Source organism: Bufo bufo, chromosome 4, assembly GCF_905171765.1.
Source record: "Bufo bufo chromosome 4, aBufBuf1.1, whole genome shotgun sequence".
Lineage (NCBI taxonomy): Eukaryota > Metazoa > Chordata > Amphibia > Anura > Bufonidae > Bufo > Bufo bufo.
In genome coordinates this window covers 319,315,117-319,387,205 of record NC_053392.1, presented here as the reverse complement: position 1 = coordinate 319,387,205, position 72,089 = coordinate 319,315,117, and the positions used below count along the sequence as shown (strand labels likewise).

The following is a 72,089-nucleotide window of genomic DNA, read 5'->3' as shown; positions in this document are numbered from 1 at the left end:
ATTGGGCAGGTGTTGAGCAGTGCCTGTTTTTTCCAGACACGAAGAGAGGCTTCTTTCTGGCCACTCTGCCATAAACCCCAGATTGGTGGAGTGCTGCAGTGATGGTTACCCCTCTGGAACTTTCTCCCATTTGCACACAGGATCTTTGGACCTCAGCCAAAGTAACCATTGGGTTATTGGTCCCCTCTCATTCCAAGGTCCCATTCCTCTGCTTGATTACTTAGTTTGGTGGGGCGGCCAGCATTAGGAAGTGTCCTTGTTGTTGCAAAGTTCTCCAATTTTCGAATTATAGTGCCACAGTGCTCTTAAGAACTTTCAGTGCAGCAGAAATGTTTTTGTCCACAGGTGGACTCCAATCAAGGCATAGGAACTAGAGATGGCCTTGCGGTTCGCCCGGCGGTCGTTTCGTGGCGAACTTTGCTCGTTTGCGATTCACCGAACATGCGAACATGTGGCTATAGTTGCACGCGCCATATTTTTTGTGCAGGCTTGACCTGTTGCCAGATCTTGCAAAATTTTCCACGGAACTCTTGGCTTGCCCCTCGTCAAGTGTCCTGTCCGAAAAAGGATGTTCAGCGCAGCAGGGGGGATCGTGACCTATAAGCGCACTCGCCTAGCTCACTACAGTGTGGATTACCTCACATTTCTAAAAATGAATGAGGCATGGATCTCTGAAGAATTAAACACCTGTGACGACCACGTTTAATTGAATTTCCTCATGACAGCAAATATCCGCCACCACCCAGAACAAATAATGGTCCCTGTCTTAGGTAAATACAGCGGCATAAAAGGCCTTTTCTGTCCGGTGAATGCCTAATGTTTGGGACCTCGGAGGAATTCAACACCTGTTGATGATGACCATGTGTTATCGAATTTCAACTATTATCATTTGTTTTTTTTTTAAGAGGGGGGATTTCGTTAGCCATGTTTTTAATCCAATTTTATATTTTTTGTTCTTTTAAACATATGTATTTGACATCTATTTGTACTGTCATGCAGTAAAATTGATATCCAATGACCGTCTAATGTACCTCCAGCCACATAATCACTTGATGTTTTCTGTCAGGTGAATGCCAAATTTTTGGGGCCTGTACTCCTGTGGCCAAAAATAAAAATTTTCTCGGCTCCAGCAGGGCACATTTCTGAGAATTTCCCTTTAAGGCCTCATGCACACGACAATTGTTTTTCTTGGCCTCCGTTCAGTTATTTTTGCTTCCAAATATGCCCTTTATATTCTATAGTGGTGCATCAAAAATGCAGGAAGGAAGGAACATGCATGTAAATATGAGAAATAATGAGAAAGAGGCCAAAGTGTTTTTCCATCAAAAAATTAGCAATAAATGATAAAAATATAGATTTTTACGTTAACCCCTTCCCAACATGCGGTCTTCAAAGATGGCGCCCACTCCAGAGCGGTAGTACGGCTGTAGATACCAGGTGATCTACACAGCAGACACCCATGTCTAATGTCTGCGATCAGCAGTAATGCTGATTGCAGACATTTAACACCTCAGATGCTGTGGTCAAATGGCATGGATAGAAAACCTCATGGACAGGAACATGTTGGGGTCCACTTGACGATATAAAAAAAGTTTAAAAAGTTTTAAATAATATAAAAAAATTACAAAATATAAAAATTCAAATCACCTTTTTCCCAAAATCACAATAAAAAATACTTAAATGATAAAAACATAAACATCATGGGCATCACCACGTGCGAAAATCGTTTTTGGTTGGTTTCTAGTGTAGGGTAATTCAATGTCTCAAATACAATATCGTACCCAAAAAACCATGTCAACAAAATCTGCCTTCCAAAATCCATATGCTGCTTCTTTCCATCTGACTTTTGCCATGTGCCAACACATGAGGGGAGTCTCTATAAACTGCAGAATCAGGGTGATAAGTATTGAGGTTTGTTTTGCTGTTAACACTTGCCGTGTTACAGGAAACAATGGAACATAGAACATCTGCAAAAAAAAAAAATATTTTTAAATGTCACCTCCATTTTCCTTTAATTCTTGTGGAACCATTTTGAATAATTTGAGGGGTGTACTTTCAAAAATGGGGTCATTTATGGGTGGTTTCTGTTACGTAAGCCTTTCAAAACTGAATTGGTGCTTGAAAAACGCTTTTCTTGAAATTTTCTTGAAAATTTGAAAGATTGCTTCTAAAATTCTAAGCTTTCTAACATCCTAAAAAATAAAATTACATTTACAAAACAATGCCAACATAAAGTAGACATACGGGGAATGTTGACTGATAACTATTTTATGAGGTATTACTATCTGTCTTAAAAGTAGATATATTCAAATTTAGAAAATTTCAAATTTTTCCAAATTTTCGGTAATTTTAATTTTTTGGGGAAATAAAGGAACAAAAATATTGACCCAAATTTACCTCTAACACGAAGTACAATGTGTCATGAGAAAACCATTCCAAAGTTTTTTTTACCACATACAGTGACACATTTGCAAAAATGGGCCTGGGCAGGAAGGTGAAAACTGACATGGGGTAGAAGGGGTTAAAATGCCTTCAGAAACCACTATAAAAGCAACTTGTGTAAATTCTACCTAAATGATTCACATACCTACCAAAACTCTTGGAGTTTTATTTAAGTTATACAGGGCAAATAATCATTCAGTTTAGCTATGCTTATTAAGTACACGCTAGATTTATGAATTGCACAAATAGCAAAAGAACACTAGTTGGAGGGGTGGCATAAGAAGACCTGAATAGCTTCTCTAGACAAAAGTGCTATGTTTAAAGATGCGCCAAATTTATCTAATAACATGTAATGTTTGATAATTGTGGTGCAAATGATGTCAATGCAGATGCAAGCAAAACAGACCAAAAATGTCCCTCGTGATAAAGTTTTTTTTTATAGCCATTTTATTGCACATGCTTTGAAAAGGTGTATTGACAAGCCCATTGAAGTCTACGAAGCAAAATCATGATAAAAATCATACCCCATGGTAGACTGGCCAATTTATTGACCCTTTGTTTACTTTTTTTATTTGTAGTTCTGAAAAGTTGCATCTTGTGTCTTAAACATTTTAGAGGACATTCATTACTCCCCCTATGCCTGTTTTTGTCATACAAAAGTTCTACATCTACCAAATTGGCAACTTTTCAATGCCATTGTGACTTCATTTTACCCCACCCTCGCCAATATTAAAAAAGGCGGCTTGGTGATGGTGGGAGGGCATTGACCCCATCTCATTCATCTTTATTTATGCTCAAAACCGGCATAAATAATTACTTAAATCTACAGCAGCTCCATGCTGCTGCAGATTACATACCAGCACACGGACTGCTAGAGGAAACAAGTAATTTATGATGAGGCCTGCACCTTGTCATAAACTACAAAATTGGCTTAAGCAGGCTATAGGTCTGTAATACAACTGTGATATTTCTGGCACATTTAAAGACTTCCTGTCCAAATATCTACCCTGTCTATTCCACTATATTTTTTAAAAAGCACCATTGACCACAATGCCCTTCTTCCCAAACAAAAAGCTTGCATCAAACATCTGCCCACAGTCTTTTCTTGGCTATGAAAAATGCCCAAAAGTTAAAGATGAACAACTCCATCCTAAAGATTTAACAAGTGCTGGAAATGTAGAACGATTTTGTGAACGGAACAACATCATACACTTCTGCAAGAATTATGATGAGCAGTGACACATACTGTAGAGTGTCTTCTGTAAATATAAAAAAAAAAACAGCTATGCAGCTATTGATATACAGGTATATGTCCAAATTTCATAAAACCTGTGAAAAGTGACTTTAAATGGTAAATAACCAAAATCTATTTATATTGGTAATCCCAAGTGTTAAAGCACCTTATGTTAAAAATAATACCTGTTCTGCAGAAACATCAAGTGGCTTCCACAGATGTGAATATTGTTATGGGTGTGAAGACACATTTAGGAGAATACAGTACAAAATTACAGAACTGAATTAAAGATACAGTATATTGCATAAGACCTTTTCATAGTATATTAAAATATAACAATAAATTACAGTCATACAGCTACCTGTCTTCATAATGTCACGTTTAATGGGGAGAGGAGGGACACCAGAAAGACAACAGAAGGGAGAGGACAAAGAACTAGGGCTCAAGGCTAGGGAGAAGGGAAAGGTCACCTCCTAGGAAACCCCTAGATCTGACTCCTATCAGTATGTATAGACCCTGAAGGTGGGAAAATACATACGCCGTAATCTAAACCCTAGGAGCCCTGAGATGCCCTAAAGGTAGTGAAAAGGAATGAGACTAGTGGTTCCTTCCCAGGTGAACAAACCAGAGTCTCCCTGAGGCCTAGTAACAACAAGCACAAGGAAACAACCAAATACAAGAGCATTACAACTTATCTTATAGAAAATGGATGAGCAGGAACACAGATAAGGTCCACACACCAACTCTTCAAAATCCAAGCAGAGAATATCAACCGCATGGTATGAAGTGTGAAACCAAACAAAATAGGGAAGCAGTAATGACAGCCAGCTGCACCTGACAAGAGATGTGGTCATTACCAAACAACAACACTGAGAATCAAGAGACAGTTAGCCTCATGTGCAGTCAGTTTCTCTGATCTTCTAACCTCTGTTACAGAAGTTATCGTGACAGATAATTATTTAGTCAAGTAAAAATATCTAAAGATGTTGCAGCAGAATATTGTCTGCTGAATGTGTTAAATAAATTATATTTAATATTAGTATAGTACAGTATATTGTGATTCTATACACATACGGTAAGTGGAGGTATGTTCTACCGGTCGCAGGTTTGTTCAGATTGAAAGCTTGCAGTTAGCAGTTATTGCTTGAATACCATTCTATTACCGATATGTAGTGATGGAGGAACATCAGCTGGGACGTTTCGCGAACACACGTTCGCGATCAAATGTTCGTGAACTGCGCGTTCGCGGCGGGCCCCATTGACTTTAATGGCAGGCAAACCTGAAAAACCTTCAGGTCATATTTGCAGCCACCAAATACTTACTAGAAGACTAGAAGTGCACAAATTGTCCCACAACATGGACAGTGACATACCAGAGGGGACAAAAAATAATAATTGTGGAATCGCACTCACCAGATCTTGAGGTCATCCGGAATGCAACAGCCTACCTGGAGTCCAAGATTCATCAGGGCTCCTGCGTAACAAGTCCCAGAAAAGAAGATGGAGGCAGCATGTCCGGTAAAAAACCCTTTAATGGGGATCGCCAAGTGAACTAACGTGCAGCAGGTTGTGACGTTTCGGCTGATCCGCAGCCTTTATCAAACACAATGTGAAATCTAAAAGTATCCGTTTAAATATATTAAGACACACCCACTCACACAGGAGTGGCCAATAACACAATGAGTGAGGTGCTAATGTCATTAAAAATGTATATTGCAGTGCTCCCACTCAGTGTATCAATGTACACCAATCATATATATGTAAGATCCAATACCTCCACATACCTTCAGGGCACACATGTTCCTTGGCGTTCCTAGACCACCAGTGCGCATGTCAGGGAAGGCGGAACTGCGTCACTACCCAGTTGACCCGAGATCACCTGACCGCGAGTAACTCCGCCCTGGTGATCGTCGCGTCATTCCACACATCCTCCGCTATGTGCACCGTTGCTAGGGACGCCAATGAGCCGATCCGCCCACCTCCACGCAATGAGAGCGGTCACCCCATAGCCCCACGTCACCAGTGCCGACGGCCGGGTCCCGGGCCAAGCGATGCGGCGATCAGAGCTCATCGCCAACCGCATAATATCCTCTGGCGCAACCGGGGACCGTCAGAAGAGATATAGGCAGGGGCCCTCAGTCTTTATGTCTCCGGCCGAAACCCGGCCTAGGTGACATAATGGCCCCGCCTCTCTATTATCCAACCAGCTCCATGTTGCCAGAGACGCATCCAGGATCCAACACCGCCCACCGCGGTGACGTGTGGAAGGAGATAACCACACCCACAGCGGGGGTGCAGACAGGAACGAGCCCCCTAATAACTCAGTGTGCCATGATCCAGTGTGGGTTGGAAACAAGTGTGATAGTGAATCAATGAAAAACAAAATACAATTAAAAAACACTATACAGTGAACCAGTTCAAAGGTCACTCTGAACCATTACACATTTGATACAGAGAACTCTATATTCATTCCGAATGGTTGGAGTGCTCTCATCTCAAAGATCCATTTGAGCTCTTTTTTACGTAGAATCCGATCCTTGTCCCCCCCACGTCTCAGCGGGCCGACAGAGTCAATGATTCTAAACCTGAGTTGGTTGACCGAGTGTCCACGTTCCAGGAAATGCTTCGCCACCGGCTTATCAATCTGGGCCCTATGAATATTGCTCTTATGGGAGTTAATACGCTCCCTGGCTTCCATTGTGGTCTCCCCTATGTAGATCAACCCACACGGGCACGTGATCATATATATCACGTCCCGTGATCGACATGTAAAGAAATTTTTAATCTTATAGGGCTTACCACTATAAGGATGGGCAAAAGTATCCCCCTTTAACATGTTGCCACAGTTGCAACAACCGAGGCAGGGAAAACATCCCAACTTCCTCGGTGCCAGATACCTCTGCCCATCCCCATGTGGCTCACCAACCTCAGTTCTCACCAGTTTATCGCGTAGGTTGGCCCCTCTCTTGTATGCCATCATAGGGAAGCCTACAAATTCATCTACCATAGGTAGCCCTTTCTGCAAAATGTGCCATTCTTTGCGTATAATACGCGCTATATCCCCACTGTTGGAGCCGTACGTAGAAACAAACGGGATCCGTTTTTGGTCCCTCCCCTTTTTCTTTCCCTGGAACGTGGACTCCCGATCAACCTCCCCCACCTTCTGAGAGATCCTCTCCACCAATCGTCGTGGATATCCCCTATCTAGGAACTTCTTCCCCATCTCATCCACCCTTGTCCCGAAAAGCTCATCCCCCGATACCACCCGTCTCACCCTTAGCATCTGACTCCAGGGCAATGACTCCACCATCCGTCGTGGGTGATTACTCTTAAACTCCAACAAGTTATTCCTATCTGTTGGTTTGTGGAAGATGTCAGTTTCAATACTTCCCTCCCTGATATGTACCATCACATCCAAGAATTGTAGAGAGACTGCCGACGCTGTCATGGTGAACCCCAACCCGGGCACCATGTTATTAAGAAACTCAAAAAACAGTTGTAGTTCACCACGAGAGCCTCCCCACACCACGAAAATGTCGTCGATGTAGCGCCACCAGCAACGGGCTCTCTCAAACATTGCGGCTCTGTATATGAGTCTGTCCTCCACCTCCGCCATGAACATGTTGGCATACGTGGGCGCCACGTTCGAGCCCATGGCCACCCCACGTACTTGTTGGTAATAGGTGTCCCCAAAGCGGAAGAGGGGATCATTAGCAAAAAATCATACCAGAGGGGATCATTAGCAAAAATTCCCACAAAAATATGGATTTTAATCAGGGTCCATTTTTATGCGTCTTAAAGGGAAACTCTCAAAAATGTGCCCTGCTGGAACCTAGAAAATTTTTATTTTCGGCCACGGAAGTACAGGCCCCAAAAATTAGGCATTCACCTGACAGAAAAGAACTTGTGATGATGTGGCTGGAAGTACATTAGGCGGTCACTGAATAAAAATGTTACTGTAGGCCACTGGAGTAGAGGCCCCCAAAATTAGGCATTCACCTGACAGAAAAGGCCTTTTTTGCCGCTATATATACATAAGACAAAGACCATTCTTTGTTTTGAGTGATGGCGGATATGTGTGGGCTTTCATGAGGAAATTCAACAATTACACGTGGTCGTCACAGGTGTTGAAATACTCCGAGATCCAGGCCTCATTTATTTTTAGAAATGTGATGTAGTCCACACTGTTGTGAGCTATGCAAGTGCGCTTATCAGTCACGATCCCCCCTGTTGCTCTGAACGTCCTTTTGGACAGGACACTCGACGAGGTGCAAGCCAAGAGTTCCATGGCAAATTGTGCCAGCTCTGACCACGTCAAGCCTGCGCACCCAGTAGTCCAGGGGTTCCTCGCTTCTCAGAGCGTCCACATCGGCCGTTAACCCAATGTAGTCGGACACCTGTCGGTCTAGGCGTTCCCTGAGGCTGGATCCGGAGGGCGGTTCTTGATGGGTTGGCTGCAAGAATGATCTCATATCCGAAGTGACCAACACATCAAACCGCCCTTTTCTTGCAGGTGCTGTAGGATTGGTACCCGCATCTGTTTCGCTGTGGGTGGAAATTCCTCTGCCAGCGTCCGCAACAGCAGACCGCAGCATCTTTTGCAGCAAGGCCTGGAAATGCTGCATTCTGACAGCCCTCTGTGATGCTGGTAACATATCCGCCATTTTGTGTTTGTACCGGGGGTCTAAGTACGTTGCCATCTAGTACTGGTCCTTGTCCTTTATGCTTTTTATACGGGGGTCCCTCTTCAAACACTGGAGCATGAAGGCCCCCATTTGCACTAAATTTGAAGCAGTGGAGCTCCCCTGCTCCTGCTCATCGCCCAGGAGAATGTCGTCCTCTGTCTCCTTCCCCCAGCCACGGAAAACACTAGGTCATCCCCGAAAAGTTTAAAGTCCTCCTCAAAGCCTGCTCTTCTTGCTCCTCCTCCTCCCCCCAGCCACCATCCCCCTCTGACTCCTCTTCAGACTCCTTCTGACTTGTCTCAGATGTAGTAGCCCCCCCTGGGAATTCATTCAGCCAGTGGCGTACATATAGGGGTCACAGGGGTCGCAGTTGCGACCGGGCCCGGCACCCCAGGGGGCCCGGCCGCCTGCGGACCCCTGGCCCTTGCGCTAATCTGTCTTGCGGTCAGCCGTCAGCGCCGGGCCCGGGCAGGAGAGAGCATGGTGTCAATCTCGCGAGACCTGTGAACTCCTGCGGCAGGTCTCGCATGCCTACCTGAACTCACGCAGCATACGGGACCCGGATGGCAGAGAGACGGAGAAAGAGGACCGCCGAGCCGAGGAGACAGCACAGTTCACTTCCCCTAGTGTAGCGCGCCGCAGCAGCAGGTAAGTAAGGAAAAAGCCGCACTGACTGGAGTAGTGAGGGGGGCCCCCTGGCAGATGACCGGGGGGGGTTTTGAGCTGGCCGAGTAGTGGGGGCCCTGGCCTGCGATGGCCAGCCCGGTTGGGGAGGGGGGGGGCTGAATTTATTGATGGGATTGGGGTCTTTTTGGGCTTGGGCTGATGCTGATCTGAGGGGTCTTTCGGCTAATGATTGATCTGGTGGCTGATGGGGGGGGTCTTTGGGCTGATGATCTGGTGGCTGAGTTGGGGGGTCTTTAGGCTGATCTGAGGTCTGATGGGCATGGGGGGCTGAGTGGGGGTCTTTGGGCGGATCTGAGGTCTGATGGGGGTTGACTGGGGGTCTGATGGGGGTCTTTGGGCTGATCTGAGGTCTGATGGGGGCTGGCTGGGGGTTGGATGGGGGTCTTTGGGCTGATCTGAGGTATGATTGGGGCTAACTGGGGGTCTGGGCTGATCTGAGGTCTGATGGGGGCTGACTGGGGGTCTTTGGGCTGATCTGAGGTCTGATGGGGGCTGACTGGGGGTCTTTGGGCTGATCTGAGGTCTGATGGGGGCTGACTGGGGGTCTTTGGGCTGATCTGAGGTCTGATGGGGGCTGACTGGGTGTCTTTGGGCTGATCTGGGGGCTGACTGGGTGTCTGATGGGGGTCTTTGGGCTGATCTGAGGTCTGATGGGGGCTGACTGGGGGTCTGATGGGGGTAGGAAACTAAGATGTCTGTCTGTCTGTCAAACTCTGCAGAGATGAGAGATGGCTGAAAGAAATCATAATGGTGTTCCGGTCTGAATGGAGAAGATGAAGAAAGAGAACATCTACTGTACATCAAAGGAGACGTCACTGGATGTAAGAGGTATAAGCGCGATATATAGGTAGGGCTGTGCGTGGGTGTGGCTTGAGGGTGGGCGACTGGGCTGGAACACAAGGGCCCCATAATCTCCTATTACCCGGGGAAGTGCCCCTCCCGAGACCAGGCTCTGGATCCGCCACTGGGGGGGGGGGGGCGGCAGCGGGGGGGACCATTGATCAGTTTCGCACAGGGGCCCCATGGATTGTGTGTACGCCACTGCATTCAGCATTGCGACTTCCTCATCTTCCAGCTCCTGCTCCTCGACTGCTTGATCAATGACACGATGCAATGCACGCTCCAGAAAGAAGGCGTAAGGTACGATGTCACTGATGTTGCCCTGGCTGCGACTGATCAGTTTGGTGATCTCATCAAATGGCCGCAGAAGTCTGCATGCGTCGCGCATGAGCAGCCACTGGCGCGGTGAAAAGAAACCAAGCTCCTGGGAACCTGTCCTGCTGCAGAGTTTGTACAGGTAGTCATTAACGGCATGTAGCTGCTGGAGCAGCCTATCAAACATATACAAGGTGGAGTTCCAGAGCGTCGGGCAGTCACAAATCAGACGTCTGACGGGCAGGTGGTGTCACAGATGACCGCCAGCATGGCGAGCCATGGCCGTGTAAGATCTTCTAAAATGGCCAGAGATTTTACAGGCCTGCTGCAAGACGTCCTAGACCCCTGGGTATTTGGCAACGAATCGCTGCACGACTAAGTTCAGGACGTGTGCCATGCACGGCACGTGTGTCATTTTGCCCTGTTTCAGCGCGCTTAGCAGATTTGCACCGTTGTTGCACCCCACTTTACCAACTGTCAAATTGAGCGGGGTTAGCCACTGATCGGCCTGTGACTGCAGAGCTGAAAGCAGTGCAGGACCGGTGTGACTCTTGGCTTCCAGGCACAACAGCCGCAGCACAGCATGGCAACGTCTCACCTGGCACATCGAATAGGTTCTGGGAGCTTGGGGGGTGCAGCGGAAGAGGCGGCAGCAGTAAAAATGGTGGAGTCAGCCTAGGAGGAGGCGGAGGATGGAGTAGAAGGAGGAGGTGGAGAAGAAGAGGCAGGCCTGCATGCAATCCGTGGCGGTAACACTAAATCCATACGGGTGCCACGTGTTAAATGCTTGACGGCCGTCAGAAGGTTCACACATTGGGCAGTAAAAGTTATGTACCTTCCCTGCCCGTGTTTGCAAGACCATGTGTCTGTGGTCAGATTTATCTTGGCACCAACACTGTGTGCCAGAGATATATTCACTTGCCGCTAAACATGGCCATATAGCTCTGGGATGCCCTTCTGGGAGAAATATTTCCTTCCTGGGACCTTCCATTGCGGTGTGCCAATGGCCACAAATTTTCTAAAGGCCTACGAGTCCACCAGTTTATATGGCAGTAGTTGTCGGGCTAGCAGTTCCGACAAGCCAGTGGTCAGCCGTTGGGCAAGAGGGTTATCCGTAGTTTTTTAGAATATTCGTCATATTCTAAAACACAACGTTTTAGCAATATAGAGAATATTCGTGAAATACACATATAGACTGCAATTTAGCTAATATAGTGCTATAGTATTTTTTTTAATAGTGTCAATTTTTTCCAAATCTGAACTTCAGAAGAGACCAAAAAAATTAGACTATAAAAAAAAGATTATAGCACTATATTAGCTAAATTGCAGTCTATATGTGTATTTTACGAATATTCGCTATATTGCTATAACTTTGTTTTTTAGAATATTCGTAATATTCTAAAACAAGAATATATAGCAATATAGCGAATATTCATAAAATACCTTATGCAGTTAAAAGAAAATCGCAATACACGAATAATTAAATCGCATATTATTCGCGATAAATAGAATAATGACGAATATTCGATTTCGACGAATATAAGACGAATATTCAATCAAATATTTGCTAAATATCGCGAAATTAAATATGGCACCTCCCGCTCATCACTATCAACCAACTCTAGTGCGTCCTTTGAAGTAATCGCATGCGCCTTCTCCAACTTCCCACTTAGGCTTCGGCCTGGTGCACCTGCCCGACCCCTATCACCCCTGCGGAAAAGCCTGCCTCTTCCTCTGCTTGTCATTTTCAAAATGACCCTGTGCCTAAGTCCCTAGAGAAGAGCAGTATTTGGGGAAGCAGGGATATCGCAGGCCTCAATCAATATTTGGTGGAAACAGGTATATCAAACACCTTTAATCATTTTTTTGTGGAAGCAGGTATATCGCAGGCCTCAATCAACATTTGGTGGAAGCAGGTATATCAATGCCCTTAATCAGTATTTTGTGGAAGCAGGTATATCGCAGACATCAATCAGTTATTTGTGGAAGCAGGCATATCAATCCACTGAATCAATATTTTTGGGAAACAGGTATATTGCGGGCCTCAATTAAAATTTTGTGGAAGCAGGTATATCAAACCCCTTAATCAGTATTTTGTGGAAGCCGGTTTCTCGCAGGCCTCAATCAATATTTGGTGGAAGCAGGTATATCAATCCCATTAATCAGTATTTTGTGGAAACAGGTATATCAATCCTCTTAGGCTACTTTTACACTGGCGTTTTGGTTTCCGTTTGTGAGAGCCATTCAGAGATCTCACAAGCGGTCCAAAACAGATCAGTTTTGCCCTTAATGCAATTTGAATGGATAAGTATCCTCTCAGAATGCATCAGTTTGGCTCCATACCGCCTCCATTCCACTTTGGAGGTGGACACCAAAACGCTGCTTCCAGCGTTATGGTGTCCGTCTGACGAAACTGAGCAAAACGGATCTGTCCTGACAGACAATATAAGTCAATGGGGACGGATCCATTTTCACTGATGCAATATGGCACAATAGAAAACGGATTCGTCCCCCATTGACTTTCAATGGTGTTCAAGACGGATCCTTTTTCTCTATGTTAAAGATAATACAAATGGTTCCGTTCTAAAAGGATGCATGTGGTTATATTATCAGAACGGATGCGTTTGTGCAGATCCATGACGGATCCGCAACAAACGCGAGTGTGAAAGTAGCCTAAATCAGTATTTTGTGGAAGCAGGAATATCGCAGGCCTCAATCAATATTTTTTGGAAGCAGGTATATCAAACCCCTTAATCAGTATTTTGTGAAAGCAGGTATATCGTAGGCCTCAATCAATATTTGGTGGAAGTAGGTATATCAAACCCCTTAATCAGTATTTTGTGGAAGCAGGTATATCGTACGCCTCAATCAATATTTTGTGTAAGCAGGTATATCGAACCCCTTAATCAGTATTTTGCGGAAGCAGGCATCTTGCAGGCCTCAAAATATATTTGGTGGAAGCAGGTATCTCAATCACCTTAATCAGTATTTTGTGGAAGCAGGTATATCAATCCCCTTAATCATTATTTTGTGGAAGCAGGTATATCAGAGACCTCAATCAATATTCGCTGGAAGCAGGTTTATCAAACCCCTAGATCAGTATTTTTTGGAAGCAGATATATCGTATGCCTCAATCAATATTTTGTGGAAACAGGTATATAACTCCCCTTAATCAGTATTTTGTGGAAGCAGGTATATTAATCCCCTTAATCAGTATTTTGTGGAAGCAGGTATATCACAGGCCTCAATCAATATTTTGTGGAAGTAGGTATATCAAACCCCTTAATCAGTATTTTGTGGAAGCAGGTATCTCGTAGGCCTCAATCAATATTTGGTGGAAGCAGGTATATCAATCCTCTTAATCAGTATTTTGTGGAAGCAGGTATATCACAGCCCTCAATCAGTACTTTGTGGAAGCAGGTATATCAATCCCCTTAATTAATATTTTGTGGAAGCAGGCCTCAATCAATATTTTGGAAAAGCAGGAATATCAAACCCTTAATCAGTATTTTGTGAAAGCAGGTATCTCGCAGGCCTTAATCAATTTTTGGTGGAAGCAGGTAAATCAATCACCTTAATCAGTATATTCTAGAAGCAGGTATATCGCAGCCCTCAAACAAGGTATATCAGACCCCTTAATCAGTATTTTTGTGGAAGCAGGTATATCAATGCACTTAATCAGTATTTTGTGGAAGCAGGTATATCAATGCACTTAATCAGTATTTTGTGGAAGCAGGTATATTGTAGGCCACAATCAATATTTTGTGGAAACAGGGATATCAAACCCCTTATTCAGTATTTTGTGGAAGCAGGAATCTCGCTGGCCTCAATCAATATTTTCTGGAAGCAAGTATATCGAACCCCTTAATCAGTATTTTGTGGAAGCAGGTTTATCGCAGGCCTCAATCATTATTTTGTGGAAGCAGTTATATCAAACCCCTTAATCAGTGTTTTGTAGAAGCAGGCATCTCGCATGCCTCAATCAATATTTGGTTGAAGCAGGTATATCAATCCCCTTAATCAGTATTTTGTGGAGGCAGGTATATCACAGCCCTCAATTACAATTTTGGGAAAGCAGGTATATCAATCCCCTTAATCATTATTTTGTAAGAGCAGTTATATCGCAGACCTCAAACAATATTTGGTGGAAACAAGTATAACAAACCCGTTAATCAGTATTTTGTAGAAGCAAGTATATCGTAGGCCTCAATCAATATTTGGTGGAAACAAGTATATAACTCCCCTTAATGAGTATTTTGTGGAGGCAGATATATTGTAGCCCTCAATCACTATTTTGTGGAAGCAGGTATCTCGTAGGCCTCATCCAATATTTGCTGGAAACAGGAATATCAAACCCCTTAATCAGTATTTTGTGGAAGCAGGTATCTCGCAAATCTCAATCAATATTTGGTGGAAGCAGGATTATCAATTGTCTTAATCATTATTTTGTGGATGCAGTTATATCGCAGCCCTCAATCAATATTTTGTGGAAGCAGGTATATCAATCCCCTTAATCAGTATTTTGTGGAAGCAGGTATATCAAACCCTTAATCAGTATTTTGTGGAAGCAGGTATCTCGCAGGCCTCAATCAATGTTTGGTGGAAGCAGGAATATCAATCCCCTTAATTAGTATTTTGTGGAAGCAGGTATATCAAAGCCCTAAATCAGTATTTTGTGGAAGCAGGTATATCAAACCCTTAATCAGTATTTTGCGGAAGCAGGTCTCTCGCAGGCCTCAATAAATATTTTGTGGAAGCAGGAATATCAATCCCCCTTAATCAGTATTTTGTGGAAGCAGGTATATAGAAGCCCTCAGTCAATATTTTGTGGAAGCAGGTATATCAATACCCTTAATCAGTATTTTGTGAAAGGAAGTATCTCGTAGGCCTCAATTAATATTTGATGGAGGCAGGTATATCAATCCCCTTAATCATTATTTTGCAAAAGCAATTATATTGCAAGCCTCGATCAATATTTGGTGGAAACAGGTATATCTAACCCGTTAATCAGTATTTTGTGGAAGCAGGTATATCGTAGGCATCAATCAATATTTGGTGGAAACAGGTATATAATTCCCCTGAATCAGAATTTTGTGGAAGCAGATATATTGTAGCCCTCATTCACTATTTTGTGGAAGCAGGTATCTTGTAGGCCTCAATCAATATTTGGTGGAAACAGGTATATCGAACCCCTTAATCAGTATTTTGTGGAAGCAGATATATCGTAGCCCTCAATCAGTATTTTGTGGAAGCAGGTATCTCGCAGACCTCAATCAATATTTGGTGGAAGCAGGTATATCAATCCCCTTAATCATTATGTTGTGGAAACAGGTATATCGCAGGCCTCAATCAATATTTTGTGGAATCAGGTATATCAAACCTCTTAATCAGTATTTTGTGGAAGCATGTATCTCGCAGGCCTCAATCAATATTTGGTGGAAGCAGGAATATCAATCCCCTTAATCAGTATTTTATGGAAGCAGGTATTTCATAGGCCTCAATCAATATTTTTGTGGAATCAGGTATATCAATCCCCTAAATCTGTATTTTGTGTAAGCAGTTATATTGTAGGCCTCAATCAATATTTTGTGGAAACGGGTATATCAAACCCCTTAATCAGTATTTTGTGGAAGCAGGTACATCGCAGCCCTCAATCAGTATTTTGTGGAAGAAGGTATATCAATCCCCTTAATGATTATTTTGTGGAATCAGGTATATCGCAGGCCTCAATCAATATTATGTGGAAGTAGGTATAGTGGATATAAAATGTCTACACACCCGTGTTAAAATGTCTGTGAGGTAAAAAATTGAGACAAAGATAAATCATTTCAGAACTTTTTCCATCTTTAATGTGACCTATAAACTGTACCACTCAATTGAAAAAAAAACTGAAATCTTTTAGGTGGAGGTAAAAAATATATAAATAAAATAATGTTGTTGCATAAGTGTGCACACCCTCTTATAGCTGGGGATGTAGCTGTGTTCAGAATTAAGCAATCACATTCAAAATCATGTTAAATAGGAGTCAGCATACAGCTGCCATCATTTAAAGTGCCTCTGATTAACCCCAAATAAAGTTCAGCTGTTCTAGTTGGTCTTTCCTGAAATTCTCTTTGTCACATCCCACAGCAAAAGCCCTGGTCCACAGAGAGCTTCCAAAACATCAGAGGGATCTCATTGTTAAAAGGTATCAGTCAGGAGAAGGGTACAAAAGAATTTCCAAGGCATTAGATATACCCTGGAACACAGTGAAGAAAAGTGGAGAAAATATGGCACAACAGTGACATTACCAAGAACTGAACGTCCCTCCAAAATTGATGAAAAGTCAAGAAGAAAACTGGTCTGGGAGGCTACCAAGAGGCCTACAGCATCATTAAAGGAGCTGTAGGAATATCTGGCAAGTACTGGCTGTGTGGTACATGTGACAACAATCTCCCATATTCTTCATATGTCTGGGTTATGCGGTAGAGTGGCAAGACGAAAGCCTTTTTTCACGAAGAAAAACATCCAAGGCAGGCTACATTTTGCAAAAACACATCTGAAGTCTCCCAAAACCATGTGGGAAAGGGTGTTATGGTCTGATGAAACCAAGGTTGAACTTTTTGGCCATAATTCCAAAAGATATGTTTATTGCAAAAACAACACTGGACATCACCAAAAGAACACCATACCCACAGTGAACCATTGTGATGGCAGCATCATGCTTTGGGGCTGCTTTTCTTCAGCTGGAACTGGGGCCTTAGTTAAGCCAAAGGGAATTATGAACAGTTCCAAATACCAGTCAATATTGGCTCAAAACCTTCAGGCTTCTGCTAGAAAGCCGAACATGAAGAGGAACTTCATCTTTCCCATACTGTACATCCAAACCAACAAAGGAATGGCTTCACCAGAAGAAGATTAAAGTTTTGGAATGAACCAGCAAGAGCCCAGACCTGAATCCGAAAATCTGTGTGGTGATCGGAAGAGGGCTGTGCACAGGAGATGCCCTTGCATTCTGACAGATTTGGAATGTTTTTGCAAAGAGTGGGCAAATCTTGCCAAGTCAAAATGTGCCATGCTGATAGACTCATACCCAAAAAGTCTGAGTGCTGTAATATGATCAAAAGGTGCTTTAACAAAGTATTAGTTTAAGGGTGTGCACACTTATGCAACCATATTATTTTATTTTTATATTTTTTCTTCCCTCTACCTAAAAGATTTCAGTTTGGTTTTCAATTGAGTTGTACAGTTTATAGACTTTTTATATCCACTGTATATCAAACCCCTTAAACAGTATTTTGTGGAAACAGGTATATCGTAGGCCTCAATCAATTTTAGGTGAAAACAGGTATATAACTCCCCTTAATCAGTATTTTGTAGAAGCAGGTATATCGTAGCCCTCAATCAATTTTTGGTGAAAGCAGGTACAAACCAGATTCCAAAAAAGTTGGGACACTATACAAATCGTGAATAAAAACTGAATGCAATGATGTGGAGGTGCCAACTTCTAATATTTTATTCAGAATAGAACATAAATCACGGGACAAAAGTTTAAACTGAGAAAATGTACAATTTTAAGGGAAACATATGTTGAATCAGAATTTCATGATGTCAACAAATCCCCAAAAAGTTAGGACAAGGCCATTTTCACCACTGTGTGGCATCTCCCCTTCTTCTTACAACACTCAACAGACGTCTGGGGACCGAGGAGACCAGTTTCTCAAGTTTAGAAATAGGAATGCTCTCCCATTCTTGTCTAATACAGGCCTCTAACTGTTCAATCGTCTTGGGCCTTCTTTGTTGCACCTTCCTCTTTATGATGCGCCAAATGTTCTCTATAGGTGAAAGATCTGGACTGCAGACTGGCCATTTCAGTACCCGGATCCTTCTCCTACGCAGCCATGATGTTGTGATTGATGCAGAATGTGGTCTGGCATTATCTTGTTGAAAAATGCAGGGTCTTCCCTGAAAGAGATGACGTCTGGATGGAAGCATATGTTGTTCTAGAACCTGAATATATTTTTCTGCATTGATGGTGCCTTTCCAGACATGCAAGCTGCCCATGCCACACGCACTCATGCAACCCCATACCATCAGAGATGCAGGCTTCTGAACTGAGCGTTGATAACAACTTGGGTTGTCCTTGTCCTCTTTGGTCCGGATGACATGGCGTCCCAGATTTCCAAAAAGAACTTCGAATCGTGACTCGTCTGACCACAGAACAGTCTTCCATTTTGCCACACTCCATTTTAAATGATCCCTGGCCCAGTGAAAACGCCTGAGCTTGTGGATCTTGTTTAGAAATGGCTTCTTCTTTGCACTGTAGAGTTTCAGCTGGCAACGGCGGATGGCACGGTGGATTGTGTTCACTGACAATGGTTTCTGGAAGTATTCCTGAGCCCATTCTGTGATTTCCTTTACAGTAGCATTCCTGTTTGTGGTGCAGTGTCGTTTAAGGGCCCATGCATCCAGTATGGTTTTACGGCCTTGACCCTTACGCACAGAGATTGTTCCAGATTCTCTGAATCTTCGGATGATGTTATGCACAGTTGATGATGATAGATGCAAAGTCTTTGCAATTTTTCGCTGGGTAACACCTTTCTGATATTGCTCCACTATCTTTCTGCGCAACATTGTGGGAATTGGTAATCCTCTACCCATCTTGGCTTCTGAGAGACACTGCCACTCTGAGAAGCTCTTTTTATACCCAATCATGTTGCCAATTGACCTAATTAGTTTTAATTGGTCTTCCAGCTCTTCGTTATGCTCAAATTTACTTTTTCCAGCCTCTTATTGCTACTTGTCCCAACTTTTTTGGGATTTGTTGACACCGTGAAAATTGGAATGAACTTATTTTTCCTTTAAAATGATACATTTACTCGGATTAAACATTTGATCTGTCATCTACGTTCTATTACAAATAAAATATTGACATTTGCCATCTCCACATCATTGCATTCAGTTTTTATTCACAATTTGTTTAGTGTCCCAACTTTTTTGGAATCCGGTTTGTATATCATTCCCCTAATCAGTATTTTGTAAAAGCAGGTACCGTATTTTTCGCCCCATAAGATGCACTCCCCCCCCCCCCAAAAGTGGGGGAAAAATGTCCCTGCATCTTATGGGGCAAATGCTGCCATTTTACATCGCAGACTGCGATGTATCAGCTGGAGGGGGGAGGGAGGAGGGGCCAGTGTCATGCAAATGCGGCGGGGCGGTGCGGTCACTGTACTCCGGCCCTGCCGCTCACTCACTGCTTTATTGACTAAACCTTTTATATTAACCACCTCCGGACCGCTGTACGCACAGACGCGTCCTGGAGGTGGTTGATTCATTCCTCCTGGACGCATATACGCGTCCTCTCGCGAGACGCGAGATTTCCTGTGAACGCGCGCACACAGGCGCGCGCGCTCACAGGAACGGAAGGTAAGAGAGTTGATCTCCAGCCTGCCAGCGGCGATCGTTCGCTGGCAGGCTGGAGATGTGTTTTTTTTAACCCCTAACAGGTATATTAGACGCTGTTTTGATAACAGCGTCTAATATACCTGCTACCTGGTCCTCTGGTGGTCCCATTTGTTTGGATCGACCACCAGAGGACACAGGTAGCTCAGTAAAGTCCCACCAAGCACCACTACACTACACTACACCCCCCCCCCGTCACTTATTAACCCCTTATTAGCCCCTGATCACCCCTGATCACCCCATATAGACTCCCTGATCACCCCCCTGTCATTGATTACCCCCCTGTCATTGATCAACCCCCTGTAAAGCTCCATTCAGATGTCCGCATGATTTTTACGGATCCACTGATAGATGGATCGGATCCGCAAAACGCATCCGGACGTCTGAATGAAGCCTTACAGGGGCATGATCAATGACTGTGGTTATCACCCCATATAGACTCCCTGATCACCCCCCTGTCATTGATCACCCCCCTGTCATTGATTACCCCCCTGTAAAGCTCCATTCAGACGTCCGCATGATTTTTACGGATCCACTGATAGATGGATCGGATCCGCAAAACGCATCCGGACGTCTGAATGAAGCCTTACAGGGGCATGATCAATGACTGTGGTGATCACCCCATATAGACTCCCTGATCACCCCCCTGTAAAGCTCCATTCAGATGTCCGCATGATTTTTACGGATCCACTGATAGATGGATCGGATCCGCAAAACGCATCCGGACGTCTGAATGAAGCCTTACAGGGGCATGATCAATGACTGTGGTTATCACCCCATATAGACTCCCTGATCACCCCCCTGTCATTGATCACCCCCCTGTCATTGATTACCCCCCTGTAAAGCTCCATTCAGACGTCCGCATGATTTTTACGGATCCACTGATAGATGGATCGGATCCGCAAAACGCATCCGGACGTCTGAATGAAGCCTTACAGGGGCATGATCAATGACTGTGGTGATCACCCCATATAGACTCCCTGATCACCCCCCTGTCATTGATTACCCCCCTGTCATTGATCACCCCCCTGTAAAGCTCCATTCAGATGTCCGCATGATTTTTACGGATCCACTGATAGATGGATCGGATCCGCAAAACGCATCCGGACGTCTGAATGAAGCCTTACAGGGGCATGATCAATGACTGTGGTGATCACCCCATATAGACTCCCTGATCACCCCCCTGTCATTGATTACCCCCCTGTCATTGATCACCCCCCTGTAAAGCTCCATTCAGACGTCCGCATGATTTTTACGGATCCACTGATAGATGGATCGGATCCGCAAAACGCATCCGGACGTCTGAATGAAGCCTTACAGGGGCATGATCAATGACTGTGGTGATCACCCCATATAGACTCCCTGATCACCCCCCTGTCATTGATTACCCCCCTGTCATTGATCACCCCCCTGTAAAGCTCCATTCAGACGTCCGCATGATTTTTACGGATCCACTGATAGATGGATCGGATCCGCAAAACGCATCCGGACGTCTGAATGAAGCCTTACACGGGCGTGATCAATGACTGTGGTTATCACCCCATATAGACTCCCTGATCACCCCCCTGTCATTGATCACCACCCCTGTCATTGATCACCCCCCCTGTCATTGATCACCCCCCCTGTCATTGATCACCCCCCCTGTCATTGATCACCCCCCTGTCATTGATCACCCCCCTGTAAGGCTCCATTCAGACATTTTTTTGGCCCAAGTTAGCGGAATTATTATTTTTTTTTCTTACAAAGTCTCATATTCCACTAACTTGTGACAAAAAATAAAATTTGACATGAACTCACCATACCCCTCACGGAATCCAAATGCGTAAAATTTTTTAGACATTTATATTCCAGACTTCTTCTCACGCTTTAGGGCCCCTAGAATGCCAGGGCAGTATAAATACCCCACATGTGACCCCATTTCGGAAAGAAGACACCCCCAGGTATTCAGTGAGGGGCATATTGAGTCCATGAAAGATTGAAATTTTTGTCCCAAGTTAGCGGAACGGGAGACTTTGTGAGAAAAAAATAAAAAATATCAATTTCCGCTAACTTGTGCCAAAAAAAAAAAATTTCTATGAACTCGCCATGCCCCTCATTGAATACCTTGGGGTGTCTTCTTTCCAAAATGGGGTCACATGTGGGGTATTTATACTGCCCTGGCATTCTAGGGGCCCCAAAGCGTGAGAAGAAGTCTGGTATCCAAATGTCTAAAAAGGCCCTCCTAAAAGGAATTTGGGCCCCTTTGCGCATCTAGGCTGCAAAAAAGTGTCACACATCTGGTATCGCCGTACTCAGGAGAAGTTGGGGAATGTGTTTTGGGGTGTCATTTTACATATACCCATGCTGGGTGAGATAAATATCTTGGTCAAATGCCAACTTTGTATAAAAAAATGGGAAAAGTTGTCTTTTGCCAAGATATTTCTCTCACCCAGCATGGGTATATGTAAAAAGACACCCCAAAACACATTCCCCAACTTCTCCCGAGTACGGAGATACCAGATGTGTGACACTTTTTTGCAGCCTAGGTGGGCAAAGGGGCCCATATTCCAAAGAGCACCTTTCTGATTTCACTGGTCATTTACCTACTTACCACACATTAGGGCCCCTGGAAAATGCCAGGGCAGTATAACTACCCCACAAGTGACCCCATTTTGGAAAGAAGACACCCCAAGGTATTCCGTGAGGGGCATGGCGAGTTCCTAGAATTTTTTATTTTTTGTCACAAGTTAGTGGAAAATGATGATTTTTTTTTTTTTTTTTTTTTCATACAAAGTCTCATATTCCACTAACTTGTGACAAAAAATAAAAACTTCCATGAACTCACTATGCCCATCAGCGAATACCTTGGGGTCTATTCTTTCCAAAATGGGGTCACTTGTGGGGTAGTTATACTGCCCTGGCATTCTAGGGGCCCAAATGTGTGGTAAGGAGTTTGAAATCAAATTCTGTAAAAAATGACGAGTGAAATCCGAAAGGTGCTCTTTGGAATATGGGCCCCTTTGCCCACCTAGGCTGCAAAAAAGTGTCACACATCTGGTATCTCCGTACTCAGGAGAAGGTGGGGAATGTGTTTTGGGGTGTCATTTTACATATACCCATGCTGGGTGAGAGAAATATCTTGGTCAAATGCCAACTTTGTATAAAAAAATGGGAAAAGTTGTCTTTTGCCAAGATATTTCTCTCACCCAGCATGGGTATATGTAAAAAGACACCCCAAAACACATTCCCCAACTTCTCCCGAGTACGGAGATACCAGATGTGTGACACTTTTTTGCAGCCTAGGTGGGCAAAGGGGCCCATATTCCAAAGAGCACCTTTCGGATTTCACTGGTCATTTACCTACTTACCACACATTAGGGCCCCTGGAAAATGCCAGGGCAGTATAACTACCCCACAAGTGACCCCATTTTGGAAAGAAGACACCCCAAGGTATTCCGTGAGGGGCATGGCGAGTTCCTAGAATTTTTTATTTTTTGTCACAAGTTAGTGGAAAATGATGATTTTTTTTTTTTTTTTTTTTTTTCATACAAAGTCTCATATTCCACTAACTTGTGACAAAAAATAAAAACTTCTATGAACTCACTATGCCCATCAGCGAATACCTTGGGGTCTCTTCTTTCCAAAATGGGGTCACTTGTGGGGTAGTTATACTGCCCTGGCATTCTAGGGGCCCAAATGTGTGGTAAGGAGTTTGAAATCAAATTCTGTAAAAAATGACGAGTGAAATCCGAAAGGTGCTCTTTGGAATATGGGCCCCTTTGCCCACCTAGGCTGCAAAAAAGTGTCACACATCTGGTATCTCCGTATTCAGGAGAAGTTGGGGAATGTGTTTTGGGGTGTCATTTTACATATACCCATGCTGGGTGAGATAAATATCTTGGCAAAAGACAACTTTTCCCATTTTTTTATACAAAGTTGGCATTTGACCAAGATATTTATCTCACCCAGCATGGGTATATGTAAAATGACACCCCAAAACACATTCCCCAACTTCTACTGAATACGGAGATACCAGATGTGTGACACTTTTTTGCAGCCTAGGTGGGCAAAGGGGCCCACATTCCAAAGAGCACCTTTCGGATTTCACTGGTCAGTTTTTACAGAATTTGATTTCAAACTCCTTACCACACATTTGGGCCCCTAGAATGCCAGGGCAGTATAACTACCCCACAAGTGACCCCATTTTGGAAAGAAGAGACCCCAAGGTATTTCGTGATGGGCATAGTGAGTTCATGGAAGTTTTTATTTTTTGTCACAAGTTAGTGGAATATGAGACTTTGTAAGAAAAAAAAAAAAAAAAAAAAAAATCATCATTTTCCGCTAACTTGTGACAAAAAATAAAAAGTTCTATGAACTCACTATGCCCATCAGCGAATACCTTAGGGTGTGTACTTTCCGAAATGGGGTCATTTGTGGGGTGTTTGTACTGTCTGGGCATTGTAGAACCTCAGGAAACATGACAGGTGCTCAGAAAGTCAGAGCTGCTTCAAAAAGCGGAAATTCACATTTTTGTACCATAGTTTGTAAACGCTATAACTTTTACCCAAACCATTTTTTTTTTACCCAAACATTTTTTTTTTATCAAAGACATGTAGAACAATAAATTTAGAGCAAAATTTATATATGGATGTCATTTTTTTTGCAAAATTTTACAACTGAAAGTGAAAAATGTCATTTTTTTGCAAAAAAAATCGTTAAATTTCGATTAATAACAAAAAAAGTAAAAATGTCAGCAGCAATGAAATACCACCAAATGAAAGCTCTATTAGTGAGAAGAAAAGGAGGTAAAATTCATTTGGGTGGTAAGTTGCATGACCGAGCAATAAATGGTGAAAGTAGTGTAGGTCAGAAGTGTAAAAAGTGGCCTGGTCTTTCAGGGTGTTTAAGCACTGGGGGCTGAGGTGGTTAATAACCTTAATTTAAGTTCCGATCCTCATCCCCATCTGTACTATTTACTAAATGTCCTGTAGCAGGCAGAGCAGGGCGGGTGGCCGGCCGTAACTCACTGATGTCACGTGCCTGCGCCGCCTACTTTATTCATAAAGTAGGTGGCGCAGGCACGTCACGTGACATCAGTGAGTTTCGGCCGCTCGCCCTGCTCTGCCTGCTACAGGACATTTAGTAAGTAGTACAGATGGGGCTGGGGATCGGAACTTAAATGAAGGTTATTAATATAAAAGGTTTAGTCAATAAAGCAGTGAGTGAGCGGCGGGGCTGGAGTACAGTGGCCGCATTTGCATGCCACCGGCCCCTCCTCCCTCCCCGCCCACAGGTTTAGCTCCGGTATATTAGGGCATCTGTGGATGCCACTATTATGGGGTGGGGGATATGTGGATGGCACTGTTATGGGGTGGGGAATCTGTGGGTGACACATATAAAGCAGTGCCATCCACAGATCCACCCCCATAACAGTGCCATCCACAGATCCCCCTCCATAACAGTGCCATCCACAGATCCCCCATAACAGTGCCCCCCTCAGATCCCCCCCATAACAGTGCCAACCACAGATCCCCCATAACAGTGCCATCCACAGATCCCCCCATAACAGTGCCATCCACAGATCCCCCCATAACAGTGCCACCCACAGATCCTCCCCATAACTGTGCCATCCACAGATCCCCCATAGTGGTGTCATGCACAGACCACCATTAGTTCAAAACCCACCAAAAGCACACCTTTTGGTTAAAAACTTTTTTTTCTTATTTTCCTCCTTAAAAACCTAGGTGCGTTATATGGGCCGGTGCGTCTTATAGGGCGAAAAATACGGTATATCGCTGCCCTCAATCAGTATTTTGTGGAAGCAGGTATATCAATCCCCTTAATCAGTATTTTGTGGAAGCAGGTATATCGCAGGCCTCAACCAATATTTGGTGGAAACAGGTATATCAAACTCCTTAATCATTATTTTGTGGTAGCAGGTCTCTCACAAGCCTCAATCATTATTTTGTGGAAGCAGGTATATCAATCCCCTTAATCAGTATTTTGTGCAAGCAGGTATATTGCAGGCCTCAATCAATATTTTGTGAAAACCGGTATATCAAACTCCTTAATCAATATTTTGTAGAAGCAGGTATATCGCAGGCCTCAATAATTTTTTTGGGGTAGAAGGAATATCAAACCCCTTAATCAGTATTTAGTGGAAGCAGGTATATCTCAGGCTTCAATCAATATTTGGTGGAAACAGGTATATCAAACTCCTCAATCAATATTTTGTAGAAGCAGGTATATCACAGGCCTCAATAAATTTTTTGTGGTAGAAGGAATATCAAACCCCTTAATCAGTATTTAGTGGAAGCAGGTATCTCGCAGGCCTCAATCAATATTTGGTGAAAGCGGGTATATCAATCCCCTTAATCAGTATTTTGTGGAAGCAGGTAAATCGTAGGCCTTAATCAAAATTTGTCGGAAACAGGTATATAAATCCCCTTAATCAGTATTTTGTGGAAGCAGGTATATCATAGCCCTCAATCAGTATTTTGTGGAAGCAGGTATCTCGTAGGCCTCAATCAATATTTGGTAGAAACAGGTATATCGAACCCCTTAATCAATATTTTGTGGAAGCAGGTATATTGCAGCCCTCACTCAGTATTTCGTGGAGGTAGGTATCTCACAGCCCTCAATCAATATTTGGTGAAAGCAGGTATATTAATCCCCTTAATCAGTATTTTGTAGAAGCAGATATATCGCAGACCTCAATCAGTATTTTGTGGAAGCTGGTATATTATTCCCCTTAATTAGTATTTTGTGGAAGCAGATATATCGCAGGTCTCAATCAACATTTGGTGGAATCTGGTATATGAAACCTCTTAATCAGTATTTTGTGGAAGCAGGTATCTCGCAGTCCTCAATCAATATTTGGTGGAAGCTTGTATATCAAACCTCTTAATCAGTATTTTGTGGAAGCAGGTATATCACAGCCCTCAATCAGTATTTTGTGGAAGTAGGTATATCAATCCACTTAATCAGTATTTTGTGGAAGCAGGTATATTGTAGGCCTCAATCAATATTTGGTGGAAGCAGGTATATCAATCCCCTTAATCAGTATTTTTTGGAAGCAGGTATGTGATATACCTGCTTCCAAAACACCTCAATTATTTTTTTTGCAACAACATTTTTTTTTGGGGGGGGGGGGGGGCAGCAGGAACCCGTTGCAAATAGTTGTTCCAATAGCGCTTGTCCCTCTATATAGCTGCAGTATCGCAACAGAACCACACACAACTGCTGCACAATAGAAGTGCACTGTTACAAAGTATACTATAGGTATATTACACCCCTCAATAATTTTTTGGGGGGGTAACAGGTATTTCACACCCGTTGCAATTCATTGTTCCAATAGTGTTTGTTCCTCTGTATAGCTGCAGTATCACAGTAGAACTGCACACAACTGATGCACCATACAAATGCACTATAATATACTTTCTATGTTAGAAAGTATATTATAAGTATATCACACCCCTCAGTATATCCCACCTATCGATAGCTCACCTATACCAGTCCTTAAAAGGACTTTTGTGGCCCTATTAACTAGAGTTTGGTCTCCCTAACAGCCTGTTCCTGCTCCACAAAGCAACCTCTTCTTTCACTGGCAAAACACAGAATGTAAAATGGCTGCCAGATTGGGTTCAGTGATAGGGTGTTGGTGTGTATATGTGCTGAAGCATCTCAATTGGCTGTCCTGTCCCACCTGAGGCATGTGTCAAGGGTCAAAATTCGGCGCAATGCAAAAGAATATGATGCCGGCGGACATCGCCATATGTTCACATGTTCAGCGAATTGCAAAAGCGCAAAGTTCGCCGCGAATCGACCGGCGGGCGTACCGCAAGGCCATGTCTACCGATACTTGTCCTATAGACAAGTGCAAAAGACGTTATATAGTTGTAAGATAAGCAGAGGACAAATTTTCGATTGATTGAAAATTAAATGAAATAAATCTGTATATAACAAAGCTGGTATAGACCCACTGTGTCACTTAAACAGATTTCACTTTGGGCTACTCCTAATCATTATCTAAGTGGCTCCCAAGTTACACAGGGCCTAGACCTCACCGCAGGAGAACCACCAGGCTGCTGCTTCTTGCAGTAGTATCGGTTCAAGTGTCTGCTGACCAACAGGGGTCAAGAGACACCAGTGCAGGGCACTGAGGGATTAGACAACAACTGTAATCAGGGAGAGACTGAGATCTGGGCAGGCAGAGTATGTGCAATACGATAAACAGGCCGATGTCAAGAGGGGCAGCTTACAATCAGAACAGGCAACAAGCAGAGTCAGGTACATGAAACAGCTGTCACGGGGCGCCAAAGGCGCACTCAGTCTCCCATCAGCTACAGACCTGCTGCTTAGCTTCGGGAGCGAGGATCTGTGTTTGGCCTCGTTCCCAGGGCGGCTTTGACCCTCACTCCCCACTATTTATATATACTTTATTTTCAAAATATATATCCATGACAATGTTACTTGCAAGTACAATCTTATCCAATTATTCAAAAGACAGTACAAATAACAAACAGAAATAATATTCGGAATTTGGGCGCGCAGCGGTATCTACATGCCTGAGTTAAAATCTGTGATGCACTTTTATCACAATGGTCTCTCAATGACATTTACCTATTCAGCGCATTCTGACCCTGTAGAATAACTCATCCATTAGTACTTGCGCCAAACAGGACCACAAAAATTAACTAGATGTGAAGGGGAAATGGGAAGGGGGGGGAGGGAATGGAGGAGAAGGGATGGAGGGGAATAAGGAGGGGGGGGGGGGGTTGATGTATTCTAAACCTCCTTGGATTTCCAGAAAGCTAGTATCTAGCCATGAGCATTAAGTTGGTTAGGCCATCCTGATTAACAGTTATTTTGCAGGTAGTCCTATTGTCCCATTCTCACAAACGCCCTATCCATCTGCTTTCACCAGGTCCCAAAGTTTCCATATCTTGAGGAACCTATCATGGCTCCTATTTATCCAACTAGTCATCTCCTCAAAATTGTAGATTTGGTCAGCCTTGGCTTTCCATTCTTGAATTGTGGGAGGTTTTGTGTCCAGCCAATGTAGTGGTATGAGTGATTTAGCTATTGCTAATAAATGTGTTATTAAGTATTTCTTTGAGGGGGTGTAAAGTGAGGAAGGTTTTGAGAGAACTATCATCTCAACAGTTATTTCAAAATCAGGTAGCGCTATTTTTTTAATTGCCTTATTTACTTCTTCCCAGTATTTTCTAATCTGGGGACATGACCACCATATATGTGATAAAGAACCTTCCCCTCCTTCACATCTCCAGCACCGCCGGGAATCAGAAAGACCTCTCTTGAACAAGAACTCAGGCGTTTTATACCACCTTGTAAGTAATTTAAAATGATTCTCTTGCATACGTACACATTGTGTGAATCCGTGTGATGTTGCTAATATTTGTTTAGTTTCTTGTTCTGAGAGTACGATATCTAGTTCTTTCTCCCATGCCAATAGGTATGGCGGTTTTGTGATCTCACCCCGACCTCCCAGCACCAAAGAGACTCCAGACACTCCTCTTTGTTTCACCTGGGTTGTTTCAAGTAATGACTCAAAATCTGTAAGAGACCTCAGAAACCTGTATTTCCCTGCCGCTCTCCTGCACACAGCTTTAACATGTGAGTCTGCTAGAAAAAAGGTTGGGGACCTTTTTGTTGGTTCTGTAATCATTTCTTTTAAATAATGTTCTCTGTCTCTCATAAAGTCGCCCACTTTGATCTGTGTTAAGGAAGACCACACTTCTGGGAATATTTTTATTGGTAATTCTAAGAGATCTGGAAGGAGATTCGTTGGCATCATTGGAGATGGCGTAGGAGCTAAAGAGCTCCTCTCAGAGCACCACATCTCATAAACCCCTTTAAATAGAGGGTCTATGTTGTCTATTATATCAGATTTTTTATTCGGGAGCCAGAGGTATTTTTGGAATAGATCCCCTACACTGTACTCACACAGTTCTTTAACATCCTTCTGTCTTTTTGGGTCTGCTAATTCTAGCCATCTATTAAGCTGTATCGCTTTATAGTATGTGTCTACATCTGGTAACCCGAGGCCGCCCCTCTCTCTGCTTTTTACTAGGACTTTGTGTGATATGCGAGACCTCTTCCCAGACCATAGGAAACTGGAAAATGATTGTTTCAGTTCTAAAATAAATCGCTGGGGGATATGGATGGGGACCATCTGCATGGTATATAAAATCTTAGGCATTACATAGGCCTTCAAAACATTCTTCCTTCCCATCCATGTCAAGAAAGGTATATTATATTTTTGGAGCAATTGCTTGATTTCCTCCTTTAGTGGCAGAAAATTATATTTAAGTAGATCATCAAAATTCTGTGGGATTTTGATTCCTAAGTATTTTATAGGTCCTTTTGACCAACAGAAGGGGGATGTTTTTTTAAGTTGTAGGGCTACATCTTCAGGAAGTGTTATATTGAGGATCTCTGACTTTGAAGTGTTCACCTTGAAGTCTGAGAGTTTGCCATATTCCGCTAGTTTTCTTTCCAGGCTGTTCAATCCTACCTTTGGGTTTGTTACAAGAAATAAGAGGTCATCTGCAAATGCTGTGCATTTAATCTCTTTCTCTCCAAACCTGATCCCAGTGATGTTCGGGTCCTGCCTGATCGCTTGTAACAGCGTTTCGGCTACTAGAATGAATAGTGAGGGGGAGAGAGGGCAGTCCTGTCTGGTGCCATTTGTGATATCGAATGTCGGTGAGAGTGTGCCATTAACTCTCCACCTGGCCTTTGGTTGTTCGTATAAAGTAAAGATAGCATTAATGAAAACCTCAGGGAAGGCAAATTTACTAAGGGTTGCTCTCATGAACTTCCAATTTACTCTGTCAAATGCCTTTTCGGCATCTATTCCTAGTAATATTAGTGGCAGCTTTTTCGTCCGTGCTATATGCATGGCATGAAAAACTCTATGAGAGTTGTCTCTCCCCTCTCTCCCCCTCACAAACCCTGCCTGTTCAGGTCCTATCAAGTCCGGGAGAAACCCGCTTAGACGAGTAGCCAGTATTTTTGCCCATATTTTAAGATCAAGGTTTAGTAAAGAGATGGGCCTGTAGCTACCACACTGTTCTGGATCTTTTCCCTCTTTATGTATCAGAGTGACGAAGGATTCCTGTGTTTGTCTCGTCAACTGTTCTCCTTGTAAAAGTACATTGCAGACCTCCATGAACTTGGGAATAAGTACGTCTTCAAACTTTTTATAATAGGCCAGGGGCAACCCATCTGGGCCTGGGCTTTTTCCCGGAGTTAAGCTGTTTATTATTTGTTTAATCTCATCAGGTGAGACTTGGCTTATTAGGTAGGAGGCTTCTTCAGGTGATAGGGAAGGGAGATTTAAAGAACTCAGGAATTTAATGATGTTCTCATGTCTTATCTTCGAATCATCTTTGCTTTCATTTTTATTGAGGTTGTATAACGCTGCATAAAATTCTTGGAAAGCTTTTGCTATAGCCGGGGTATCTGCGAGGGTTTTTCCTTTTGCGTTCTTTATTTTGGGTATATGTGTCACCTGTTTGGTTTTTTTGAGTAGTGATGTCATCATTTTTCCCCCTTTGTTACCATGTGCATATAATTTGTGTTGAAAGTATAGTAACTGTCTGGCGTTTTTTTGGGCAAGAAGGTTATGTAATTTAATTCGAAGATTTTTCAGGTCTTCTTGAAAGGCCCTACTTTCAGATTGCTTGTTTAATTTCTCTAGTGTTGCTAATTGGGCAAGAAGTGAGTCTACCTCCCTTTGTTGGTCTTTTTTAACCTTTGTGCCTAACGCTATGAAAATCCCTCTAATGTATGCTTTGTGTGTTTCCCAGATAACTGTTCTTTCGCTGTGTGCAGGAGAGTTGACAGCGAAGAAGGTCTCTAAATGTGATCTGACCTGTTTCAGGTTTTGCTCGTTGTTCAAGAGTGATTCATTTAGTCTCCAATTCCAGTCTCTCCTGGGGAGGGAGGCCAGGGTGAAGTTCGCCATGTAGGGGGCATGATCAGAGATCGTGATGTTTCCCATCTCAGCAGCACTAAAGAGAGGCAAAAGAGAGGCAGAGGTTAGTAAGTATGCAAGTCTTTGATAGGACTTATGTGGGTTAGAGTAAAAGGAAAAGTCCTTGACTGTGGGGTTAAGACATCTCCATACGTCTACTAATTGTAGTTCCTGTAGTTTTTTGTGTAGCTTACTTATATGTTTTTGCAAAATGTGAGTTTTCGCTGTGGACGAATCCATCAGGGGGTTAAGAGTCAAGTTAAGATCAGCTCCCAAGATTATGTGGCCCTCTGCAAAAATTTTAATTGTTTTAAAGTTTTTTATTAACCAGGGGACTGTGGCTGTATTAGGGGCATATAAGTTCACAAAAGTGAATCTGCGGCTGCCTATGTCTCCCTTTAATAGCAGCATTCTGCCTTCTGCATCCGTAAGTTGCTGCTTGATTGTGAACGGAATGGTATGATGAATGGCAATCGAAACTCCTTTGGAGGCAGAAGTAGGATGCATGCTATGAAACCATTGATTGTATGGATGAGTCTGCAGTTTTTGAATTTTATTTTGGCGAAAATGAGTTTCCTGGAGGAATATAATGTGGGACTGAATTTTCCTAAGCGTGAGCATTAATTGGCTGCGTTTGGATGGTGAGTTTAACCCTTTGACATTAAACGTTGTGATTTTTAAATCACTCATAATTGACTTCTGCAATCAGATTGTCAATAAGAGTCGTGGTAGTCTGCTTATAAGTTATCCTTTGGTATGTCTGGATCTTCAGGTGTTTAGAGGGGTCAGACTGGGTGGAGGGGGGGGGGGGGGTCAGGGATTAGGGGTTAGGGAACTTTAACAAATACAGAACTTTTTATATTAGGTCAACTATATATTATTTACTAGGCTTTAATTATCTACTCTCTGTCGTCAACCTCTATAGACACAGCCGTGTCTATTTTAAGGTAGACAAGAACCCCTATAGGTACTAGTTGTTACGGGGAGGTCTCGTCAGTGAACAACTGTTTCCCTGGTGTGTCCACTGTTCAGGCAGGGACTTAATCCCATACGTGAACCTCCGATATACTAGTACTGACAACAACAATTATTCCTCACTCCCCACTATAAATACAGGCAGCCTGCTGGCTACAGGTTTCCTGTTAATTTTAGGTATCTGGTGATTGTTTTGTTCCTGCATACTTACCTGATCCTGTGTTCCCTGACGATTCTCTGCCTGCTCCTCCTGTTCTGCGCATCTCTCCTGGTATCCTGACCCCGGCTTCCACCTGACGATTCTTTGCAGACTCCTTTTGTACTTCGTTTCTCTCCTGGTATTTGACCTCGTCTTTTCCTGACTATTCTCTGCTCATTCCTTAGTACTGCGTAGCTCTCTAGGTATTGACCCGATCTGTTCACGTTCCGTTATTTGTCTTGTCTGTCTTCCCAGCACGTATCCTAATTTAGGGACTGCCGTCTAGTTGTCCCCTGTCATTAGGTCTTGTGAGGCAAGTAGGCAGGGCCAGGGGTGAGGGTGGAGCGCAGTGGTCACTATCCTCCCCCCTGTGTGTAGTGTACGTTACCGTCACAACAGCAAATAATAGGTGTTAGTGTTGATCGAGCACCCGAGCACAATGGAAGTCAATGGGAGAACCGAAACATTAAACCAGGCACCCCCTGCTCTGAAGAGAGGAGGTTGTCTGGTTCACAAGAAAAGGTCAGAAATTGATGGAAACACCACTGAAATGGTTCGGGAACAGCATGGGGAGGATTTCTGGATGCATCTTGGACTCCCAAGTCGCTGCTGGTAACGATGTTGTCCGAGTAGTACGCCAATTTTACAGACTGACACTAATACACACAAAACCGAGGAAAAATTGTTAGGAAATATTATTTTCTGTATATTTACTTGTATATAAAGTGCAAGTGCTGCCAAAAATTACATGGAAGAGGCACTCCGATACAACCTGTATATCACATAAAGGAGGGCCTCATTCACATTGTGATACAATTGTTCAGGTAGTGGGACTCCTACACTCATAAAGCCTGTACACATTTTATTACACATAAAGGAGGGCATCATACACACCCTTGAAAAATTATGATTATTGGCCTGCTGGTGGCCCTCAAAAACATTAGGAGCAAGGGCCTGTTGGTGACCCTATAAAACATTAGGGGCGAGGGCCTGCTGCTGATCCTACCATCTAAAACATTAGTGGTGAGGGTCTGCTGCTGAGCTGACCATCTAAAACATTAGGGGCGAGGGCCTGCTGCTGAGCTGACCATCTAAAACATTAAGGGCAAGGGCCTTCTGCTGATCTGGCCATGGAAAAAATTATGGGCGAGGGCCTGCTGCCGAGCTGACCATCTAAAACATTATGGGCGAGGGCCTGCTACTGAGATGACCATCTAAAACATTAGGGGTGAGGGTCTGCTGCCGAGCTGACTCTCTAAAACATTAGGGGTGAGTGCCTGCTGCTGATCTGACCATAGAAAAATTTAAGGTTGAGGGCCTGCTGCTGAGCTGGTCATAGAAAGAATTATGGGTGATGGCCTACTGCTGAGCAGACCATCGAAAAAATTATGTTTGAGGGCCTGCTGCCGAGCTGACCCTCTAAAATATTAGGAGCGAGGGCAGCCTAATAAGCATGTTGATATGATGGAGGAGGACGAGAAAAGGAAAATTTAACCATATACCCTTTTTTGTGGTGGAAGGGTGCATGGGTATACATTATATTAAATACACCATAAAAGCCACATTTAAAGTGCCTTTATGTTCAGCCGCTTTCCTCTAGTGGAGTAGAGAAGTCAGGGGCAATCCATGCCTTGTTCATTTTGATAAGAGTCAACCTGTCAGCATTTTCAGTTGTGAGTCGGATGCGCTTATCAGTTATTATGCCCCCAGCAGCAATAAATACCTGTTCTGAGAAAACACTGGTGGTGCGCATCAGGGTGCGGTTGCTGGCGGGGTATCATGAAACTGTCCCAGGCCATGGAGAATGTTGCTTTGCCTCTGTTGGAACTGCTGTGTGTTCCCCTCGTCTCCCCTCCTCGGTTGCCCAAGGAACTACGCACTCTGCTACCAGCGTTGTCAGCTGGAAATTTTTGGAGCAATTTTTCCACAAGGACCTTCTGGTATTGCACCAATTTGCTACTCTTTTCCACCACAGAAATGAGAGATGAGAAGTTCTCTTTGTAGTGGGGGTCGAGAAGGGTGAACAACCAGTATTCGGTGTTGGCCAAAATGCTTATAACGCGAGGGTCACGGGAAAGGCAGCATAACATAAAGTCAGCCATGTATGCCAGAGTCCCAACAGGCAAGACTTTGCTGTCCTCATCAGGAGGATAACTCTCAATCTCCTTGTCCTCTTCCTCCTCTTCGGCCCATCCACACTTAACAGATAGAATAAACCTGCTGTGGGTACTACCCTCTGTAGCGGAGGCAACCGTCTGCGGCTCCTCCCCCTCCTCATCATCCAATTTGTGCTGAGAAGACGAACTGAGGGTGGTCTGGCTATAACCCTGTGTACTGTCTTCCCCCATTTCCACCTCTTCCGCATGCAAAGTGTCCGCCTTCATTGTGAGCAGCAAGCGTTTCAGTAGACACAGAAGTGGGATGGTTACGCTGATAATAATGGCATCGCCGCTCACCATCTGTGTTGATTCCTCAAAGTTGCGTAAAACCTCACAGAGGTCAGACATCCATGCCCACTTGTCGCTTGTAAAGAGCGGAAGCTGACTGGAAAGGCGATGACCATGTTGCATCTCGTATTCCACTACTGCCCTCTGCTGCTCACAAAGCCTGGCCAACATGTGTAATGTGGAGTTCCAGCACGTGCTCACTTCGCACAACAGTCAGTGAGCTGGCAATTGCAAGCGCTGCTGCAGCGTTGCCAGACCGGCGGCAGCTGTAGATGACTTTTGGAAATGGGCACACATGTGGCGCACCTTCACCAGTAGCTCAGGCAAATTGGGGTATGTTTTGAGAAACTGCTGAACCACTTGTTCTAGGCATGGTATGTGTGTGAGCTTGCCGAGCTCCAAAGCTGCCAACAATTTACGGCCATTATCAGACACAACCATGCCTGGTTGTAGGTTGAGTGGTAAGAGCCACAGCTCAGTCTGGTTCCTTATACCCTGCCACAGCTCTGCGGCAGTGTGCTGTTTGTCACTTAAGCAGATAAGCTTAAGCCGGGCCTCTTGCCGCTTCCCCACTGCAGTGCTACATTGCTTCCAGCTACCGACTGATGACTGACTGGTGCTGCAAGATGAGAATTCAGAGGTGGAAGTGGAGGAGGAGAAGGGGGTGTTGCACCACTAATGTAGGTGGTGGTGGAAATCCTAATGGAAGTAGGGCCGTAAATCCTTGGTGTCGGTAGCACCTGTACCATCCCAGGGTACGACTTGCTCCGGGCCTCCACAACGTTCACCCAGTGCGCCGTCAGGGAAATGTAGTGTCCCTGTCCAAAAGCACTTATCCATGTGTCAGTTGTTAAGTGTATCTTTCCAATAACTACGTTGTTCAGGGCACGGGTGATGTTATGGGACACGTGCTGGTGCAAGGTGGGGACGGCAGACCAGGAAAATTGTGGCAGCTGGGGACTGAGTAACAAGGGACGGCCGCCGCCATCAGGCTGCGGAAAGCCTCAGTGTCCAGAAGACTAAATGGCAACATTTACAGGGCCATCAATTTCTGAAAGTTGAGCATTTATTGCTATGGCCTGTGGGTGGGTGGCTGGGTATTTGCGCTTGCGTTCAAATGCCTGGGGTAAGGAAATTTGTACGCTGCCCTGGGACACGGAAGTGGATGTGGTCGCTGATGGTGCTTGCGAAGGTCCAGGTGCAGGGTGGGAGGCAACGGGGCCTGCGCCTTCGACAGGGGATTGGCCAGCACGTAACACAGGGGAAGAGGAGGCAGCAGTGTGACCTGCAGACACTGATTGTGGACCCAGGCATTCGGCCCACCTATTACGGTGCTTTGATTCCATGTGGTGGATCATGCTGGTGGTGGTGAGGTTGCTAGTGTTCACGCCCCTGCTCATTTTTGTATGGCACAGGTTGCAAATTACAATTCTTTTGTCATCCGCACTTTCCTCAAAAAAACGCCAGACTGCGGAACACCTATCCCATGGCAAGGGAGATTTCCGCAAGGGTGTGCTCCGGGGAACAGTTGCAGGCATGTTTGGTGTGACTCACCTTCTCCCTTTTGCCACCCCACTGCCTCTTCCAGCCTGTTGCGGTGCTGCAAATTCCTGCCCCTCTGTACTTCTGTCCTCGCTCGGCTTGCCACCTTACCAGGTTGGGTCAGTGACTTTATCGTCCACCACCTCCTCTTCCACTTCCTCACTCTGCTCATCCTCCTGACTTGTTGACCTAACAACAACCTCAGTTATTGATAACTGTGTCTCATCCTCATCATCAACCTCTTGAGACACTAATTGCCGTTGACTTATTTGCAACTGCGTCTCATCATCATCATCCACCTTGTGAAACACTAATTGCCGTTCCCCACCGTCATCTTCTTGTGACTGTGGATGCTCAAGGGTTTGGGAATCAGGGCACAAGCTCTCATGTCCCTCTTTAAGCGGGCTTGTCGAGAGGCCCAAATGAAGGAATGGTGCTGAAAAGAGCTCCTCGAAATATCCGAGTGTGGGATCACTTGTTTGGCATGACTCTCCATGGTGGGAGGAAGGAGGATCAGGGAGAGGATTGTGTTGACCAGATTCTTGTCTACTGAGACTGGACTTGGTGGAAGACAGGGTGGTGCTTAACTGACTGGAAACATTATCTGCTGCAATCCAACCAACCACCTGGTTGTACTGGTCTGACTTCGAGAGTGTTGTCCTGTGCCGCCCTGCAAACTGGGACATGAAGCTAGGTATCATGGATGATTGTTTTTCTTGTGCTTTGGCAGCAGGCACAGTTTCAACGTGCCCAGGGCCATGGTCTCTGCGTGCACCATCAGCATCACGGCCACTTCCCTGTCCCTTACTGCTCGCCTTCTTCATATTAAATGTTATATATGCTTGAAAGTATGTCACACGTACAGTAGCATAGGATTTGCAAGTGTATGCGCAAAAAAATAAAAAAAGGTATTTGGGATGTGGAAACGTCACACAGGAGATGTATCCTAGGTAATGTCACTGTCTGCAGCAGACACCGTCTACGGAAAAAGTACACTGGATGTCACTAACATTTTTGGGATGCGCACGCGTTACACAGGAGAAATACCGCACATAATGTCGCTGATGTCAGCAGCGGCTAATATAAAATTGCAGGGAATGTAACAGGTATTTTGGATGTGGAAACGTTACACAGGAGAAATACCGCAGATAATGTCGCTGATGTCACCAGCGGCTAATATAAAATTACAGGGAATGTCACAGGTATTTGGGATGTGGAAACATTACACAGGAGATGCACCCCAGGTAATGTCACTGTCCGCAGCGGACACCGTCTATGGAAAAAGTACACTGGATGTCACTGATATTTTTTGGATGTGCATACGCTACATAGGAGATGTAGTGCAGCTAATGTCATTGTCCGCAGCGGACACCGTCTACGGAAAAAGTTCACTGGATGTCACAGATATTTTTGGGATGCGCACACATTACACGGGAGATGTAGCGCAGATAATGCGCTAAAAATACGGTAGATATTGCTGCCACACACAAAATTCCTTAAAAGGAATTTGGGGTCTGTAAATTTTTAGCAATTTAGCGCAGGTTGTGCTAAAAATATATATTGCTGCTGTCACACACAATAGTCCTTAAAAGGACTTTTGGGTCTCTGACAAGTTTTTCAACTTCCCCAAACAAAATTGGGGAAGGGGACACCATGGGGCAACAGAGAGTGTGGGAGTGTGGAGTGTGCGAGATGCGTTGCCTGTGTCAATATGGACAGAACAACCATATTCTGGAATTCCATACATGAGAAGGAATATAAAATAACGTTTCCAATAATATGCACGACAGTAGGCGTGGTCTACTGGGCCATATGTCCATGTGAGCTGATATATGTGGGCATGATATCTAGACAATTTAAGAGAAGAATCAGAGAGCATGTTCTCTCTATTGAGGCGGCGAAGGATGTTGATGATCTGACCCAACTTCAGACCCTGGCAAGACATTTCAGAGAAAAACATAACTGTGAGGGATCTCTCCTTTGATTTAGAGGCATAGATTAAGTTATTATTTCCCCTAGAGATGTAAACTGGAAAAAAATTATTGGTCAGAAAGAAACTAAGTTGATTTGTATATTGGACACCATTACACCGAAGGGTCTGAATAAGGGTAATTATTTTGCCCCTTTCTTGTGAAATGATAGTAGACATTTTGCTTTCTCCCTTGGCCTGGCGTTGGTCCTTCGACACTGATCTCCACCTGACACGTAACATCATGTTTTTAACAGTTTTTTTTTTAATCAAGTAATTAGGTTATTGTATGATTTTAACAGATGTTATATTTTGGTTTATTGTCTACTTACCTCTCGTCTCTTTTCTTCCCTTTTTTCTTTTTTCCATCATTATTTTAAATGCTGCACCTGTCTGTGTGAGCCAGGGCTGGTGATGGAGTGGGGGAGCGACAAACCTTAGGGGTGTGCTGGATGAGGCCCTTAATCACATGAGAGATAATAATGGAAATGAGGGACACTATATAGTTAATGTTGTTCCTAGATATAAAACAAAAAAGTCCTATGTATAAAGATATAATTGTATATTATATTAGAGGCTTATCGTACTATAGTAGTATGCGTTTGTATATGTTTTGCGCCATGTGCGATTAATTTTAAAACAAAACCACAGGCAGGGTCATTTGCTTATAGGATGATGCATACATACCTGAATGTATTTGTAGAAAAGCCTCTTTTATGAGGTCCATCCTCTTTTTGGTTTAATTTTTTTATCTATACCACCGCATGTCACTTTTTCACAATGCACTTGCACTTTATTAATTTGCCACTATTTTTTATCACTTTCCTTTCCTTTCATAATTTTTTTTTGGCTTATACTATATTCTTGCAACAGTGTAGCCAACCTGCTAGGCATTATATGTGATATGTGGTATGGTGTATTAGCTACATATGGGACAATTGGGTTTGGATTACAATGTGTAATATGTAATTGATATCAGGATTTACCATTGCCTACTGTCTCTTGGTGATGTCATTTTTTGGACTGGGAGTATCTTGGGGATACACCTTTGTGGATCAGTACCTCCATCATTGCTGCTTATTTTTATATTTATTATTGTCTCTGATAATTAATTGATTTGTAATAATAAAGATATGTTCATTTACTATTCATGTGTGTCTTGTTTTTGGTGATTGTTGTTGTGTAGCACACATTCAAACTTAGTAGTTTGTCTACTTCTTTTTGGTTTTGCTAACAATTTTTCCTCTAAAATCGATTTTATCTTCGGTTTTGTGCGTATTAGTGTCAGTCTGTAAAAGTGGCGTACTACTCGGACAACATCACTCCCAGCAGCGACCTGGGAGTCCAAGATGCATCCAAACATCCCCCCCCCATGCTGTTTCCAAACCATTTCAGTGGTGTTTCCATCAATTTATGACCTTTTCCTATGAACCAGACACCCTCCCCTCTTCAGAGCAGGGGGTGTCTGGTTTAATGCTCGGGTTCTCCCATTGACTTCCATTGTGCTTGGGTGCATCCTGAGATGTTTGACCCGAACACCCGAGCACTTTTGTGTTCGATCAACACTATTGAGAATGTCTTCAAGCTGAACACATTTCACTTAGCATAAGAAGATTTTCTAATATCTCTGCATAGCACCACAAGCAGATTTCTTTTATACTAGAATCTGGGCAAGTTGTACAAAGCTGAAATACAACACCCTATGGGGACATGCTGTACCTCTATGTACCTCTAACTTCATATTTTTGCTTTGATGCATTTGGGGGGAAAAATTAGCTTGCGTCATCAGATTCAATGCAAACAGAGTGTTAAACAGTACAACCAGTCCTATTTTGGCATTATCATTGCACAGATGAGAGATTACCATCCAGTATTCTTTTTCCAAGAATAATTGTATTAAAATAAAATTATTTTTAAAGTTTGACCCATCCCAGCACCTGTACACATGCACACAACCAACTGGTGTATATGTTGCAAAATGTCTTACCATAACCTGATGAAGATGGCAATCCACCCTTAATGCTTGGCCACATTAATAAAGTCCTTCTTGAAAAAAATATACTGCATGGTAATCTCTCATCCACCTGATGACAGTGTTGAAATATAACAGTTTTTTCTGTCTTACTCTTTGCTTGCCTTACCTCCAGCAATAAAACATTACCGCTGGATCCAGTCCTGGGAAGCAGTCAGGGATATACATACTAAGCGCTATACATAGGTTTTGTGCCTTACACAGCACCCTCAGGTGAGTGAAACACCTTGGATCTATATTGTTACCACTATCAAGTCATAGTCCTTGACATGCAGGGCCTCTTGTTTCTCTTTCTCCATCTGACGTAATGTCCCAGAAGTTTTCTTCCCTAGAAGCTTTGCATTTAGGAGAAAATATCTCCATAGTTCAGTGATATGTGGAGGCACCCTAGAGGGGTATGTGGGGTGCCTATCAGGGATGCCAACTAGATTTTTTCTTTTTTCTGCACAACTTAACCCAAAATCATGGACGGTCATTTTTACGGACAAATTGGAAAACCATAATGAAGGATAAATATAAGTAATACATGTATATAGCTCAATGTACTGATCAGAACTCATTGCCATCATTTACTGTGAGCTGTGAAATGATGATAATTACCACCAAAATAATCTAGTCAACTACCAGCCTCAAAAAAATCACGGACCCCTCTATTTTTTTCAAGGACAGAGAAAAAAGTTGCCTATTTTTACGGACTGTCCAGACATTTTGGGATGGTTGGCAACCCTGGTGCCTATGGCTCCAGGGCATGGAGCACAGTGCCTCTTCACGGGCTCTTTAAATGGCTCTGCCATCTTCATGATGCCATTCTCTGCAGGTCCAAAAGCAGAATATGGGGTTTGACTAATGTAAACCTATATTCTGAAACCATATGGTAAGGACATGAAAGTCCTTGCAGAGACACGTGTATTATTGGATCACTATTATTGCTTGTAGATGGAAGCATTTCAATAATATGAGGCTACAGATTTTTATTACAGTATTGATGGTCTATCCTCAGAAAACGCCATCAATATTAGATTGGTGGGGGTCTGACTCTCTGCACTCATGCCCCTGCTGTGTGAAGGGGCCAAATATTTTCAACACCTGATATTTTTAAGAAAAATGCGCTTGACCACATTTGTGGTTTATTTCCTATAAAACACAATTTAAACACATATTATACTTGTGTTATTACCAGAAAAGAAACAAAACATTATTTTAATATGTAAAATGAAAACCATGGCAAATAAACATAGTATCAGCCAGTGCTGACTGGTATAGCTCTTTGAACAGCAAAAAAGCTATTTAATGTATTGCTAAGTCATCAAGCTCTATACATCAAAATGATTCCTGAAGAGAATAAATGTAAAAAACAGCCTTTTGATTATAGGCAAGTTAGCATTAATATATCAGTGCATTTTATAATGAATGCCACTACATTTTGCATGTCTGCATATTTCCCCTTTTATTAGCATAAAAAACTCTTAGTTCTAAACCTCTTCTGCAAATGATCTGTGTCCACCAGAAATATATTAACAATTTTATTGAAAAACTGCGTTCTTCAATAAACCTCAGTATGAACCTGAAGTCCAGCTAATAGGAACTATTTATCACTGCAAACAGACAGATTTTTACACACTCACAATTTCCACATTTTTCTATACATGTGTTTTGTCAGGGATGGAAATATACCCATTACATTCATTTATCTTCTAGAGTTTTTCATAATTTTCCATTCAGAAATAAGGATTTATGCTATCTTGAATTTCACATAAATGAAACCCTTATTATCTGGGCCTAACGTATAGCAAGAACTATTGCTAGAAAATATTTCAAGTGCTTGTGTTATTCCAGGCTGATTAGTAATTCACATTAGGAAGCAATAAAACAATTGAACTGTGGCTCCCTAAACTGCTCATAAGCAAACAGATCCTGTAATGATCCATTATTATGGGTAAAGCTCATTTTATAGTAAAATTTTGTATGGAACATATTTACAGATATTCATTATTGGAGCAGTAAACTTACATAGACCAGTTGAGAATGATCTAGGAAAGGCCACCAGGGGAATGTGAAGTGAAGGCAAATATGGTTGGTAAGGCCTACTATGGGTTTATTGAGGGGCTCTGTAGCAGGCACTGATATATGGGGGGCCTGTATGGTAAGCTCTGGTATAGGGGCAGTATTTTAGTGTGGCATGCTATCAAGGGAGACCAGTTAGAATCGGTTGTTGGTAGGGATGAGCGAACCCGAGGAAGTTCGGGTTCGCCGGGTTCTGCCGAACTTCAGGTTCAAGTTTGGGTTCGGGATCCGAACCTGACCCCGAATCCCCGAACGTCACTTAATATGGCTATATCGGAAAATAATAACATTCTTAAGACAGAATGAAAAAGAATATGGCCATTTAGGGTTAAAAACAACTCATCTCATCCACTTGATCGCACTGCAACATTCTCTTCTATCTTCATTCAGCAGGACCTGTCAAAGGACGTGGTGAGCGCGATGACATACCCGCACTTTCCTACATGATGAGCGTGGTGATGTCATTGTGCACATGACAGGTCCTTTGACAGATCCTGCTGAATGAAGATAGAAGAGAATGTTGCAGCGCGATCGAGTGGATGAGGTGAGTTGTTTTTAACCTGTATATGGCCATATTCTTTAGCATTCTGTCTTAAGAATGCTATTATTTTCCAATACAACTGTTATAATGGATAATAATAAAATTACCTGAACACTGAACCCGGACTTCAGTGAAAGAGTCCAGGTACCCGAACTCACAAAGTTCAGTACGAACCCGAACTTTGCAGTTTGGGTTCGCTCATCCCTAGTTGTTGCGACCATGTTTTAGCCAGTTTTAGTTTTATTTGAGGCAATGAGTCAATGTAATAGCTACCTTCAGATGAACTCAAAAAAGTACACTGAGGAATTTTTATGTCCCTACTGGTGACTAAATAGATAAACATGCAAGCAAAACACTCCGTTTTTTTATTTGAGAAACCTTTGAAGAAATGTTTCCTTAACTTTATGAAGGTCCAACAGATGTTAAATTAATGTACTACATAAATAAGGACTAGACCCAAGCCCTGAAAGATGGACTTTTTTTTACAGTGCCTTGAAAAAGTATTTATACTCCTTGAACATTTCCAAATTTTTTCATGTTACACCTACAAACTTACATTTTATTGTCATTTTATGTGATAGACCAACTCAAAGTAACAAATATGTATGAAGTGAAAAGTGCATTTGTATTCAGCTCCCTGAGTCAATACTTTTTAAGACTACCTTTCGCTGCCATTACAGCTGCAAGTCTTTTGGGGTATGTATGTCTCTACCAGTTTGCAAATTGTTGCCCATTCTTCTTAGCTCAAGCTAATTCACATTGGATGGAGAGCATTTTTGAACAGCAATTTTTAAGTCTTGCCACATATTCTCAATGGGATTTAGGTCTGGACTTTGACTAGGCCATTCTAACACATAAATATGCTTTGATCTAAACCTTTCCATTGTAGCTCTGGCTGTATGTTTAGGGTCATTGTCCTGCTGGAAGGTGAACCTTCGCCCTAGTCTCCGGTCTTTTGCAGCCTCTACCATGTTTTCCTTCAGGATTGCCCTGTATTTAGCTCCATCCATCTTCCCATCAACTTTGAGCAGCTTCCCTGTCCCTGCCACCACATGTTTCATGGTGCAGATGGTGTGTTTAGTGCAGTCTTAGTTTTCCGCCACGTATGGCGTTTTGCATTTAGGCCAAAATGTTTAACTTTGGTCTCATCTGACCAGAGCACCGTCTTCTACACGTTTGCTGTGTCCCTTATATGGCTTATAGTTTGCTTTCAGTAATGGCATTCTTCTTGCCACTCTTCCATAAAGGCCAGACTAATAGTTGTCCTGGGACAGATTCTCCCACCTGAGCTGTGAATCTCTGCAGCTCCTCCGGAGTGACCATGGGCTTCTTGTCTGCTTCTCTAATTAGTGCTCTCCTTGCCTGGTCTGTCAGTTTAGGTAGATAGGCATGTCTTGGTAGGTTTGCAGTTGTGCCATACTCTTTCCATTTTCAGATGATGGATTGAACAGTGCTCCGTGAGATGTTCAGAGCTTCGGATATTTTTTTATAACCACTTCTCCACAACTTTATTCTTGACCTGTGTGATGTGCTCTATGGTTTTCATGTTGTTGTTTGATCACTAATGTTCTCTAACAAATCTCTTAGGCCTTCATAGAACAGCGGTAGTTATACTGAGAACAAATTACACACAGGTGGACTCTATTTACTAATTAGGTGACTTCTGAAGGTATTTAGTCATATTGGATTTTATTTAGGGTTATCAGAGTACAGGGGGGTGAGCAAAAATTCTCCACACTTTTCAGATTTAATTTTTTTTACAAATTTTGAACACCGTGTATCATTTTTTTTCACTTCACACATTCTTGCTACTTTTGTTGGTCTATAAAATCCATCAAAAATAAAAATGCAGCCACAAAATTGGATATTTTTTTAAAAGCATCCTAAACTCTAATTGTGAGAAGTACATACCTTATGGGAATAAAAGGGTGAGGAACAAGAAAAAAGCAATGTGGACAAATAGAAATGTAAAGTAAGCCATAAAGGACAAAAATAAAGCACTTAAATTACTAAAATAGGAGGGTAGTAAGGAAGCATTGAATAACTATAAGGAAAAATATATATATATATATATATGTAAATGACAAATAAAAGCAGCCAAACTAGAGACAAAGAGATTCATTGCCAAAGAGAGTAAAACTAACCCTAAAATGTCCTTCAATTATTTAAATGGTAAAAAGTATAAATATGAAGGTGTCAGCCCTTTACAGAGTGATGAAGGGGGGAGTTGCAGAGAGTGATGAGGAGAAAGCAAAGCTATTAAATATTTTTTTCTCCACTGTATTTACTGAGGAAAATGTCAGGTGAAATGCAGAATGTAAAAGTAAATTTCCCATTAAAAGTGGCCTTTCGGACCCAGGAAGAAGTGCAGCGGCGTCTTAAATAGATTAAAATCGACAACTTGCCGTAACCACACGGCATACAGGTCCATATCCTAAAAGAATTAAGTAATGTAATAGACAGAGCCTTATCTCTAAAATTGAAGGGCTCTATATTGACAGGGAGTATTCGACAGGATTGGCGCCTAGCAAATGTGGTGCAATATTCAAAAAGGAATCAAAAACAGACCCTGGAAACTATAGGCTGGTAAGTTTAACATCTGTCGTGGGTAAACTATTTAAAGGTTTTCTGCGAGATGCTATCTTGAAGTAACTCAATGAAAATAAGCAAATAATGCCATATCAGCATGGCTTCATGAGGGATCGGTCATGTCAAACTAATTTAATCAGTTTCTATGAGGAGGTAAGTTCTAAACTTGACCTGGGTGAGTCAATGTATGTCATATATCTTGACTTCTCCAAAGCATTTGATACTGTGCCACATAAAAGGTTAGTATATAAAATGAGAATGCTTGGGCTGGGAGAAAATGTGGGTAAGTAACTGGCTCAGTGATAGAAAACAGAGGGTGGTTATTAACGGTACACACTCAGGTTGGGTCACTGTCATTAGTGGAGTACCTCGGGGGTCAGTATTGGGCCCTATTCTCTTCAATATATTTATTAGAGATTTAGTAGAAGGCTTGCACAGTAAAATATAAATTTTTGCAGATGACACTAAACTGTGTAAAGTAATTAACACAGAAGAGGACAGTATATTGCTACAGATGGATCTGGATAGATTGGAGGCTTGGCAGATGAGGTTTAACACTGGCAAATGGAAGGTTATGCACATGGGAAGGATTAATACAAGTCACCCATACATACTAAATGGTAAAACACTGGACTTAGAAATTTTTATGAACAGCAAACTAACCTGTAGAAACCAGTGTCAGGCAGCTGCTGCCAGGCTGATAACATAATGGGTTGCATCAAAAGGGGCATAGATGCCCGTGTTGAGAACATAGTCCTGGCATTTTACAAATCACTAGTCAGACCACACATGGAGTACTGTGTACAGTTCTGGGCTCCTGTGAACAAGACAGACATAGTAGAGCTGGAGAGGGTTCAGAGGAGGGCAACTAAAGTAATAACTGAAATGGGGGGAATACAGTACCCTGAAAGATTATTAAAATTAGGGTCATTCAGTTTAGAAAAAAGACGAATGAGGGGAGATCTAATAACTATGTATAAATATATCAGTGGTCAGTACAGAGATCTCTCCCATCATCTGTTTATGGACTGTGACGAGGGGACATCCTCTGTGTCTGGAGGAAAGAAGGTTTGTACACAAACATAGAAGAGGATTCTTTACGGTAAGAGCAGTGAGACTATGGAGCTCTCTGCCTAAGGAGGTGGTGATGGTGAGTTCAATAAAAGAGTTCAAGAGGGGCCTGGATGTATTTCTGGAGTGTAATAATATTACAGGTTATAGTTACTAGAGATGGGTTGTTGATCCAGGGAGTTGCTTTGATTGCCTGATTGAAGTCGGGAAGGAATTTTTTCCCCTTAAATGAGGAAAATTATCTTCTACTTGACAGGGCTTTTTTGCCTTCCTCTGGATCAACTTGCAGGATAACAGGCTGAACTGGATGGACAGAAGTCTTTTTTTCAGTCTTTCATACTATGTTACTATGTAATGTAGTTGGTTAGTTGTACCCAGTGTCGTAACTAGAAATGACTGGGCCCCACAGCAAATTGTTGAGCAGGTCCCCCCACAGAGAAACTTCTTCACAAAATCATCCTCCTATGCAACCCCCATTCCTGTGACTAGTCAAGATCACTCTCTCTGATGAGGCCCGTGTCACTGTATCTGATGTCTTATTATAATACTGTCAAGGTAGCCCTGACAATAAAATCATTTAGTCCTCATCCTGGGTGGGCCCCTTCTGAGTTTGGGCCCAAAGCAGCCCCTTCCCCTGCTTCACCTACAGCTGCGACCCTGGTTGCACCTGGTACCTAGCCGTATTCCAGTCTGAAGGAACTTTACATGAGTACTGCACACTGAAGACCTTTAGGAGGAGTCAGAAGCAAGAAAACATCTAGCTATGTAACAATGAATATATATACACATATATACAATATATATATATATATATATATATATATATATACACACATTAGTGTTGAGCAAATTGAAGTATCCGAATTGGACTTCAATCCAAATTTCAGTAAAGATTCGATTTGCTACAAAGCCGTATTTCTTTGTGCTTTGTGGTAACAAATAAATTTTTCCTAAAATGGTGGCTGAAAGTAAAAACAAAAAAAGATGCTCACCTCATTCACTTGATTGTGGAGAGGCCATCCGCACCAGTCTGATGATATCACTGGTGGTGATGTCATTATGCTCGCCGCAGTTACTTTTTGCGGGTTTTCTTCAATTAAGACGGGAGTGGACGGCCTCTCCGTGATCAAGTAAATATGAGTCACAGATGTCGCAATCAGCATTGAAAGCGGCATCTGAAGGGTTATATGACAGGGGGCGTCGGGATCGCTGTTCCCTTTCATTGGGCTCAGTACATATGATGGGAAGCGATTTGTGGCAAAGTAATTCGGAACAAATCTAATTTCTTGTCAAAATTCGCCTAAGCAGCCGTATCGAATTTTCTAAAACTTCAATCATCTGTATATATATATATATATATATATATATGTGTGTATATCATAGTTTAATAAACTTTTCATGAACCTAAGTAGTGTTAAGTCAATTTTTTCCTGAATCTCAGAATTCACATTAATACAACTACCATTTTGTCTCATCCTCCAGCTTGCTGCATCCTGACTGCTATTATGTTTATGACCCCTGGCTATTTTCCTGACTTTTCCACTAGCTCTTCATTACAGTGCACATACCACCAAATGTTGACTATTCTGGGGACTGCAGCCTGGGAATCCGACCGGAAAAGACCTTACCAAGATGTGGGGGTTAAGGGTAAAGAACAGGGAGCTTCCCAAGACTTTAAACACTTTTCTAGTCAGCAGTAAGCCAATTTGGGTTCAGATCATTCAATTATTGGGTGAGAAACATCACACCCTTTTTTACATATCAGCCAGCTGATCGCCTTAGGTCCAGCTTCTCTAAATGTGGCCATACACATTAGTTTTTAACCATGAACAATCATTTTAGTCGACATGATAGACTATTACTGTTTGAAAAGTAATCAGCAGTGTTTTATATTTCCGTATGATAGTTGGATGAAAGATCTTTTGTTCTAAGAATGATTGTTCCCAGAATGATCTTTCACCCATTGCCTGACTTTATTGAACATGTATGGGGAGTTTGAATAACTGTATGGACTAAAGTGTGTATGGCTCTCACTGTGAAATGAATTTTCAACAGATGTTTGTTGGTTCAACTGGTGTTCAAGCACCAGCCAACTTCTATCTAATGTGTATGGCCAGCGTAGAACCCAGCAATCATCTATTCACTGAGTGGAAGTTGCATTTGGCCATATGCTTAACAAAGAGACTCTCCTTTGTGGCTCATGGTAGGGAGTTCTGAGCAGAGGGCCTACCTCTATGATGTTGATTTGCCCTAGTAGAGCATATGTACAGGGGTTGTCTTTATGAGTCAACAGTGATGGCCAGTTCGCAGTGTTCGCCCGCGAACACATGCGGGCTGACATCTTTTCTCACAAGTCCGGCGAGGCACAGGTAAGCCCTTACCTGTGCCTGTGCCGCGAGCCGGTCTGAAACAAATGTGGTCAGTGGGAGCAGGCAGTTCCGAGAACAGCCCGATGAAGGCCCCCGGTGGCTGTTCTCGGAACTGCCTGCTCCCGGTGACCGCATTTGTTTCAGACTTGTGGGAAAAGATGGCAGCCCGTATGTGTTCGCGGGCGAACAATGCAAACTGGCCATTACTGTGAGTCAATCCCTTAAATATTACAAGAAAAAAAATGAAAACACTAAATGGTCTTATTACCTAATCTTGATGCTAATTGGTAGTGACAAGGTGAATATGCTTATATATTGTGAACATTTTAATGTGTTCAGTCCAGGAAACTGTTTATTGTAAAGGATTCACGATCGCAGTTAATATGGATATAGGCTAACCTTAAATATGTAGTGTATACATAAGCTATAAAAATAATATTTTTACTTAGCATTGTGTTCATTTGTCGCCACTGAACAGATACAATAACCCAATTTTAGTACAAGTTTCATTCAGTTTGGACATTTTTCTACTGGCCAATATTTTTGTGAGTTTGTTATAGTGGCATAAGGTTACATGGATAATTAAACTTCCACCTATGTTTCACTCCTTGAAATTATTATTGAAGTATTAAAAATAAGCTTTTCATTGTTTTAGTCAGTCTGTCGAATGTTTTCTGGTAAGTACCTAGCAATCTGGTAGAACAGACAAATTCATACTGGCAACAAGATACATTCTTTCTTTACAGTGCTAATTAACCCAGCATAGTGCTAATTAACCTAGCACCAGCCAGCCCAATAAATATGCTAATGAAGCCAGCTATTCCATGGTTAGAGACTAAAAGAATTCCCTGGGTGGAGTCCACATAAGGACACAGGGACTTGATAAAAGAACAGGCCCATGTGCTAGTGTTTTCATATATTACTAATACTTATAATATTGCAATTCGTATAACACCAAGCAGTAAGTGATGTATGTGGATGTAGACAGCTGTAGCGTGCTTACTGTATCTGTGGTTTGCAATGTTAATTATCTAAAGGGACAGCAAGATTAGAGTGAAACAATGTATTTATTCTCAATTTTTTTCTTATTTTGTAAATAAAAACAAACATAAAATACCAGATATCTTCATGCTAGCTAGTTACACTTACATAATAATGATAATAATAGTTATTGTTTTTGTTAATAAATAATAACAATAATAATAATAATAATAATAATAATACAGATCTTAATTTTCTTGGTTTGTGTGGTGCTCTGCCTCTGATGGTATGCGCTGTTCACAATGTATTACATCGGTATTAGGTACCGACATGCAGGTACAAATAGGTTTTATAGATGTTGCAGGAAGCCCGGGAGAGAGGAGAGGAAGATTGGAGTGGGAGTTGTGGTCCTGATGGTGATTGTTATGCTCACAGATCAGTGGCAATTCCCACTGGCTTTCCATCTGTCAGTGCAGTGACTGGAGGGCGCACCCTTTCCTACCTTGAGTTACACCCAATGTTGGGGCTCCTGTGTGGTGATAGTTAAGGTGCCCTTGGTGTTAAGTATTGTTCTCGATACAAGGAAGGAAGGCAGGTTCAATGCCCAGTGAATGGTGGAGTCAGCAACCAGGCCAGATGGTGTAGATAAATATGTCTATCTATATTAAAGTGCAGGAGAGGAGTAGTAGTACATCAGCAATATGGGGGTTATAGTCTTCCTTTTCTGTGTCTCTCTAAAGTCTATTTGCAGAAACTTAGTCTGGCAGTGATTTTCTTGGTAAACGTTTCTGCAAACTATCAGACTAAAGCCTCATGCAGACGTCTGTGGAACACGGTCCGTGAGATACCAGACTGGCATTGCAGGAGCGCATGGCATTATTGGTTGCTAGGACGACGTGTGCTCCTGCAATGCCAGTCTGGTATCTCACGGACCGTGTTCCACGGACATCTGCATGAGGCTTAAGGGGTGCAGATTTAAGATACAGTTGACTGGAAAGTCTCAAAGTGCTGCAAAATCTCTCTGCCATAAACCAACACACTACCTTGCTGACTGACTCCAATGCATGGCCTTGTAGATTCTAGAACATCTGATTACTCTTTCTCTTAAGCACTACTTTTGTGTAGCAGATGGTTGCTTGGTTGTCTTTGAGACAAAGGTTCTCTGAGTTCAAGCCTACCTCTCAAGAGCTTACACATGCAGGTCCTCTCTCTTCCTCAGCTAAGCACAGAACAGATTAATTAAGCAAGGGTTTGATCCAGGTCCATCTCCTGACATCTTAGCTGTCCATACAGCACTATAAGGTATACAAATACAGTAAATCAGAACATTTTACTTTTCAATACATTACACCAATTACTCTTTTGCAGTAGCCTGTTCTAGGGTGTTGCATAGACAAGAAGCCAATTGCCACCTTTTTCACGTACAAGTTCTTCATACTTCCTGTTAAACTGCATGCAAAGTAGTGTGCTAATGTGTCTAATGGATAGGCTCTTGAGGACCATGACAAACACATCAAACTAATAAAACAAAGGGCTGTCCGCACCTGACAAACAAAATATATCTGGGGATTCTGTAGTAAATAGCATTATGCATCTTACCACTTCTAAGAGTGTAGGGGCTGATCCTGTGTAATAACAATTCTGGAACATCTTTTTTTATAACTCTGTTATTCCTCCTATACATTCTTGAATATATTTTCAAATGGATGTTACTAGAGATGAGCGAATCGAAGCTGACGAAGTGGAATTCGATCCAAATTTCAGGAAAAATTTGATTTGCACCGAAGCCGAATTTCCTCGCGATTCGTGGTAACGAATCAAATTTTTTCCTAAAATGGCTGCTGCACCTGTGAGGACATAGAGCAAAGAATTCTGGGAAGGCGGGATCACCCATAATGCCATGCATGCAGCCAATCAGCAGCCAGCCCTGTGATGTCACAGCCCTATAAATAGCTTCAGCCATCTTAGATTCTGCCATTTTCCAGTGTACGTAGTGCGGGGAGAGATGTCAGCAGGCGCTAGGGACAGTGCTAGGAAAGATTTCATTGTGCTAAAAAAATGATTTACAAGTGCAGGGAAAGATTATTCAAGGTGTAGGGAAAGGATAGGGAAGAATCATTCCGCAGCATTTATGTTGAACAGGGTTCAGTAGAGGAGGTTACAGCCTGGGTAATAGGAACAATCCTATTACACCTTGCTGCACTGACTGGGCACCCAAATTGCCATTTTACAGCTCAGTAATTCCAGCAAAACATTCTTGTTATTGGGGTGTTACAGCCATTAACAGGGTTTATTACAAGGAAATATTTTTACGTCTTATTTGCCCTTGTGCGGTGTAGTTATATGTTCTAAAGCATTTTTTAGCTTGTATTAGTGGGAAAAAAGGGCTTATTAGCTGTTGTGTAATGAAGTGCTAAAATTTTATATATTTGCCGTTCAGCGGTGCAGTTATATGTCCTAAAGCATTTTGTGGCATGTATTAGTAGAAAAAGAAAAGATATATTTGCCGTTCAGCGGTGCAGTTATATGTTCTAAAGCCTTTTGTGGTGTGTATTAGTGGAAAAAGAAAAAATATATTTGCCATTCAGCAGTACGGTTGTATGTTCTAAATGTCACGAATAATGGGGAGGGGAGGGACACCAAAAAGACAACAGAAGGGAGAAGACAAAGATATAGGCCTCAAGGCTAGGGAGAGGGGAAGGCCACCTCCTAGGAAACCCCAAGAACTGGCCCTGACTCCTGTCACTATGTATGTAAGACCCTGAAGGTGGTAAAATACATACGCCGGAACCTAAACTCTAGGAGCCCTGAGATTCTCTAGAGGTGGTGAAAGGGAATGAGACTACTGGTTCCTTCCCAGGTGAATGAACCAGCATCTCCCTGAGGCCTAGCAACAACAAGCACAAGGGAACAACAAAATACAAGGAGCAGTACAACTTATCTTATAGAAAATGGATGAGCAGAAACACAGGTAAGGTCCACACACCAAGTCTTCCAAATCCAAGCAGAGAATATCAACCGCATGGTTTGAAGTGTGAAACCAAACTAAATAGGGAAGCAGTAATGACCGCCAGCTGCACCTGACAAGAGGTGTGGTCATTGCCAAACAACAACACTGGGAATCAAGAGACTGTCAGTTAACCTCACGTGCAGTCAGTCTCTCCGATCTTATAACCTCTGTCACAGCAGGTACCGTGACAGTACCCCCCCTTCTACAGGTGACCTCAGGACACCCAGGACCAATCTTATCCAGATTAGTCCTGTGATAGGCTTTCACAAGGCGAATGGCATTAACGTTGGCTTCTGGAACCCACATTCTCTCCTCTGGACCTTAACCCTTCCAGTGAACGAGGTACTGTAGGGATCTACGGAGAATTTGGGAGTCCACTATCCTGGCGATCTGAAATTAAAGATTACCATCCACCATGACAGGAGGGGGTGGCAGGGAGGATGGTTCAGCAGGTTTGACATATCTCTTCAGTAATGATTTGTGGAAAACATTATGAATATTTAAAGCCTGCAGAAGTTCAAGACGAAAGGCTAACGGGTAAATAATAGCAGAGATCTTATATGGACCAATAAATCTTGGGCCCAACTTCCAAGAAGGTACGGTACTTTCAAATTAATGTTTATTGTGGACAGCCACACAGAATCACCCACACTCAGGTTCGGAGTTTTATCATTAGGTAGCCAGGGTAATGCTATAAAGTGCGACATTTTATTGAAGCGATCAAAAAACACCAGAATCATAGTTTTTCATGAGGAATTCGGCAAATCTGTGATAAAGTCCATGGACAAATGAGTCCAAGGTCTGGATGGGATGGACAACGGAAGTAGAGATCCTGAAGGCCGAGTATGTGTCAACTTAACATGTGCACAAGTACTACAGGCTGACACATAGCCCTCCACACATTTATGCAACCCTGGTTACCAGGAATGAGATAGACCATGAATTTGCTGCCAGGGTGTACTGTAAGAACAGTACAGTGATGTTCCTCAAATACCTTGTGCCATATTTCCGAAGAAACAAACAACTTTCCCGGAGGACAAGAATCCGGCGCATCTCCCTGGGCCTCTAACACCTCTGCCTCGAGGTTGGGATAAAGGGAAGATATTACTACCCCTTCAGACGAAATAGGACTAGGATCTTCCGAATCACCCCCCCCCCCCAGGAAAGCTACGCGACAAGGCATACACCTTGACATTCCTAATCCTAGGGCGATAGGTGACAATGAATTTAAATCTGGTAAAAAACAATGACCATCTGGCCTGCCTAGGGTTCAGACGTTTAGCCGACTCTAGGTAAGCCAGATTTTTGTGATCAGTAATTACCGTAATAGGATGCATTGCTCCTTCCAACCAATGCCACCATTCCTCAAAAGCCAACTTAATGGCCAGCATTTCTCTATTGTCTACGTCATAATTTCTTTCAGCAGCTTAGAGAAGAATGCACATGGGCGCCATTTACTAGGTGAAGGACCTTGCGACAAGACTGCTCCAACCGCTACCTCAGATGCGTCAACTTCCACATTGAATGGCTGGGACACATCAGGTTGCACCAGTATAGGAGCAGAAGCAAAACACTCCTTTACTGCTAAAAAGGCATGTAATGCCTCCTCAGACCAGACTGAAAAATCTGCACCTTTCTTAGTCATATCTGATAATGGTTTAACAACAGTCGAGTAATTAAAGATAAATTTACGGTAGTAGTTTGTGAACCCTAAAAATCGCATGAGCCCTTTCGGATTTCCGGGTCGATCCAAGACCAACAGAGAACGGACTTAGTCTAGATCCAAATGAAAACCTGAAGATGAGAGTAGGTAACCCAGGAATTGCACTTCCGGAACGCAAATACACACTTCTTCATCTTAGCATACAATTTATTCTCTCTTAGGATCTGTAACACTTGTCTCACATAATCCTTATGAGTTTCTATGTCTGGAGAATAAATTCAAATATCATCCAGATACAGCACAACAAACCTGCCCACCAGATGATGAAATATGGCATTAAAGAAATGTTGAAAAACATTGGTCAACTCAAAAGGCATGACCAAATTCTCTAAATGACCTTCAGGGGTATTAAAGGCCGTATTCCATTCATCCACCTCCTTGATTCTTACCAGATTATATGCCCCCCTCAAATCCAAGTTAGAGAACACCTTGGCACCGACAATCTGATTGAACAAATCCGGGATCAAAGGAAGGGGATAAGGATCACAGGCAGTAATGCGATTAAGCTCACAGAAGTCCAAGCATAGCCTAAGAGTTCCATCCTTTTTCCTAACAAAGAAGAACCCTGCAACCACTGGGGATTTGGATGGGCTAATATGACCTTTAGCCATACTCTCGGTGATATATTCTCACATGCAGGGCTGGGACAAGGTCCACCACCAACAGAGGCTGAGCTGCCCAAGTGCGCCTCCCCCCCCGCCATTTAGATATGTATGTTTGTTATTAATCAGACATCCACCCCACCCCAGCCCGGCAGGCGCGGCAGCAGTAGCGACGTGGTCAGTGGCCTGCGTGCCGCCCAGAGGGTGGGGAGCTGGCCTGCGCCCTGAGGCTGGAGCCTCCTCAGCCTCTGTGTCGGCCCGGCCCTGACTGCAAGGCAACAGTTCTAACCACTGAGCCACAGTGCTGCCCATGGAGCATGCTACAATTTGACATACTTAAGAATAGTGTGAGCCCATAAACCTTTATTCATGGTTTGTATGGACCTATAATACGATTGTGTATATGAGCCCTGTGCCTACTATTTTCCAGCTGACCTGTATATATTTATAATTTCTGGACCTCTGGTGTGGGAGTGGAGCTTCGGCATTTCTCGCTTTTGTTATTTTTGGTTTTCTCTCTTAAAGGTTTTCTGTAGTTCTTTTTTACTGATGATCTATTCTCTTGATAGACAATGGCATCAGCATCTGATTGGTGGGGGTCAGACATCCAGGACCGCCACGACCAGCTGTTTGAGAACATAGGGGTGCTCTCAGGCCCAGTGACATCACGACTAGTATCACTGGCCTGGGTGCGACTAAGCTCCATTCAAGTGACCGGGCCCCCGCTGATCAGATGCTGATGATCTATCCAGAGGATAGATCATCAGTAAAAAAAAGAACTGAAAAATCCCTTTAATTCTTCCTTTCTAGTGTTGAGCGAACTTGTGTTTTAAGTTCGGCGTCTAAAGTTCAGGTTATCGAAGAATCACGTTATGGATTCCGCTACCACGGACCATAACGGAATTTAGAATCCATAATGCGATTCTTTGATAACCCGAACTTTAGACGCCGAACTTAAAAGACAAGTTCACTTAATCACATGGCCAGTTACTTTAAACTCATGGTGTGTACACATTGGGGGTGAAGAGCTTTGACTTTGAAATAGCTGGAATCAATAGAGATGTGATAGGATGAGTCAGGTGTTTACCTTTCTTTCTGGAAGTTTACCTGATGCAGAACCTGAAACTGGAGTGGCCAGAAGAACAAGGTGTTCAAAGACATGGCCAAGGTAAGGAAGCCTAAAATCCGGCCATCACTGAACAAGACATCGAGACGTGTTTTATGGACTAATGAGATGAGAGTGACTCTTCGCAGACCAGATGGATGGGCCCGTGGCTGAATCAGTAATGGGCACAGAGCTCAGACACCAGCAAGGGGGAAGTTGGGGTACTGCTATGGGCTGGTATTATTAAAGTTGAGCTAGTTGGACCTTTTTGTGTTGAAGATGGACTCAAAATCAACTCCCAACCCTTCTGCCAGTTTTTAGAAGACACTTTCTTCGAGCAGTGGTGAAGGAAAAAGTCTGCATCTTTCAAGAAAGCAATGATTTTTATGTAGGAACGTGCTCCACCACATGTGTCTGGGCGTCCTTAGTGACCAGATGTATAAAGGCCTCAACCGGATGATAACTCTCATGGGGAATATAATTACTTTTCACTCTCAGGCCCAGATCAATTAGTGTAAGTTTCTCTGTATTATCTCTGCTGGTCTCACAGTCTCCAGTGGAAGGTCCTTTTTCTGCAAAATGTGTTTTAAGTCAGATTTTTCTAAGAAAGGGCTGCAGATCAATCTCCAACTGAAAACTGTCAAACCAGACGATCGAGCTAAAAGATAGGCCCTTTTATAAAGCCCTAACCTGTATGGGGCTGAGAATTGGAGTGGAAAGATTAATATTCAAAGAAGAGGCCGTACCGCGAGTCTGTATGTTGTGTATCTCTCCGGTCACGGTCTGGCCGCCGGTGTTTGTGGCCCTCCCCCTGGTGGGCACCGGCTGTTGCCCCTCTGGGAAAAAGGACGTAGATCTTGGGATCCCACAGAATTGCTCCTGAGCCCGAAGAGTTTTTATTCAGTTGAGGCCTTTATACATCTGGTCACTAAGGACACCCAGATTTTCATGGATTCCACCAGAAAAGGGAAGCTATAAATAACACAAAATTTTACCTCTCAGGAGAGATTAGCCATACGAACTTTAATGGAGGATAAGAACTTGGTGATTAAAGCTGCAGACAAGGGATGGATCCTTGGTTCTTATGGACATGATGAAATAAATACAAGAGGTTACACGCCAGTTGTCAGATGAAGGGACCTATAAGATGCTGGACAATGATCCGTTATTCCAGATTAAAGCTAAAATCACCAGAGTAGTTTAGCACTATGCAAGCTTCGGAGCATAGATGAGAAAATGTAATTCTGGTATTTTATGTGCTCCCTGAAGTGCAAAAGACCCTTGTAGACCCCCCCCCCCCCAGAATGCCTGATAGCAGCATCAGTGAATTCTATACCGTCTCCTTTATCTGTGGTTTTAGAGAAAGCATTGACACCTTTGGTCAAAAAGACTACAGTACATCTTTCCTTTTGGACACGTCACATTTTTTAAAATGTAATAAGAGAATTGCAAATTGTCCGAAAGGACAGCTGGCTAGTAACAATTGATGTGGTGAGCCCCTATACCTCCATAGATCACAATGGAGGTATGGACATGGTATCTAACCTATTACAAACTAGTGATTACACCAGTGCACAACAGGAGTTTTTGATGAAACTGTGGCAGATAGTATTGTTTGAGAACAATTTTCTGTTTGGGGATGTATTTTACTTGCAGAAATGGGGGACCGCGATGGGTTAGAACGTGGCCCCGCTCTACAAAAATATATTTATGTCATCATTTGAAGAAACCGTGTCTACAATTATACACACTTCCGGGCACATTAATTGATATGGAAAATATTTACTGACAACATTTTCCGCATATGGAACCTTCTTTGAAACAACTAAATATGGCTTGCGCTGGTTTGAAATTCACCATAAGTCGACCATCCCGAACAGGATACCTTTTCTTGCCATTACCATTTCACTTTCATCAATATCACCACTCCATTTCTCAGTTAAAATATCCAGTTCTGGAACAGGTGAAAAGACCGAGAAGAGGTGGTGATATGAAAAACCATCTGCTGCGAAGAGAGGCTTATTGGATACATACACTAAGTACATTACAGCCCAGGGAACTTAAAAGAGGATATGAGATTGCACATTTGATGTAAAGTGATATTTATTTTATTTTGTTATATACTTCTTTTCAGGCAGCTTCCTCTAGGTAACATACTCTGGATATATGGATCCATTAAAACTTTCCTTGGTTCCTCTGCCTCAGATGACAGGGTGAACTCGGTTGTTCCAAAGTAGTTTGGTCTGTGGTAGAGAAAGGAAAGAAGAATTTAGGGCCAGTGAAATACAGAGACTTATGCAAGGAGGAGTGGGGGCTATAATTTAAGATATGGCATCTATCAATCTATCTATCAAATAATTCTGTCTATCCATCCTTCTATCCTCTCATTTATGAATCCAAACAACATCCTCTCATCCATGCATCTATCCATCCATCCAACCAACCAACCTATGATCCATCCACCTATTAATCTTTCCATTCAAATATCCATGCATCAATCCATCCATACATCCAACCAAGCAGAAACCAATCATCCATCCGTCCATATATCCATTTATCTATCATCCAATGATCCACCCAGCCAATCATCCATCCATTTACCTTGTTCCAATAACAGCAACCTTCAGATAATGTCCCTGCTCTCCTTGACTCCTCTCCTTGTGTCTCAGAGGAGACAAGGTTAATACGGGCACGCCGAGGTAGTTTGTTCTGTGGTGGAAAACAGAATTTAGTATCAGTGAAATACAGGGAAATATGCAAAGGGGGCTATATCTATCTATATATCATCTATCTATTATCTATATATCTATCAATCTATCTATCAATCTACCTATAAATCTATTTAATTTCTATCTGTCGATCCGTCCTCCATCCATCCATTCATTCACACACCCAACCAACCATCAATCCATCCACCCATCAATCTTTCCATCCAACTATCTATCCATACATCCAACCAAGCAAAATCCAACCAACGAAGATCCACCCATCCAGCAATCCAATTATCTACCATCCAATGATCTATCCATCCATCTATCCATCCAACCAACCAACCGTCCTCAAATTCATTCATTCATATCATACTTCCATTTACCTTTCAGCAAGCAAGGGAATGGGGGGGGGGGGGGCTACACAGTTAGAACAGCCCCTTTGCCACCCCTTCTTCTAAAGATAGGGCAGAGCATGCTGGAATCACTCTGCCTGATCATAGTGAGAACTGTGTGGCCATACAGTTACAGTTGCACAGTCCTCTCTATCCCCTCCATGCTCTTATCTCTATCATCAGTGCAGGAGGAATCAGGGAATGAGAGGAAAATGCCCGCTTCATGTTACCACCATACAGCACTCTGACAAGCCTGAGTGACCCAGACAGATCAGAATAACAGATTTTAAAGGCTGACATAAAGGTGCGAATTTCAACCATCTTATTTAATTGTATAAGTCTATCTATCAATCCTACCATCTGTCCATCCATCCAACCATATACTCATCCACTCATTATACCAATTAACCATCCACCCATCCAATCATATATCGATTTACTTTGTTCGTAGAACGGATCATGTCCTCACTTTCCCTAATTCCTCTGCCTCAGACGACAGGGTGTATACGGTTGCTCCGCAGTAGTGTGATCTGTGGTAGAGAAAGGAAAGCAGAATTTAGGGCCAGTGAAATACAGGACTTATGCAAGGGGGGGGGGGGGTATCATTTAAGATTTGGTATCTATCTATCTATCTAATTATTCTGTCTATCCATCCTTCTATCCTTCTCTCATTTATGAATCCAAACATTCATTCATCCTCTCATCCATACATCCACCCAACCAACCGACCTTCGATCCATTCACCTATTAATCTTTTTATTCAAATATCCATCAATCCATCCTTCCATCCACCCTTTCATCCATGCATCCAGCCAAGCAAATATCAACTATCCATCCATCTATCATCCATGAATTAATTTATTTACCATCCAATGATCCATCCAACCAGCCATCCATCCTCCCATTCACCCATCCAATCATGCATCCATTTACCTTGTTCCTAGAACGGCAGCATTTGGTTGATGTCTCGCCTCTTCCTGACTCCTCTGCATCAGAGGACAGAGGGTGAACACGGTTGTGCCGCAGTGGTAGTATGATCTGTGGTGTAGAGAGGAAAACGGAATTTAGGGGAAGTGAAATACAGGGACTTATGCAAGGGATAGACTACATGGTTAAAACAGCCCCCATGACGATGTAGGGGCAAGCTTCACAGACTCTCAGAGCTCCCCTTAAAGACAGAAAAAACAGCTCTCTTTGCCTATCTAGGAGCTTCTCTAAGGAAAAGTCGCACAGACTCCCTGAGCCCCTCTCATTAAATACTGGATAGAGCACTCCATTACATGTCCATAGCTCCATATACTGGTAAGAACTCATTAAAATCATTTACTGGGAGCTGTAAAATGCCAATAATTGCCACCTAAATAATTTAGAAAAGCACCGCAAGCCTTAAAAAAAATCATAGACACGTTGATTTTTTTTTCACGTACACAGGAAAAAAGTTGCCCATTTTTATGGACTGTCTAGAAATTTCTGGATGGTTGGCAACCCCGATCCCTTCTCTATACTTCTCTCTATAATGAGTACAGGAAGGACACATCTACCCTCCTACCAATCCCCCATTCATCCAACCAACCATATATTTATCAATTCGTCCAACCACCCATCAGTCTTTATATCAAAATATCTATGCATCAATCCATCTAACCGAGCAGAAACCAATCATCCATCCATCCATATATCCTTTTATCTATCATTCGATTCTCCACCCAGCCAATCATTCATCCATTTACCTTGGTCCAAAAAAAGCAGCCTTCAAATAGTGTCCCAGATCTCCTTGACTCCTCAACTTGTGTCTCAGAGGACACAAGGTAAATATGGGCACGCCGAGGTAGTTTGTTCTGTGGTGGAAAACAGAATTTAGTGTCAGTGAAATACAGGGACATATGCATATCTATCTATTTATCTATCTATCTATCTGTCGTCCATCCATTTATCCACACACCCAACCAGCCATCAATCCATCCATCCACCCATTCATATTTTCCAATTATCCATCTATACATCCAATTAAGCAAAATCCAACCAACCAACATCCACCCATCCATCAATCTATCCATCCATCCATCCAACCATCCTCCAATGTATTTATTCATATCATACATCCATGTACCTTTCGGCGGCATTCTAACGAGATCCTGGCTTGCCCTAACTCCTCTACCTCGATGAATGGAGGTTGAAACTGGGCGCGCCGATTTAGTTTGTTCTGTAGTGGAAAAAAGAAACAGAATTTAGGGTCAATGAAATACAATGATGCATGCAAGGGGGAGTGTTACATGGTTAAAAGAGCCCCTTTGCCTATGTAGGAGTTAGCTTTACTCAGAAAAAGTCAATATCTTTACCACTCCTTCATTTAAAGATAGGGCAGAGCATGCCTGAATCACTCTGCCTGATCATAGTGAGAACTGTGTGGCCATACAGTTACAGCTGCACAGTCCTCTCTATCCCCTCTCTGCTCTCATATCTATCGGTGCAGGAGGAATCAAGAGGGTTCAGCAAAGACAGCGGTAAAACCTAAAGTTTATGGGTCCCTAGGAGGTTTAGGTCACAGGAGGGGGTCATATGACCCTGGAACAGGGGGTGGTGACAAGTAGGGGGCTGTGCGACTTTCTTCTAGGTCAGTGATAGGCAAACTGCGGCTCTCCAGCTGTTGCAGAACTACAACTCCCAGCATGCAAAGACTGCCTACAGCTTTCAGCCTACAGCAGGGCATGGTGGGAGTTGTAGTTTTGCAACAGCTGGAGAGCCACAGTTTGCCTATCACTGTTCTAGGTGATCTATCTGGTATTTTGTATGTGTTAGGGTTAGAGTTAGGGTTGTTCTGGTGGTGGGCATGGATGCTAGGGGTAGTTTGGAAGCAGGACCGGATTCACCTATGAGCCCATACATTCTAGGCTCAACCCAGAACAACGTTGGAGCCGACACAGGTAAGTGACCACTGGACCCAGATATGTAGCATTAAGAGGACTTGTCATGGAGTCCCCTCCGTTATGTGTGTATGCTCATGAGTCCTCGCTATGTCTTCGGGTCCTGGACTCCACAGGGTTTAGTATGGACATATAAATGAGTGATCTGCAGTCAGTAGGAGCAGAACTATTCCTGTATTACTGCACTTAATAGGACCTGGAGGTGACACGTTCCCTTGGTTTTCCACTGTGAAGCATGCTACACAACCAGAGTTTCTAACATTAAAGAGGCATTCCCATCTCGGACACTGGGGACACTCACCTATACTTAGAATGGCCCCACTCCATATATTCCTGGGCTATTTTCAGATGTTCTATTGAAATGAATGGGAAGTGCACCGCATGAGCCCGGCTACTGCTCCATTCACGTCTATGGGGTTGACGGAAATAGCCCACCCATTTGTACCTTTAGCGATATGCCCCCAATGTCCAAAATACCCCTTTAACCCCTTCTTTGCAAAAGACTACAATGGATACTGCCTTTCAATACCCTAGACCACCAGGTATTAGGAAAGGTTATCAATATCCGATCTCTGGGGAGCCAACTTCCTTACCGATCAGCTGTTTAAAAAAGTCCCTGCCACATTCATCGGTAACATGGCCATGGCACAACACAGTCCTATTAAGTTACTGGATCTGGGCTGCAATACCAAGCACAACCAACTGTGTAATAGATGGCGCTGGGTAAACTGAGAGGACGAAACAGCCTCCTGAAGCAACTGATCTGCAGGGTGTCAGTGTTCAAATATTGATGACCTATCCAGAGGATTTGCCGTCAATATAATTTTTTTTTAATTTTACTCACATATTCCCACAGCACTTTGTAGACATTTTCAGCACTTTTTGTCCCCACTGGAGCTCACAATCTAAGTTCCCTATCAGGAAACCCACACAAACACGGGGAGAACATATAAACTCCATGCAGATGTTGTCCTTGGTCAGATTTGCACCCAGGGCCCCGGCGCTGCGAGGAACCAGCGCTGTCCTCTGTTAGCACCGGGCTCCTGGCTTTGTCTGCAACCAGAGAATCTCTAGTTGTCATAAAACGACAACTCCCAGTATGCTCCTATGGTTGGAGAGCACCGCTGGTAATAATCCAGAATAATCCTAATCAATCAGTAAATAAAATACAGTTACAAGGAATCTGTCCAAAAAAAAGTAAAAAATTTGCAAAACCCACTATCTGCTCCTATCCAAGCCCCAGAGCATTATGGGTAAAATCAGGCTCCAAGAGCGATGACATCACGGTTAGAACTCTGGTAAATGGAGAATGGCTGTTACTATGGTAACCAGGTGACAGACGGTGGAGGAAAACTGAACTGTAAAAATCAAACAAACAGACTTTATGTTTTCTTATCTTTTTACCCTTTTTGACTCCTCTTACACTTTGCAGACGGTAAATTTGGGAGAAATAGGCCCCAGAACAGAGCAGGACCGCCCGTTTAGCCCCGCCCATTTTAGCCCAGCACAGCCTGAATATGCAGAGACTGTCTCTGCAAATTCAGGACTGCGGGTCACTATGCTCTGGGTGCAGGGAGAGGGGTCGGGGGGCAAATACAACATCTGGAAATCGTATTCCTGTCCCTGGACACACAGTTCTATGGACAATCTACAATCATCCTCAATTTTCTCCTCGCTCTACATTACAATACAGGACTGTAATAATCTCTGGAAATCTCAGCAGTAATAATATAATAATCCTAATACCAGGAAATAAAATCTACTTACAAGAAATCTGTCCATATTACGTCAGCAAAAAAACAACAGCAATCTCTCCAAACTCCACTCTCCTTCTCTCCTATACAACCCTCGGAGCATTCTGGGTGACACCCCTTTATATAGCAGTGATGACATCACAGTAGTGTTTATGACATCATAGAACAGGGTTTCTATGGTGACCAGGTGCTTCTATGGGCGGGGCTTAAGAACACCTGCCAGTTTCTTATATGTTATTACCATCTGGAAGCACACACATGAATATCTAATAAAATAGTGATGCTTTATTGAGGTGGAAATGGTAATAGCGCTCAGTAAATAGCCAGGGGCGTGATCAGGAACTGACACATGACACAGGCTCTCTGTAAGATCAGTTATTGACCACAGTCAGGCATCGTTATCACTTCCCAGTGCTTGCACAACAAGTACCAGCAATCCCAGCCAGCCATATTTGATTCCCTATACCCTGAAAAGCTATCAACTCACTTCTTTATTACACTTTGAAGGGTTAACTTGCACTGTGATTTATGCCGTTGTTTACTCTTATACTGTTTCACATTGTTGAACTGCATTTATATGTTTATTGTAATACCGTATGTCCTGTTCATTTGCACTGTGATTACATTATATTTGCACTGCACTGTGGAAAGGCTTACTGCACAGTCAGCTAATAGCGACAGACTTTATGACATGGAAAAAAATGACACACTAACCTGTCTGAAGGCTTCTTTATGTCTGCTTAATCATTCCCATAGACTTGCATTAAGGCTCTATACTAATCTATCACAGACAGAAACTGCAACAATGTTTCTGTTTAGGGCTCATGCACACGAACGCATGGGCTCTGTGCATGTATTGTGGACCGCAAACGGTGGGTCCGCAATATAAGGGCACTGGCCGTGTGCAATCTGTCCTGCGGATGCGGACCCATTGACTTTTGCAGAGCAGAGGCCCATGGAAACACTGTGAAGCACTTCCATGGTCTTTCAGGTCCATGTCTCCGCAACACAAAAAATAGGACATGTCCTATCTTTTGCAGTAGCTTGCAGATCGCGGACCCATTCAAGTCAATGGGTCTGCGTCCGCAGGACAGAGTGCACACGGCCAGTGCCCATGCATTGCGGACTGCTATTTATGGTCCAGAGCACGGGCATAGAGCCCTTATGTTCATGTACACGAGTCCTTATGCTGCCCTTCTCCACTTCACCCCTCCCTCTCGAAGGTTCTGATTCAGCTAGAAACTGTATAAAAGGAGAGAAGCCCTTAGTGGTCTGCAGATAGGGAACAGTGTTTAGCAGAAGAGACTCTGCCAGACTGCATGAGTGACTAAAAGAAGGCGCTGAGACAGGAATACTCTGCCACAGATCCTGGATCACCAGTTTTGTGACCATGAAGGCAACGGACAACTGAGCCACAGACCCTGGGCATCCAGTGTTTGGCCATGGAACCATCCCTCTGAGCACGATAAGGACAGCTAGCTCAGGCATTTCCTCAGCACAGAACCTTCTGCTGCCAGAGAGGAGACTGGAGAAGCCAGCTCAGTGCCTCGCCTGTATTGTTTTGCGCTTGAGTTCCTCCAATAAAGAAGCACACTGGTTTACTGCAGGCCCTGACTCTTTGGACTTTTTGACCCTAGCCTGTTCTATCTCTGTACTGACCTGCTTGTCCTGACCTTGGCCTGTCCCTCACTACAGTTATGCCTGATGCATTGGTCCTCTGCACCGGTGTCTTTTGACATGGTCAACAGTCAACACTCAACCAAACAGAGATTACTCCAAGAGCTAGCGGCTAGGTGGTTCCCCTGCAGCGAAGTCCAGATCCCTGTGTAGGGTTTAAAGGGTGAATACTAGGGGGAACACTAAAATTATGCCTTAGAAATAGGCCCAAACAAATTTGTTTTAGTGGCACACCAGATCCACAGACACTTCGTAATATGGAGATCCCATGACTATGTGCTTCATTTTATAAATATACTTACGATGAATGCGGCTGAAATATCTGAGCTCAATATTCAGGAGGGAGGTCCTACTTTTGGCCATATAGTGTATATTATAGCATCTCCTAGAAGCAATGCTCATAGGGTAGAATACTTTTCATGGAGAATTTATTTATTTTATGCACTTATATAGTGCTGACATATTCCACAGCACTTTCCACAGACATTAGCATCAAGCTGTCCCCAGTGGGGGTCACAATCTAAGTTCCCTATCAGTATGTAAACACGGGGAGAACATACAAACTCCATGCAGATGTTGTCCTTGGTCAGATTCGAATCTAGGACCCCAGCACTGCAAGCAGGGCTGGGACAAGGTCAACCACCAACAGAGGCTGAGCTGCCCAAGTGCGCCCCCCCCCCCCCCGCCATTTAGATATGTATGTTTGTTATTAATCAGACATCCACCCCACCCCAGCCTGGCAGGCGCGGCAGCAGCAGCGACGTGGTCAGTAGCCTGCGTGCCGCCCAGAGGGTGGGGAGCTGGCCTGCGCCCTGAGGCTGGAGCCTCCCCAGCCTCTGTGTCGGCCCGGCCCTGCTCACATGGCTACTGTTTCGGGTTCAGAAAGATTATACAACCGAGACTTGGGCAACCTAGCTCCGGGAATAAGGTCGACGGGGCAATCATACTCCCGATGTGGAGGAAGCTCCTGGTCTTCACTTTCAGAGAATACATCGGAAAAGTCAGAAATAAACAAAGGTATAATTTTAGTGGTTACAACAGAAATCGACATGCTAAGACAGTTGTCTTTGCAATAATCACTCCAATCAAGAATCTGTCTCTCTTGCCAATCGATGGTAGGATTATGTTTGCTTAACCATGGTAAACCTAGACCTTCCAGCACAAAACACAAAATAGATACTTGATGAAAATCACCCACCATTAAACGAATGTCCTGCACCATTTGTGATAAACATTTTTGTGTGAGAGGAGCGGAATCAATAGCAAAAACTGAAATATTTTTGTCCAATGCACTTGTTGTCAACCCATGCATACGAACGAACTGACCATCTACTAGGTTAACACCTGCCCCACTGTCAATAAATTCTTTAATTCCCACAGTTTTTGAGTCTAGCGCCACCTTGGTGGGCAGGAGAAATCAGGTACTACAGGCAAAAGACAAAAGTAATTTCTCAGATTCCCCACCCACACCACCACTAGTGAGATGAGGACTAAGCACATTTTTTTTTTCACCTTGACGTTTAACATAAGGACATATGTTAACAAAATGTACCCCTTTTCCACAGAAAAATCTGAGTCTCATCTTAAGCTTAAAGTTCTTATTACCAGATCCAGGGGTAGCTCCCCCCCGCTGCATTGGCTCATCACCAGACATGTGATCAAGTGTCTCTTTACCCAAAGTGTCGGAAGAGGCTGCCACCTTATATGATAGTATGTCCCGAGTGAGAGGAACCTTAGATCTCTCCTTCAAGCATCTGTATATGCGTACATCAAGGGACATAGCCGCCTCCAATGACTCGGGATATTCGTGAAACGCCAATGCGTCCTTCAGGCTCTTGGATAGCCCTTGGGAGAATTGACTACGGAGAGCAGGATCATTCCAATCCGTATCCGTAGCCCATCTCCTAAATTAAGAGCAATAGGTCTTTGCAGAACGCCCTCCCTGCCGTAAGTCACGCAACTTGGTCTTGGCCAGGGAGATTCGATCTGGGTCATCATAGATAAGCCCTAAAGGAACTGTGATCTGGTCAGCAACGAAAAAGCCCAAGACTGAGCGTCACCTTTTAGCAAAGAAATGATTATACCCACTATTTGACTCTCGTCCCCAGAAGAGCATGGACGCAGTTTAAAATATAATTTGCACGACTCCCTGAACTGACTAAAATTGTCACTTCCCCGAGTAAATCTGTCCGTAAGAGCCACATTGGGATCTGGGCAGACCTGGTTCCCGCTGTCGGACAAGCCGTCTGTGGTCTCTGTATCTGTGAGACTGTCGTGCGGAGGTCAGTTACCTCCAGAGACAGCCCCTGGAGTTGTCCGACCACTGCAGAAACAGGATCCATTGCCGCACTGATGCAAACAAAATGGCGGTTTTTCAGGGGATGATAATGTCATGAATAATGGGGAGGGGAGGAACACCAGAAAGACAACAGAAGGGAGAAGACAAAGAACTAGGCCTCAAGGCTAGGGAAAGGGGAAAGTTCACCTCCTAGGAAACCCCTAGAACTGGCTATGACTCCTGTCAGTATGTATAGACCCTGAAGGTGGGAAAATACATACGCCGGAACCTAAACTCTAGGAGCCCTGAGATGCCCTAGGGGAAGTGAAAGGGAATGAGACTACTGGTTCCTTCCCAGGTGAACGAACCAGCATCTCCCTGAGGCCTAGTAACAACAAACACAAGGGAACAACCAAATACAAGGAGCAGTACAACTTATCTTATAGAAAATGGATGAGCAGGAACACAGGTAAGGTCCACACACCAACTCTTCAAAATCCAAGCAGAGAATATCAACCGCATGGTATGAAGTGTGAAACCAAACTAAATAGGGAAGCAGTAATGACCGCCAGCTGCATCTGACAAGAGGTGTGGTCATTACTAGGGTTGAGCGAACCTGAACTGCAAAGTTTGGGTTCGTACCGAACTTTAGGATTTTTGGACCCCGAACCCGAAGTTTTCAGTAAAAGTTTGGGTTCGGGTTCGGTGTTCGGTGTTCGGCGAGTTAATGGCGCTTTTTTAAAGGCTGCAGAGCAGCCAATCAACAAGCGTTTAACTGGTGTGCCCTTAGAAGCCATCACAGCCATGCCTACTAATGGCATGGCTGTAATTGGCCAGTGCAGCATGTGACAAGCTTGAAATACTGCAATTATATTCTGGGTTAAAAAAAATCACCCATTTTTGGCAATACATCTGGGGCCTTTTTGCTGCATTTGTCAGTGTGAAATACAAGCTTGAAATGCTGCCATAATATTCAGGGTTTAAAAAAAACACCCATTTTTGGCAATACCCTACATCTGGGGCCTTTGCTGCATTTGTCAGTAAGAAATACAAGCTTGAAATACTGCCATAATATTCTGGGTTTAAAAAAACACCAGTTTTTGGAAAAACCCTACATCTGGAGCCTTTGCTGCATTTTTCAGTGTGAAATACAAGCTTGAAATACTGCCATAATTTTCTGGGTTTAAAAAAACACCCATTTTTGGCAATACCCTACATCTGGTGCCTTTGCTGCATCTGTCAGTGTGAAATACAAGCTTGAAATACTGCAATAATATTCTGGGTTTAATAAAACACCCATTTTTGACAATACCCTACATCTGGAGCCTTTGCTGCATCTGTCAGTGTGAAATACAAGCGTTAGATACTGCTGTTATATCCTGTTAAAAAAAACACCCATTTTGGGCAAAATACTAAATTTGCGGCCTTTGCTGCATCTGTCAGTGTGAAATACAAGCATTAGATATTGCTGTTATATTCTGTTATTAAAGAACCACCCATTTTGGGCAAAATACTAAATTTGTGGTCTTTGCTGCATCTGTCAGTGTGAAATACAAGGTTGAAATACTGCCATAATATTCAGGTTTTAAAAAAACACCCATTTTTGACAATACTCTACATCTGGGGCCTTTGCTGCATTTTTCAGTGTGAAATACAAGCTTGAAATACTGCAATAATATTCTGTTATTATAAAAACACCCATTTGGGGAAAAATACTAAATTTGCGGCCTCTGCTGCATCTGTCAGTGTGAAATACAAACGTAAAATACTGCTGTTATATTCTGTTATTAAAAAAACACCCATTTTGGGCAAAATACTAAATTTGGGTCACCAAGCATCTCAACAATGTCCCATGGAAGCGTTCAGCTCTCTATCTTCCAAACACTGGAGCGGAAGAGGAAGTACCTTCCTACCCACCCGCGATCCCTGGCCCTTAACGCCAGCATTTCAAAATTACTGGCCTTTGATATGCTGTTATTCCGTCTGGTGGAGACGGAGAGTTTTAAAATCCTTATGGCGGTTGCTGTCCCACAGTACGTCGTGCCGAGCCGCCACTACTTTTTCCAGACGAGCCATCCCTTCCCTGCACAACCAAGTGGGGGACAAAATCAGCTGTGCACTGCACAACGCCATCTGTGGCAAGGTTCACCTAACTATGGATACGTGGACCAGTAAGCACGGTCAGGGACGTTATATCTCCCTAACAGCACACTGGGTAAATGCAGTGGCAGTTTTAAAACTTATCTGTTTGGGGACAAACCCCACACCGCGCAGGAGCTGTGGACAGGCATGGAACAACAGACCGATGAGTGGTTGGTGCCAGTGAGCCTCAAGCCCGGCCTGGTGGTGTGTGATAATGGGCGAAATCTCGTAGCAGCTCTGGGACTAGCCGGTTTGACGCACATCCCTTGCCTGGCGCATGTGCTGAATTTGGTGGTGCAGAGGTTCCTTAAAAATTACCCCGATATGTCAGAGCTGCTGCTTAAAGTGCGGGCCGTCTGTGCGCGCTTACGGCATTCTCACCCTGCTGCCGCTCGCCTGTCAGCGCTGCAGCGTAACTTCGGCCTTCCCGCTCACCTCCTCATATGCGATGTGCCCACAAGGTGGAACTCCACCTTGCACATGCTGGGCATACTGTGCGAGCAGCAGCAGGCGATAGTGGAGTTTCAGCTGCAGCACGCAAGGGTGAGTAGCTCTGCGGAACAGCACAACTTCACCACCAATGACTGGGCCTCCATGCGAGACCTGTGTGCCTTGTTGCGCTGTTTCGAGTACTCCACCAACATAGCCAGTGCCGATGATGCAGTTCTCAGCGTTACTATCCCACTTCTATGCCTCCTTGAAAAAACGCTTCGGGCGATGATGGAAGAGGATGTAGCACAGGAGGAGGAGGAAGAGGAATCATTTCATAGGGTTTCAGGTCAGTTATTCACAACTGGCTCCGAGGGTGGGTTCCTGCACCAACAAACGCCAGGTGCACAATTGTCCAGCCAGGGCACAGTTCTGGAGGATGAGGAGGATGAGGAGGAGGAGGAGATGGAAGCGGAGGAACCATGTTCACAGCAGGGTGGCACCCAGACCAGCTTATGGCCATCACTTCGTGGCTGGGGGGATACAGAGGACACAGACGATACACCTCCCACAGAGGACAGCTTGTCGTTGCCTCTGGGCAGCCTGGCACACATGAGCGATTACATGCTGCAGTGTCTCCGCAACGACCGCCGAGTTGGCCACATTCTAACTTGTGCTGATTAATGGGTGGCCACGCTGCTGGATCCCCGTTACAAGGACAACGTACCGTCCATAATTCCATCACTGGAGCGTGATCGTGATATGCGCGAGTACAAGCGCACGCTGGTAGACGCACTGCTGTTGACATTCCCACCTGACAGCGGGGGCACAGTGGAAGCACAAGGCGAAGGCAGAAGAGGATTAAGAGGTCGCCAACGCAGCTGAGGCACCACCAGCACCTCATAAGGCAGGGTTAGCATGGCCGAAATGTGGAAAAGC

General features: G+C 43.4%; 1 long non-coding RNA gene across 1 annotated transcript; it reads left to right on the top strand.

Moving 5' to 3' along the window:
• Nucleotides 1-24,857: 24,857 nt before the first annotated feature.
• LOC120998281 lies at nucleotides 24,858-44,767 on the top strand. The gene is made up of 3 exons (XR_005778325.1): nucleotides 24,858-24,868; nucleotides 25,025-25,026; nucleotides 44,646-44,767. It is a non-coding gene; the product is annotated as an uncharacterized LOC120998281 (long non-coding RNA).
• Nucleotides 44,768-72,089: the final 27,322 nt, after the last annotated feature.